This window comes from Chionomys nivalis, chromosome 1 (assembly GCF_950005125.1).
Source record: "Chionomys nivalis chromosome 1, mChiNiv1.1, whole genome shotgun sequence".
NCBI lineage: Eukaryota > Metazoa > Chordata > Mammalia > Rodentia > Cricetidae > Chionomys > Chionomys nivalis.
Genome location: NC_080086.1, coordinates 80,413,497 through 80,485,585, shown reverse-complemented (window position 1 = coordinate 80,485,585; position 72,089 = coordinate 80,413,497). Strand labels below are relative to the sequence as shown.

Here is a 72,089-nt window from a genome sequence, read left to right as displayed (position 1 = left end):
TGGGACCCAATGGGTAGGTCCTAGAGGGTGGGGTGTCCCACAATGTGGCTATTCATGCACCTCTTGAGTCCCCTCACTAGGTAATATGTTCTTAAACTTCAAAGACTCTCAAAACTTGACCAGAAAACTCTTAAACATGAAAATAATTTCTGCAAAGAGAAAGATGTAAAGTAAACATACAACAGTTATTGTCCTTTTGTGTAATAGTAACAAAGGTACTAAGAAAGAAATAGATAAATTTCATTACTATGTCAAAACAAATAAAATACCTAGGAATCAGATTAAGCAAGGAGATTAAAGACCCTTACAATGAAATCAATGGGACATTGAAAACTGAAGATAATAGTGAAATTGACAGGGAGCTGCAATCGTACCAATGTGATAGACAAATATAATCCATATCTACATCCCATTTGACACATCATACAGAACTAGAAAAACAATGCTGAAATTGATTATCTCTCTAACACCAACTGAAACTGTGTTTTTCAGTACTCAGTCATGCAATCACTTCAGTACTGCATGAACTGCATTGAAAGGGTGGAGCCTTGTGTGCATACCACTTTTTCCACCAGGGAAAAAAGAACATAATGAGCTTAACATTGACTCACTTTGGGATCTTCTGCTCCATGAGAAAAGAGCTGTGTGAGTCTGCGGTGAGGCAGCACTTCAGGACTGGAATGTGGGGAGCAAAGCTAAGAATCCTGTGAATGGGTAAGAGGAGGAGAACACAGGCACACAGTTCTCCCATTAAGAACAATGTTAGTGACATCAAAACTTCCAATGTTTTTCATACATGTTTCACCACCAAAATAATGGCCTGAAGACCAAGATTTTACCACAATAACTTCTGGACACAATCAAGCTGCAATGTACTGCTGTTCTTGAGAGGCAAACCCTGAGATTCACTCAGTATTGAGTTGTAATAATAATTGGATATCAGGATTTGAGAACTTTTTATGCGCCAAACCCCTGGAAACAGAGATTTAGGACTTTCCTTCACACAGAATAAACTTTCATATAAAAGAGCCCCTCAGTGCCTCCAATGCAGGTGCTATGGAAAAGGGAAATGCATGTCACAAAAGATGTTAACAAGCAATATAGAGTTTGTTGTAAAAATTGTGATGCTGTGTGGACTTGATGGTGAATATACAAAGAACCACAAAGCCCAGTGTCACAAGCCCCCAGCACCCTGTGTTTCACAGTAAAGACATTGTCAAGACATCTGGCACTCTCTCTAAACACCAGGCTGGGATGGGAAATCTGCATGTGATGGGCAGGAATCCAGGATTGTTGTGATGAGCAGTGGACTCCGTTCCTGCCGTCCAGCTCATGGCCACATGGCTAGCTTATGCCCCAAAATAATTACATGGAAACTATATTCTTTTAAACACTGCCTGGCCCATTAGCTCTAGCCTCTTACTGGCTAACTCTCACATCTCGATTAACCCATTTGTAATAATCTGTGTAGCACCATGAGGTGGTAGCTTACCAGGAAAGATCTTAACCTGTGTCCATCTTGGAGAGGAGAGTCATGGTGACTGCCTGATTCAGCTTCTTTCTCCCAGCATTCTGTTCAGTCTACTCCGCCTACCTAATTTTCTGTCCTATTAAAGGGCCAAGACATTTTCTTTATTAACCAATGAAATCAACACAAAACAGAAGACTCTCCCACACAGGATGATGACCCAGTGCTGTTAGTTCCTGGTTTGCATTCATGCATTTGGGACTCTCTTTTTATTTTATGATGGCATTCAGAAATTCAGTCCTTGCCATTTCTTTTAGTTTCTGTGGAAAATGGATTCATGTATATAACAACCTGTTCCTGTAGCTGGTTTTTTGCTTAAGATATCTTCTCAAATATATTTTCACTTAATAAAAATGGTATCTTGTAGAATTTAAAAATATATGAATAAAGAATATGAAAATAAATTAACCTCCATATCGAACTAAAAAATATATACCTGCTATCGTTGTCTAGTGCAATTTTCACTAAAGTTATAGTGGCTGCAATGCATTTCTCTTACATTTGTGGTTGTGAGCCTAGACTTTAACAGCTGAGTTATCTCTCTAGACAAGCTATGCATTTCTCTATGAGTACATTAAGATAAATGTCTTCCTGGTTTTTTCAGTTGATTCCTTATACATACTCATGTTAAATGCTTTAACTTAAATGAATCTGGCATAAATACATAACATTATTTTTATCTTTTGGGAAACCATGATTTTAATAGTTCAATTGGGTATCTAAGTTCAAATATTCATTTGCAGTTAGAATGGAACTAGTGAAATATTGAGGATTGGGTGCTTCCTACTCTGAATATGTCTCAGGGGAGTGACTCCTCAGACTGTGAGGAATCATATGGACCCAGGAATAACCTTAGGTTGAGTGATGGAGAGACATGCATTATCCATGGTGATGCACATTTATCTACAAGTTGAGGATTGCAGAGCCCACCTGTATGTTGTACTTACTGCTGACTGCCTTTCCTGCTCCTAATGGTGAGTGGAATCAATGTCAACTAATAATCCATCACCCCCTTCTAATATGAACCATGGCACAATCTCTTTCTCTATCTTGAAAAAACTGAATACTTTCTCTTATTGAGAAGAATCAAAATGTGAAATGCATTGTTGTTAGTTACATAAAATTACCTGAAGAGACCGTTCCATGGTAAAGAGCTCATCCTGCTCTTTCAGAAGTCATGTTCAGTTTCCAGCATTCACATGGCAGCTTACAACCATCTGTAACTCTAGGTTGAGAGAGAATCCCATGCCCTTTTCTGATATTCAACAACAAGAGGCACAAATATGGTGTGCACACAAACTGACACAATGCTCATATACATTAAATAAAAATAAAGACATTTTTAAATAGTTTAATCCTGGTCTAGGCTTGGTAAACTATGAAGAGCAAGCATATCTCTGATCAACGTCTCTAGACTTGGAGCAGGAAGAATTGTACCCACAAACCTTCCCACCAAGCTGTCAGAAACATTTATGGTGAATGATTATAGGGTGGAGAAGTTGGAGAAATAAAAGCAGATCTGTTCATGTGTTAGGGAGAGAGGCACATCTGAAGAGGTGATAGCAGTGAGGAATGAACTGAGGTAGATGCTCTACAGTCTCCCTACCAGGGTCAGATGACTGACCCTGGTATTGTGGCTGTGGGCGAGCTGCACACAAGGGTCTGAGATCAGGAAAACTGATCTTGCTCCTTGTTGTCTGCAACTTTGCATGAGCTAGCAAGGGCAGTGCTGGAGAGTTTGCCTGAGTGGTGATGATGAGAGAAAGCTAGCAGGGTGATGAATCCAGTCTTCCACTACATTATGAAACACAAAGAAACACCCAGGAGATGTGGTCCAAACAGCAATATGCTCTAGCACAGAGCTATAATAAATAGATCTGTTTTTTGTGTTAGATCACCAGGCTCTGGTATTCCGCTATAGGAATAAAAATAGACTAAAGGAGAGTAGATGAGACAGGGTAAATGTCAAGCAAAAGAGAGACAGGAGGACTCTCTGAGTATGTGTAAGACTGGCTAGTATAAAGCTCCATGTGGATTTTCTATACCCACACTTTTCAGAAGGAAACATATACAAAAGATGGTGTAAACATCCTCATGGGCCTAGGGAAAGAGTCTCTGAGTACCCAGATGAGAGTGCAGCCTTAACCACACCTTAGCTATAGACTATGAGAAACTGAGGAGAGGACCCAGACACAAACCCTGCTCATATCATAGGTGTTGTGGTTGTCACTACATTTATATTAACTTACGGAGCTGTAGAAAATTAATGTAATACAATCTCACTATTCTAAGAGAGGACAATAAACTTAAAAAAACTCAAGATGCACATCTGAGAAAAGACTCTAAGACTCATTGTGCTGAGATTTCCCACTCCACATGGGAAGGATGGAGAAGCCCAAAGAAGGCTCATGTAGAAGTGGAGAGAGTGCCTAGGTAGTAAACCTTCCCTGAAAGTGGCTATGTACCCTTGGGCCTCTAATAAGAACAAAATGACCTTAAAAATAACTTTAGGAAAAGGATTGAGGCCCTTAAAGAGGAAATAAAAATCTCCCTCAAAGAAATAGAGAAAAAGACAAACAAGAAACTGAATGAAATCAACAAATATCTTAAGGAAAGCCAAGAAAAAGCAAATAAAGAGGTTGAAGAAATGTATTGAGATCTGGTGCCCTCTTCTGGACTGCAGGCAGAGCACTGAGAATACTGTATACATAATAAATTTATAAAAAAAAAGAAATAATTCAAGAATTGAAAATTGAAATAGAAACAAACTAAGGAAATTCTGTAAATAGAAAATATGGGTAAGCAATTAGGAACCACAAAGGCAAGCAAGCATAAACAACAGAAAACGAGATTGAACATTGAATCTCAGGTGCTGAAGATACGATAGGGGAAATGAATTTACTGATCAAATAAAATGTTAAATCCAACAAAAGCTTAACATAAAATATCCAAGAAATATGGGGCATCATGGAGAGACCAAACCTAAGAATAATAGGAATGAAAGAAAGAGACACAGTTCAACTCAATGGGACAGAAAATATACTCAGCAAAATCATAGAAGAAAATGTTCCCAACCTAAAAAAGGGAAGTGATATGAATATACAAGAAGCTTACAGAACTCCTTGTAGACTGGACCCCAAAAATAGTCTCCTCACCATATAATAACCTATTGGTAGAGGGTACTTGTTCATTTCGCGGCTGCCCACACTCCCGAAATAATCACACAGAAATTTATATTAATTGTAATGCTGTTTGGCCAATAGCTTCAGCATAATTTTGGCTAACTCTTATACCTAAAATTAACCCATTTCTATTAATCTATATATCACCACATGGCTATGACTTATTGGCAAGTTTTAAGTGTGTCTGTCTCCTGTGGGCAGCTACATGGCTTCTTGCTTCCTCTGCCTACTTTCACCTCTATCCACTTGGAATTCCCATCTTGACCTATTCTGCTAAGTCACTAGCTGAAACAGCTTTATTGATTAACCAATAAAAGGAGAGCATAGACAGAAAGTCTTCCCACACCAATAATAAAGACACTAAACATACAGAAAAAAGAAAAAATATTAAGAGCAGCAAAGGAAAATGGCCAAACAACACATAAAGGCAGACTGAATTGAATTACACCTAACTTGTCCATAGAACCAATGAAAGCCAGAGGGTCATGGTGAAGCATTATTCAGACATTAAGATATCATGGATGGACTCAGAGGGGTGATTGTCTGCTGGTCGGGCAGGCCGGAAGGTTCCCATAAGGGAGTGCAGGGCACCTTCAGCTTTTGCTGCAGCGTCTTCTGTGTTCCATTCAACCCTGCCCTGAACCCACTTTCACCCTTTGTCTGCAGTGTCATTGGACTACCAGGCATCCCTGTTTAAGTGGTGAGGAGTTCCATCCAAACAGGAACAGTTCCTGCTCCTGCACTGAGGAGATCCATGCAGAGAGTCAGTCACAGCAAAGACTGGACCAAGACACCAAGACTCTCCTGACTCCATTTGAAGGAAGAGATGGGCAGGTGCCAATGCAAGAATTCTTCCAACAACTTGAAAGGCAACATGACATCACAAGAATCCAAGGATCTTGAAACAAGAAGAATTGAACACCCTACTCCAGAAGAAATAGAAGAAATCAACTTTAAACGGAACTTTATGAAAATAATAGAGGACCTTAAACAGGAGGTGAAAAACTGCCATAAAGAAATAAAGATGACAAACAAAAAGGTAGAGGAAATGAATAAATCTCTCAAAGACACCCAAGAAAAACAAGAAAAAGCAACCAAACAGGTAATGGAAACAGTTCAAGACTTGAAAAATGAAATGGAGGTAATGAAGAAAATACAAAGTGAGGGAAGGCTGGATATGGAAAATCTGGTTAAACAAACAGGAACTACAGAAACAAGTATTACCAACAGAAAACAAGAGATAGAAGAAAGAATCTCAGACACTAAAGTTACTATAGAGGAAACAAACTCACTGATTAAAGAACAAAACAAATTCAACCAATTCTTAACACAAAACATCCAGGAAATCTGGTACACCATGAAAAGACCAAACCTAAGAATAGGGGTAGAAGAGGAAGAAGAATTACAGCTCAAAGGCCCAGAAAATATATTCAACAAAATTATAGAAAACTTTCCCAACCTAAAGAAGGATATATTCCTATGAAGGTACAAGAAGCATACAGAACACCAAATAGACTGGATCAAAAAAAAAGCATCCACTCACAATATAATAATCAAAACACAAAACATACAGAATAAAGAACAAATATTAAGACCTGCAAGGGGAAAAGGTCAAGTAATATATAAAGGCAAACCTATCAGAATTACACATGACTTCTCAATGAAACCATAAAAGCCAGACGGTCTTGGATAGATTTGCTGCAGACACTAAGAGAGCATGGATGCAAGCCCAGACTACTACACCCAGCAAAGCTTGTATTCACCATCGATGGAGAAAACAAGATATTCTAGGACAAAAACAGATTTAAAAAATATGTTGCCACAAACCCAGTCTTACAGGAAATACTAGAAGGAAAATCACAAACCAGGGAAGCCAATAACACCCATAATAACACAAGCATCTGACAACACTCCACCCTCACCAGCACAACTCAAAGAAGGGAAACCAGAAAAAATAACCAGAATTAACAACCACTGGTCATTAATATCACTTAATATCAGTGGACTCAATTCACCTATAAAAAGGCACAGGTTAAGAAAATGGATATGAAATCAGGATCCAACATTCTGCTGTTTACAAGAAACACACCTCAAACTTAAAGACAGACACTACCACAGAGTAAAGGGTTGGGAAAAGGTTTTCCAATCAAATGGACCAAAGAAACAAGTGGGTGTGGCTATACTAATATCTAACAAAATTGATTTCAAACTAAAATCAATCAGAAGAGATGGATATGGACACTTTATCCTCATAAGAGGAACAATTCATCAGGAGGAAGTCTATTTGTAGTGGGGGCTGCGGGCCTCTTCCCACAGCCCGGCTCATGGTTGCCTGGCTAGCTTATGCCCCAAAATAACGACACACAAACTCTATTCTTTTAAACACTGCTTGGCCCATTTCTGTTCATGTATGTAGCACCCCAGGTGCGCTTGCCAGGAAGATTCTAGCCTACATCCATCCTGGGTTGGAGTTTCATCGCGTCTGCTCTGGAGAGGAGAGCATGGCGTCTGTCTCTGAGAGGAGCTGCCTTGCATCTGAGCTCACTTCCTCTTCCTCCCAGCATTCTATTCTGTCTACTCCACCCACCTAAGGGATGGCCTATCAAATGAGCCAAGGCAGTTTGTTTATTGACAAATGACCTTCCTCCATCATTTCCCCTTTTTCTGTTTAAACAAAAAAAAAGGAAGGCTTTAACTTTAACATAGCAAAATTACATATAACAAAACAGTTATCAAGTAAAAATTACAATATTTACATCTATTTTATCTTTATCATAACTAAGGAAAATTATAACTATCTATCTATTCTTCAACTCCATCAAAGACTCCAGAAGAATACAATATTACCTAAGCAAATAAAAAGTAAGCAATTTTCAAAACTCTAGAAATGACAGAGACATCTCGCTGCCTGGACAGTCACCGAAAGTTCCTCTGTATCGTTGGGGCATCCATCTTCGGCCTAAAGGTCCATAGTATCCAGAGACATTTCCATGAAGCAGGAAATTTCAAAGTCAGTTCAGTCACTATCTCCTGTGTCCTGCAGAATGTCTCGCAGACTCCTTCATGAATCTGGAACCCTGAAATATCATCTCACCTTTAGGCAAGTTCAGTAGTCCTCTCTCTGTGGGTTCTCTGTGTCCAGTTTATGCAATAGTCCAGGCAAGAGCAGTTTCTTGCCCAAATAGCTAAACAACTCCATAAGGTGCCTCTTTGATGCCCATCTTCTTTCTTCTTGAAGTAGATTGGTGCTGCCAGGAGCAGACGTGTCTCGTTGTCATGAAAAACCCTAAGTTATTAAAACACTTAAAATGCCATATTTTATAATCTTTGAAAGATATGAAGAATGCCTATCTAAAATATATCTATGTATATCTAGAAAATCTAACAAACATTACTACAAACTTGACTATTATTGATAATTATCCATTAACAACCTATATACATTACATTTTTAAGTGACCTACACAATCACAAAACCTTAATCAATATCAGAAATACATATACATATAATAAAATTGACCTTAATATCAGTAAACCAAGATTCATATCAATGCAAATTATTCACATCTATATCATCTCCCCCTTTAAATGTAAAAGAACATTTATAAACAATATTTGGGAATATGGACGTAGTTTTTTCTCTCCAAACTGCTTCCTGCTGAATGGGGGTGCTGTTATTCGGGTCTTTTATGGGATAACCTGTCTGCTAGGTTCATCACAGTTGGCAGTTGAGCAAAGTAATTTTCTGAAGGTGTTCACAGCAACCCTTCAGGAGGACGTGGTCCATCATACCATATTGTGATAGAAGAAATCCACAGCATCTCATCCTCTGTGAAAACAAAAGAAGAAACTCCTTTCCAAAGCATCATGTCCTTAGATTCAAATTTTTAAGTCAAGGTATTTTGAAAATATCTATCTTGGATTAGTTCAGCAGCATTTATAAACAAATATCTTTTAGCATCTGTTGCTCCTTCCTCAGCATTCAAACAATTCAAAGAGAGCATAATAGCATACAGTATCAAGATTCTCATTGTATGTTCCATCTTTGTACAGCTTTATTTCAACTCTATTTTGTTTATTTTTACTTTTGTTTTATATTCTCTGTATATATTTGTCCTGGAATAACTCTGTAGACCAGACTGTCCTTGAACTCACAGAGATCTGTCTGTCTCTGCCTCCCAGGCAGTGGGATTAAAGGCGTGTGCTACCACACCTTGAAGTCTCAGAGGTCAAACTCCCTCTGCCTCCCAAGTGTTGGGATTAAAGGTGTGAACTACCACACCCTACTACTTCCTTATTTTTGTTTTTTTTTTTACTTTTAAGAACTTTATCTTTCAGCCTGCATATATTTTTAAACACACTGTAAATCATTTAAAGTTTTCTTTGTCTTTGAATCTCTCTTTACTGTATCTCTCTCTTTTTCTGACCACACGAGCCTTTAATTTACCAAACAATATCAGTAGGATGAAAGCCATGGCTTTGACGGCTGGATCCAGCCATTCCTTAGCTTTCCAGCCTCATGGCTGAGGTACCGGCTGTAGCCATGTTTATCACCACAACTCAGTGGTTTCAAGGTCCTTGCCAGCAAACAAGCTACAACACTAAAATGCTCTCTCTGTAGCTGACCTTCTGCCTCAAAGAGTCAGAGTTTGCCCTGGCAGGATGGCCCACAAAGCCAGCATTTTAAAACAGCACAACTTTTTTCCTGCTACGGCTGAAAACCGAAAAGCATGCCTTCAGCTTTTCACCAACACCGTTTTAAGTGTTTCGTGGCAGGACCTCTTAAATGAGCTGCAAGGTTTCACAGCTGAAGCTGAGTCAGGAAGCCTCTCTTAGATGAGAGCACTTGCTTGCCTCTAGCAAGCAGAGCAGACCCGAGAAATTGCTGCTACCAAGAAAACACGCTTTACTCTATTCTTTCCCAAGCTTTCTCAGGCTTTCTGTGGATGCAGTTATCCACGTGGGCGCCATCTGTAGTAGGGAGCTGCGGGCCTCTTCCCACAGCCCGGCTCATGGTTGCCTGGCTAGCTTATGCCCCAAAATAACGACACACAAACTCTATTCTTTTAAACACTGCTTGGCCCATTTCTGTTCATGTATGTAGCACCCCAGGTGCGCTTGCCAGGAAGATTCTAGCCTACGTCCATCCTGGGTTGGAGTTTCATCACGTCTGCTCTGGAGAGGAGAGCATGGCGTCTGTCTCTGAGAGGAGCTGCCTTGCATCTGAGCTCACTTCCTCTTCCTCCCAGCATTCTATTCTGTCTACTCCACCCACCTAAGGGATGGCCTATCAAATGAGCCAAGGCAGTTTGTTTATTGACAAATGACCTTCCTCCATCATCTATTCTGAAATCTATGCCCCTAATATAAAAGCACCCACATATGTAAAATAAATATTACTAGAACTCAAACATACATCAAGCCCCACACTCTAATAGTAGGAGATTTCAAAACTCTGCTCTGACCAATGGACAGGTCAAGCAGACAGAAACTTAACAGAGAAAGAAGAGAACAATCAGATGGAATGAACCAAATGGACTTAACAGATATCTATAGAACATTCCACCCAAACAGAAAAGAATATACCTTCTTCTCAGCATCACATGGACCTGCTCAAAAATTGATTACATAACTGGTAACAAAGCAAACATCCATAGATACAAAGACATTGTAGTAACCAACTGTGTACTATCAGATCACCATGGAATAAAGTTAGAATTCAACAACATTTCTAACCCCGGAAAGCCTACAAACTCATGGAAGCTGAACAGTCAACTACTGAACCACCCCTGCGTCAAGAAAGAAAGAAAGAAAGAAAGAAAGAAAGAAAGAAAGAAAGAAAGAAAGAAAAGAAAGAAAGAAAGAAAGAAAGAAAGGAAGGAAGGAAGGAAGGAAGGAAGGAAGGAAGGAAGAAAGAAAGAATTTAAAGTCTTCCTTGAATTCAGTGAAAATAAAGACACATACCCAAACCTATGGGACACTATGAAAGCAGTCCTAAGAGGAAAGTTCATAGCACTAAGTGCCCACATAAAGAAAACGGAGAAAGTGCACATTAGAGACTTAACAGCACACCTGAAATCTCTAGAAAAAAAAAAAGAAGCAGATTCACCCAGGAGGAGTAGAAGACTGGAAATAATCAAACTGAGGGCTGAAATCAACAAAATAGAAACACAGAAAACAATTGAAAGAATCAATGAAACAAAAAGCTGGTTCTTGGAGAAAATCAACAAGATTGACAAACCCCTATCCAAACTAATCAAACAGCAGAGAGAGAACACGCAAATTAACAAGATCAGAAATGAAAAGGGGTACATAACCACAGACACAGAGGATATTCAGAGAATCATTATATCTTACTACAAAAGCTTGTATGCCACAAAATTAAAAAAATGTGAAAGAAATGGATACTTTTTAGATAAGTACCATATACCAAAATTAAATCAAGACCAGGTGAACAGTTTAAATAGAACTGTAAGTCACTAGGAATTAGAAGCTGTCATCAGAAACCTCCCTACCAAAAAAAGCCCAGGACCAGATGGTTTCAATGCAGAATTCTACAGGAACTTCCAAGAGGAGCTAATACCTATACTCCTTAATGTGTTTCACAAAATAGAAACAGAAGAGTCATTGCCAAACTCCTTTTATGAAGCTACAGTCACCCTGATACCAAAACCACACAAAGACTTAACCAAGAAAGAGAATTGTAGAAATAGGAGCGGTGGGCTGCATCCCGCCACCGGGCTAGTTTTACACCCGAAATAATTACACTAAAACTGTATTATTTTAAACACTGCTTGGCCCATTGTCAGTAGCCTCTTATTGGCTAACTCTCACATCTTGATTAACTCATTTCTAATAATCTGTGTAGCACCACAAAGTGGTGGTTTACAAGGAAGATCTTAACCTGCGTCTGTCTCGGAGAGGAGAGCATGGCGACTGCATGACTTGGCTTCTTTCTCCCAGCATTCTGTTCTGTTCTCTCTGCCTACCTAATTTTCTGTCCTATCGAAGGGCCAACGCAGTTTCTTTACTTAATAACCAATGAAACAACAGATAGAAAAATGATCCTCCTCCATCAGAGAATTACAGACCAATCTCACTCATGAACATCAATACAAAAATTCTAAATAAAATTCTGACAAACCAAATCCAAGAACACATTAGAAAAATTATACATTATGATCAAGTAGGCTTCATCCTAGAGAGGGAGGGCTGGTTCAAAACATGAAAATCTATCAATGTAATCCATCATATAAATAAACTGAAGGAAAAAAACATATGATAATTTCATTAGATGCTGAAAAAGCATTTGACAAAATTCAACTCCACATTATGATAAAGGTCTTCCAGAGATTAGGGATATAAGATTCATTCCTAAACATAATAAAAGCAATATACAGTAAGCTGGCAGCTAACCTTAAATTAAGTGGAGAGAAACTCATAGCCATCCCAATAAAATCAGGAGCAAGACAAGTCTGTCCACTCTCTCCATACCTCTTCAATATAGTGCTTGAAGTTCTGTCAATAGCAATAAGGGAACATAAGGAGATCAAGGGGATTCAGATTGGAAAGGAAGAAGTCAAACATTTGTTATTTGCAGATGATATGATACTGTACATAAGCGACCTCAAAAATTCTATCAAAGAACTCCTACAGCTGATAAACACCTTTAGTAATGTGGCAGGATACAAGATCAACTCCAAAAAATCAGTTGCCCTCCTATACACAAAGAACAAAGAAGCAGAGAGGGAAATCAGAGAAGCATCACCTTTCACGATAGCCACAAATAGCATAAATTATCTTGGGGTAACTCTAACCAAGGAAGTGAAAGATCTATTTGACAAGAACTTTAAGTCTATAAAGAAAGAAATTGAAGAGGACACAAGAAAATGGAAGGATCTCCCATGCTCTTGGATTGGGAGGAATAACATAATAAAAATGGCAATTCTACCAGAAGCAATTTATAGATTCAATGCAATCCCCATCAAAATTCCAACATAATTCTTCCCAGACCTTGAGAGAACAATAATAAACTTTATATGGAAAAACAAAAACCCAGGATAGCCCAAACAATCCTATACAATAAAGGAACTTCTGGAGGCATTACCATCCCTGACTTCAAAATCTATTACAGAGCTACGGTAATGAAAACAGCTTGGTATTGGCAGACAAACAGAGATGTTGACCAATGTAATTGAATAGAAGACCAAGATATTAATCCACAAACCTATGAACACCTGATTTTCAACAAATGAACTAAAATTATACAATGGAAGAAAGAAAGCATCTTCAATGAATGATGCTGGTATAACTGGATGTCATCCTGTAGAAGAATGAAAATAGATCCCCTTCTATCACCATGTACAAAACTCAAGTCCAAATGGATTAAAGACCTCAATATTAATCTGACCACACTGAATATGATAGAAGACAAAGTGGGAAGTAGTTTACAACACATGGGCACTGGAGACCACTTCCTACGTAGAATCCCAGTACCACAGACAATAAGAGAAACATTGAATAAATGAGACCTCCTAAAACTGAGAAGCTTCTGTAAAGCAAAGGAAACTGTCATTAAGACAAAAGGCAACCCACTGACTGGGAGAAGATCTTCACCAACCCCACATCAGACAAAGGTCTGATCTCCAAAATATATAAAGAACTCAAGAAACTAGACATTAAAACTCTAATTAACCCAATTAAAAAGTGGGGCACTGAACTGAACAGAGAATTCTCAACAGAAGAAGTTCAAATGGCCAAAAAACACTTCAGGTCATGCTCAACCTCCTTAGTGATCAGGGAAATGCAAATCAAAACAACTTTGAGATACCATCTTACACCTGTCAGAATGGCTAAAATCAAAAACATCAATGATAGCTTATACTGGAGAGGATGTGGAGTGAGGGGAACACTCATCCATTGTTGGTGGGAATGCAAACTTGTGCAACAACTTTGGAAAGTCGTGTGGCAGTTTCTCAGGAAACTGGGAGTCAACCTACTTCAGGACCCAGCAATTCCACTCTTTGGCATATACCCGAGAGACGCCCAATCATACTACAAAAGCATTTGTTCAACTGTGTTCATAGCAGCATTATTTGTAATATCCTGAACCTGGAAACAACATAGGTGCCTCTCAATAGAAAAATGGATAAAGAAGGTGTGTCACATCTACACATTAGAGTTCTACTCAGTGGAAAAAAACAACGACATCTTGAATTTTGCATGTAAATGAATGGAAATAGAAAATACTATCCTGAGTCAGGTAACCCATATCCAAAAAAAGGAATATGGTATGTACTCACCCATAAGTGGATTCTAGCCATAAAAAAAGGACATTGAGCCTATAATTCGTGATCCCAGAGAAGATGAATAAGAAAGTGAACCCAAATAAAAACATATAGTTATCCTCCTGGATATTGGAAGTAGACAAGATTGCCGGGCAGGGGTTGGGAGCACAGTGGTGGGTGGGTAGAGATAAGGGGAGATGGGGAGAGAGAAGGGAGAAGGGGGGATGGGGATAGCTTGAGGGGTTGGAATGATTGGAACGAAGGAGGGTTGGATATGAGAGCCGAGTAGTAGATATCTTAATTAAGGGAGCCATTTTAGGGTTGACATGAGATTTGACTCTAGTGGGGTTCCCAGGTATCCAATGAGATGTCCCCAGATCCTTCCTTGGGCAGCACAGGAGAGGGTGCCTGAACTGGTCCTGTCCTATAGCCACACTGATGAATATCTTGCATATTATCATAGAACCTTCATCTGGCAATGGATGGAGATAGAGACAGAGACCCACACTGGAGCACTGGACTGAGCTCCCAAGGTCCAAATGAGGAGCAGAAGGAGGGAGAACATGAGAAAAGAAGTCAGGACGGCAAGGGGAGTGTCCACCCATGGAGATGGTGGGATTAATCTAATGGGAGATCACCGAGGACAGTTGGAATGGGACTGATGGAGCATGTGATCAAACCAGACTCTCTGAATGTGGCTGATGATGGAGGCTGACTGAGAGGCCAAGGACAATGGCACTAGGTTTTGATTCTAATGCATGGACGGGCTTTGTGGGAGCCTTGTCTGTTTGGATGCTCACCTTCCTAAGCCTGTGGGGAGTGGGGAGGCTCTTGGACTTCCCATAGGGTAGGGAACCCTGACTGCTCTTTTGCCTGGAGAGGGAGGGGAATGGGAAGGGAGGGGAGGGGACTAAAGTGGGAGGAGGGGAGGAGGTGGAAATTTTTAATTATATATATATATATATATATATATATATATATATATATATATATATGATATCATGGATGCCAGTCCAGACTACTATACATAGTGAAAATTTCAATCACCATAGTCAGAGAAAAAAAGATATTCATAAAAACAGTTTGACAATATTCCTTCTCTTTCTATTCTGTGAAACATTTTAAGGAAGAAGTATAGGTATTAGCTCTTCTTTGAAGTTCTGAAACATCTGGACCTGGGCTTTTGTGACTGGAAAGCTTTTGAAGACTGCTTCTATTTCTTTGCAGGTTATAAGCATATTTCAATTATTCACGTGGTCTTGATTTAATTTTGGTGTGTGGTACCTATCCAGAATATTGTCCATTTCTTTTACATTTTTCAATTTTGATGACAACAGGTTTTAGTAGTATGACATAACAATTCTCTGGATTTCTTTGGTATCTATTGTTATAGCCCTTTTCATTTCTGATTTTATGAATTGGGTGTTCTCTCTCTGTCTTTTGAATGAATTGGATAACAGTTTGTCTATCTTGTTGATTTTCACAAAGAACTAGCACTTAGTTTTATGGATTCTTTCTATTGTTTTCTTTGTTTCTTTTTTATTGATTTCAGTACCCTGTTTGACTATTTCCTGTTATCTAGTCCTCCTAGGTAAGTCTACTTCTTTTTGTTCTAGAGTTTTCAGGAGCGATGTGAAGTATGATATCTCTTCACTTCCTTTATGTAGCCAAACTCTTTTTATGAGGCTACAGTCACCCTGATACTGAAACCACACAAAGACTCAACCAAGAAAGAGAATTAAGGATGAATTTCACTCTTGAACATACATGCAAAAATAGTCAATAAAATGCTTGCAAAAAAATCCAAGAACACATCAAAAACAGCCGTCTATGATGACCAAGTCAGCTTTGTTCCAGAGATTCTGGGCTGGTTCAACATATGAAAATCTATCAATGTAATCCACCATGTAAATGAACAAAAAGAAAGAAACTTTATGGTCACCTAATTAGATGGTGAAATTGCATTAGACAAAATCGGACAGACCTTGGAGAGATCAGCGATACAAGAAAAATATCTAAATATAATAAAAGCAATATAGAGCAAGCCCACAGACAACATCAAATTAAATGGAGAAAAAGAAACTCAAAACAATTCCACTAAAATCAGGAGCGAGACAAGGTTGTCCACTGTCTCCATATCTCTTCAACATGTTTATTGAAGTTTTAACAATAGCAATAAGACACCAAAAGGAGAACAAGTGGATTAAAATTGGAAAGAAGTAAAACTTTCTCTATTTGGAGATGATATGGAAGTATACATCAATTATCTCAAAAACTCTACCAGAGAACTCCTACAGCAGACAAATGCCTTCAAGAATGTGGCAGAATATAAAATCAACTCAAAAAAAATCAGTGGATTTCCTATATATAAATGATAAAGAATTTGAGAAAGAAATCATAGAAACATCATCTATCACAATAACCACAAAAAATACAAAAAAAATATCTTGGAGAAACACTAATCAAAGAAGTGACAGACCTACTTATAAAAAATATTAAGTCTTTAAAGAAGGAAATGGAAGAATATTAGAAAATGGAAAGCTCTCCCATTCTCTTGAATAGGTCAAATCAATAAAATTAAAATGCCAATCCTACAAAAAGCAGTATATAGATTCAATGCAATCTCAATCAAAATCCCAACTCAATTTTTCATAGACATTGAAAGAATAATTATCAACTTCACATAGAAAAACAAAAAACTCGGGATACTCAAAGGAATCATGTACAACAAAGAATGTTCCAGAGGTAACACAATCCCCAACATCACACCTCAGAAAATTTAGAGAATAAACATTCAAGAGAATAGGCTGCAAGTCTCCGCTAAGACACACTTGCCATGTTCTAGTGAATTTTCTGCTGACACCAACTCCCAGTGGGTGAAACAGGAGCAGGTGCCCCTTTGAGCACCAGCACACTCTTCTGGGCTGATTTACATATTGAGTCATTAGACAACAGCCTAGGTTCCTTTAAGGACAGCTGCCAGGAGCCTAAGAAGCATTCTCTTTTCAAACAATCAGAGATGGAGTCAAAGGCATTTCTGCTATGGCTTCTGCTGCTGCTGGAGGTTCCAGGTGAGAGGGTGAACTGCAGTGTTGGGAGCATCCTGTGTGGCCATCATGGTTTTCCATGCCTTTGGTATCTTGATCATTAGATTTAAAGCATTTGTAATTGGTTTTAAGTTCCCCAATCCCCTTTGACTTTCTAGTTTCTCAAAGTGATACCCACAAGTATTGTTAAATTTTTTAATGAAAAATTCCTCTGCTGGGAAGATTTCTGAACATGTATAACTATGATTTGTATGTTTATGATTCTAGGTTCCTCTGGGGAGATTGTGCTGACCCAGTCTCCATCTTTGCTGTCTGTGTCTCTGGGATATAAGGCAACCATCTCTTGCAAGTCCAGTGAGAGTGTCAATACTTATGGTGTAAATCTTCTGCACTGGTATCAACAGAAACCAGGACAGCCTCCCAAACTCCTCATCTATGCAGCATCCAACCTAGAATCTGGGGTCCCAGCCAGGTTCAGTGGCAGAGGGTCTAAAACAGACTTCACCCTCAACATCAATCCTGTGAAGGCTGATGATGCTGCAATTTATTTCTGTCAGCAGAGTAAAGATTTTCCTCCCACAGTGCTCCAGAGCTGAACAAAAACTTCTTGGGGTTGCTGCTCACTGAGCCTCAGTCTCTCTGCTGTCTCTTGCTCTCTGTCATCTCAATACAGAGCTCTAAACTTGTTTGGGGAAGATCTTAAATAACAAAACAAACTTTTTATAAAAGGATTTCCTTGTCAAAGTGCCTTACCCTGTTTTAGGATTAGATGGAGTGGGGTGGGAGGGTGAGTGGAGGGAATGGGAGGATGGGAGGGAATGAGAATTTGTATTTTTTAATCAAATAAATTAAAAAATAAATACTAGACAACAAAAGAAAAAATGATTTGTTTGTTTATCCCATCCTATATACCTTACAATTCAATGATTCCTCAACAAAATATAGACCTTTATAATTGTTTCTTAATTAATAATTATTCATTTAAATTTTTTTTTTTTTTTGGTTTTTTGAGACAGGGTTTCTCTGTGGTTTTGGAGCCTGTCCTGGAACTAGCTCTTATAGACCAGGCTGGTCTCGAACTCACAGAGATCCGCCTGTCTCTGCCTCCCGAGTGCTGGGATTAAAGGCGTGCGCCACCACCGCCCGGCTTTTTTTTTTTTTTTTTTTTTGGTTTTTTGAATTCATTTAAATTTTTATTATCACATATTTGTCTTTAGATGATTTCCTCCTTTTCTTTCCTATCTCCTTGATAGCATATTTCCCTATTCCATCCCACCCTCAGTATTCCTTTTTAGACTTTCCTATCATTTAAGATTTACTGTTTTCTTTTTAAAAATGTGTTTTTAAGGGACAATAAATACAAATTATTTCAACTTGAAAAAATGTTAACCAAAGTCATTTGGGGTGTGTGTGTATGTGTGTGTGTGTATATGTCTCTGTGTGTGTGTGTGTGTGTGTGAGAGAGAGAGAGAGAGAGAGAGAGAGAGAGAGAGAGAGAGAGAGAGAGAGAGAGGAGGGGAAGATGGAGAAAGAGAGAGGGTTAAAAGATAACATGCAGGAGTTAGTTCTTTGTTTCCACCATGTGGGATCTAAGAAACAAACACAGACTCATCTGTCTTTGCTGTAATCAACTTTGCTATTACCAGTTGAGCAATCTTGCCAGTATGACCTACTATTTATTTTTAATAACTTATTTTATTTTAATTTGGGGTGGGAGTATAAACATGAGTGGGTGTCCATAGCAGTCAAATGAGGGCATCATAATCCAGTGAGCTGGAGTTCCAGGATTTTTTGTGCCAGTTGATGTGTGTGTTGGAAACCAAACTGCAAAAAAAGGAAGTGCTTTTAACAGCTAGTCATTTATCCACCTTTGCTCTACCATTTAATAAGGAACTTTTTTAGAATTAGTAACTCTTGTCAACATAGCCCACTCTCATGATGAGAGGACCAGAGAGGTGAGTCAGCGGGAAGTGCCACTCTGACACCAAATCTGCCCTTTCACCTGTGAGTTCCTAGGAACCCTGCAACACAGCCTGCTCCAGTGCTGAGAGGACCAGAGAGAACCCCACAAGAGTGCTTGCTCCAATACTGAGGCAAACTAGAAGAGGGCTGACCAAGAAAAGCTACCAAGTACTCAGACAACCACAGCAAAAGGTCAGACCAAGATGTCAAGACTCTACTGGCCTCATTTGTAGGAAGACATAGGTAGGTGCCAATGCAAGAATTCCTCCAATATCCTAAAGAGCAACATGGTAACACCAAAATCCAGCAGATGCACAACAGGAAGACTTGATCATCCTAACACAGAAGAAGTAGAAAAAAAAGACTGTAAAGGTAATTTTATGAAAATGATGGAGACCTTAAAAGAGGAAGTGAAAAACTCCCTTAAAGAAATGGAAGAGAAGAAAAACAAAAAAGTTAGAAGAAATTAATAAATCCCTAAAAGATACCCAGAAAAAAAAAGCAATCAAATAGGTGAAGGAAACAGTTCAAGACTCGAAAACCAAAATGGAGGTAATAGAGAAAACACAAACTGAGGGACAACTGGTTATGGAAAATCTGGGTAAATGAACAGGAACTACAGAGACAAGTATAACCAACAGAATACAACAGATAGAAAAAAGAGACAGACCCACATTGGAGCACTGGACTAAGCTCCCAAGGCCCAGATGAAGAGCAGAAGGAGGGAGAACATGAGCAAGGAAGTCAGGACCACGAGGGGTGCATCCACCCACTGAGACAGTAGGAATGATCTAATGGGAGCTCAGTTGGACTGGGACTGAACAAGCATGTGATCAAACCAGACTCTCTGAATGTGGTTGACAATGAAGGTGGACTGAGAAGCCAACGATAATGATACCAGGTTTTGATTCTACTGCATGTACTGGCTTTCTGGGAGCCTAGTCTGTTTAGATGCACATCTTCTAGACCTGGAGGGAGGGAAAAGGGCCTCGGGTTTCCCAAAGGGCAGGGCACCCTGACTTCTATAAGGACTGGAGAGCGAGGGAGAAGAGTGATGGAGGAAGGTCATTTGCTAATAAAGAAACTACCTTGGCCCATCTGATAGGGCAGAATTTAGATAGTTGGAGTAAACAGAACAGAATGCTGGGAGGAAGAGGAAGTGAGCTCAGAAATCATGCAGCTCCTCTCAGAGGCAGATGCGATGAAGCAAGCCACCAGGTCAGACATGCTGAATCTTTCCTGATAAGCCACCATCTCATGGTGCTATACAGAATATTAGAAATGGGTTAGATAAATATGTAAGAGCTAGCCAATAAGAGCTGAAACTAACGGGCCAACCAGTGTTTAAAAGAATACAGTTTCTGTGTAATTATTTCGGGGCATCAGCTAGCCAGGCGGCCGGGGGCTGAATGGCAGAAAGCAGCCCGCAGCTCCCTTCTACAGAAGAGGAGTGAGGGGAGTGGGAGGGAATTGGGAGAGTGGAAGGAGGAGGAAATTTTTAATAAATAAATAAATTTTATGAAAAAAGAATCTCAGGTGTTGAAGATACTTTAGAGGAAATAGACACACTGTTCAAATGAAACATTAAATCCAACAAATTCTTTTTTCTTTCATCCTCCTTTATTCAATAGTGACATATTTTTTAAGAATAAAATAAATAAATAATAATGCTGACATTAACACAGTCCCCAGAGGTCACCCAACTACACTTGAATTCCTGTATGTGTGTGGATGAAACTTCACATATGTCTTGTGAAGTTTAGTCACACATAGAGCTTCATGTAACTGCTACCTCAATCTGACTGGAAAACTATTCCATCCTCATGAGATCTACCTTACCACTTGTATATACCATATCTGCTCACTCCCTAAATACGTACACCTCACTTGGCTTTTTATTTCTTTAGTGTCATTTTTTAATGTAATAAAATGAAATTTACAGGATTAGCTTTTTTCCTATCAGATGATTCTGTTTAATTCCAAACTATAGACATGCAACTGGGTTGTTCAAATCAAATGAAGGTGCTGGAAAAGTGGCTCTGTCACTAAAATTGCATATTGTTCCTGCAGGGGACCTGAGGTTTATTCTCAGATCCCATATAAGACAGTTCACAAACTCTTATGACTCCAGCTCTAGAGAATCCAATCCCCTACTGGAGATTCCAAAAGCAGCCTCCCACATGGAATAAATTTAAGAGACATATGCTTGCATATGCAAATCAAAATGAAAGTCAAATGAATTCATCTGGAACCACCATCCTTCAGGTATACCATGTGACAGTGAAGCCATGTAACCAAGGTTTTGTCCTCATTTGGAAGAAATCATGATTCACTTTTAGGTGAGACAATTACTTCAGGAGGACATGGTACTGGTGCTGCCTTGAGAAATACTGCTCCTTTAGACAAAAAATTAAGGTCAGAGAGTCTGAATAACTAAAAACTGATCTCATGCTCCCACCAGATTAGTTAGATCATTACAGCCTTTTTTGTCATTAAGAAAATCTATGCTCCATGAAGATAATCTATAGGATTATCTTATAAATATTTCTTCCCCAGCTAATACTATGATGATGGTTAGCCATGTCTGTAGCAAAGCCCACCTCTGTGAATATCTTTTATTATTTTTATTTAATTAAAAATTTCTACCTCTTCCCCTTCTCCCATTTCTCTTTCCCTCCTCATCCCCCTTCCCCTCCCTCTCCAAAAGAGCAGTCAGGGTTCCTTGCCCTGTGGGAAATCCAAGGTCCTTCCCCCTCCATCCAGGTCTAGGAAGGTGAGCATCCAAACATAGTAGGCTCCCACAAAGCCAGTACGTGCAGTAGGATCAAAACCCAGTGCCATTGTCCTTGGCTTCTCAGTCAGCCCTCATTATCAGCCATGTTCAGAGAGTCTGATTTGATCACATGCTCCATCAATCCCAATCCAGCTGCCTTAGTGAGCTCCCATTAGATCAGCCCCACCTTATCAGTGAGTGGGCACACCCCTCCCGATCCTGACTTCCTTGCTCATGTTCTCCCTCCTTCTGCTCCTCTCTTAGAACTTAGGAGCTCAGTCCAGTGCTCCAATGTGGGTCTCTGTCTCTAGTTTCATTCATCGCCAGATGAAGGTTCTATGGTGATATGCAAGATATTCATCAGTATGGCTAAAAGGATAGGGCCATTTCAGGCTCCCTCTCCTCAGAAGCCCAAGGAACTAGCTGGGGACATCTCCATGGACACCTGGAAACACCTCTAGAGTCAAATCTCTCACCAACCCTAAAATGGCTTCTTTAATTAAGATATATACCTCCCTACTCCCATATCTACCCTGCCTCCATTTCAACCTTCCCATTCCCCAAAGCTCTCCCTATCCTCCCCTTCTCACTTTTTTCTCCCCATTTCCCCTTACCCCACCCATCCCCACTCCCAAGTTTCCAATTTTTGCCTGGCAATCTTGTCTCCTTCCAATATCCAAGAGGATAACTATATGTTTTACTTTGGGTTCACATTCTTATTTAGCTTCTCCAGGATCGCATATTATAGGCTCAATGTCCTTTATTTATGGCTAGAATCCACTTATGAGTGAGTACATAACATTTTCCTCTTTTAGGATATGGGTTACCTCACTCAGAATAGTGTTTTCTATTACCATCCATTTGCATGCAAAATTCAAGATGTCATTGTTTTTTACTGCTGAGTAGTACTCTAATGCGTACATATTCCACACTTTCTTTATCCATTATTCCATTGAGGGGCGTCTAGGTTGTTTCCAGGTTCGGGCTATTACAAATAATGCTGCTATGAACACAGTTGAACAAATGCTTTTGTAATATGATAGAGCATTTCTTGGGTATATTCACAGGAGTGGTATTGCTGGATCCTTGGGTACGTTGATCCCAAATTTCCTGAGAAACCACCGCACTGATTTCCATAGTGGTTGCACAAGTTTGCATTCCCACCAGCAATGAATGAGTGTACCCCTTACTCCACATCCTCTCCAGCAAAGGCTATCATTGGTGTTTTTGATTTTAGCCATTCTGACAGGTGCAAGATGGTATCTCAAAGTTGTTTTGATTCGCACTGCCCTTATCACTAAGGAGGTTGAGCATGACCTTAAGTGTCTTTTGGCCATTTGAACTTCTTCTGTTGAGAATTCTCTGTTCTGTTCAGTGCCCCATTTTTATACTAGGTAAATTAGCATTTTAAAGTCTAGTTTCTTGAGTTCTTTATATATTCTGGAGATCAGACATTTGTCTGTTGCGGGGTTGGTGAAGATCTTCTTCCAATCAGTAGGTTGTGTTTTTGTCTTAATGACAGTGTCCTTTGCTTTACAGAAGCTTCTCAGTTTCAGGAGGTCCCATTTATTCAATGTTTCCCTTATTGTCTGTGGTACTGGGATTATATGTAGGAAGTGGTCTTTTGTGCCCATGTGTTGTAACTATTTCCCACTTTCTCTTCTATCAGGTTCAGTGTGTTCAGACTGATATTGAGGTCTTTAATCCATTTGGACTTGAGTTTTGTGCATGGTGATAGATATGGATCTATTTTCATTCTTCTACAGGTTGACATCCAGTTATGCCAGTATCATTTGTTGAAGATGCTTTCTTTCTTCCATTGTATACTTTTAGCTCCTTTGTCAAAAATCAAGTGTTCATAGGTTTGTGGGTTAATATCTGGATCTTCTATTCAATTCCATTGGTCGACTTTTCTGTTTTTATGCCAATACCAAGCTGTTTTCATTACTGTAACTCTGTAATAGAGTTTGAAGTCAGGGATGGTAATGCATCCAGAAGTTCCTTTATTGTATAGGATTGTTTTGGCTATCCTGGGTTTTTTGTTTTTCCATATGAAGTTTATTATTGTTCTCGCAAGGTCTGGGAAGAATTTTGTTGGGATTTTAATGGGGATTGCGTTGAATTTATAGATTGCCTTTGGTAGAGTTGCCATTTTTACTATGTTGATCCTACCCATCCTAGAGCATGGGAGGTCTTTCCATTTTCTTGTGTCCTCTTCAGTTTCTTTCTTCAATGCCGTAAAGTTCTTGTCAAACAGATCTTTCACTTCCTTGGTTAGAATTACCCCAAGATACTTTATGCTATTTGTGGCTATTGTAAAGGTGAAGTTTCTCTGCCTTCCCTCTCTGATTCTCTATCCTTTGTGTATAGGAGGACTACCGATATTTTTAGAGTTGATCTTGTAACCTACCACTTCACTGAAGTTATTTATTAGCTGTAGGAGTTCTTTGGTAGAGGTTTGGGGGTCACTAATTTACACTATCATATCAGATGCAAATAGCGAAAGTTTGACTTCTTCCTTTCTGATTCAAATCACCTTGATCTGCTGATGTTGTCTTATTACCATTGCTAGAATTTCAAGAACTATGTTGGAGTGAGTGCCTGACTAGAGGGCAGGCCGCAAGGTCCCCCGCCAGGGAACGCGGGCCCCTGCTGCTGGGGCTGCAGGGTCTGCTGTGCTCTCCTGGACCCGCTCTGCCTGCCTCCTACTTCACTTGGTTCCTGGCTCATTAGGCTACCAGGAATCCCTGTGTGGGTGCTGAGAAGTTCCATCTGGAAGGGTGAGTGTGTGCTATCCTGGGGCGGACTGTCCTGGAAGAGAGCACAAACGCCCCTCCCCCAGCTCCTGCTGCAGGGCTTTCTTTCCTACACACGCGCCCCCACCCCCACCCCCAAGCCTGCCTTGTCTGCAAGGTCCTTTGCTGTGGAAAGCTTCCTGCCCTTTCACTAAGGCTACCAACCCGGAGCAGTGAATGCCTGATTAGAGGGCAGGCCGCAAGGTCCCCACCAGGGAATGCGGGCCCCTGCTGCTGGGGCTGCAGGGTCTGCGGTGCTCTCCTGGACCCGCTCTGCGGGCCTCCTACTTCCCTTGGTCCCTGGCTCGTTGGGCTACCAGGAGTCCCTGTGTAGGTGCTGAGAAGTTCTATCTGGACGGGTGAGTGTGTGCTATCCTGGGGCGGACTGTCCTGGCAGAGAGCACAAACGCCCCTCCACCAGCTCCTGCTGCAGGGCTTTCTTTCCTACACACGCGCCCCCACCCCCACCCCAAAGCCTGCCTTGTCTGCAAGGTCCTTAGCTGTGGAACAGCTTCCTGCCCTTTCACTAAGGTTACCAATCCAGAGCAGTGAGTGCCTGCCTAGCGGGCAGGCCTCAACAAACCCCGAAAGGGAGCACAGGCACCTCCACCTTGTACTGCAGTGTTGCCTGTATTCTACTCGACCCAGCCCTAACCCCTGCATTTGCCCTTTTTTCCGTGGGTCATTGGAATACCAGGCGTCCCTGTTTTGGTGTTGAGGAGTTCATCTGGAAGGGAACGGTTCCTGCCCCTACACTGAGGAGATACACCCAGAGAGTTAGTCACACCAAAGACTGATCCAAGACACCAGGCCTCTCCTGGCTCCATTTGAAGGAAGAGATGGGCAGGCACCAATGCAAGAATTCCCCCAACAACTTGAAAGGCAACGTGACATCACCAGAATCCAGGAATCTCGAAATAAGAAGACTTGTACACCCTAATCCAGAAGAATTAGAAGAATTTGACTCAAAAGTGAATTATATGAAAACAATAGAGGACCTTAAACAGGAGGTGAAAAACTGCCATAATCAATTAGAGATTACAAACTAAAAGGTAGAGGAAATGAGTAAATCTCTCAAAGATACCCAAGAAAACCAAGAGAAACAAGAAAAAGTAATCAAACAGGTAAGGGAAACGGTTCAAGACTTGAAGAATGAAGTGGAAGTAATAAAGAAAACACAAACCGAGGGAAGGATGGAGATGGAAAATTTGGATAAATGAACAGGAACTACAGAGACAAGTACTACCAACAGATTACAAGAGATAGAAGAGAGAATTTCAGACACTGAAGATACCATAGTGAAAATAAACACTCTGATAAAAGAAAACAGCATAACCAACAAATTCTCATCACAAAACATTCAGGAAATATGGGACACAATTAAAACACCAAACCTAAGAATAATAGGGATAGAAGAAAGAGAAGAAATACAGCTCAATGGTCCAGAAAATATATTTAATAAAGTTATAGAAGAAAACTTTCCTAACCTTAAGAAAGATATTCCTTTGAAGGTCCAAGAAGCATACAGAACACCGAATCGACTGGATCAAAAAAAAAATCTCCTCGTCATATAATAATCAAAACACAAAACATACAGAATAAAAAAAGAATATTAAGAGCTGCAAAGGAAAAAGGTCAAGTTACCTATGAAGGTAAACCTATCAGACTTACACCTGATTTCTCTAAGGAAACCATGAAAGCCAGAAGGTCCTGGATAGATATACTGCAGAAACTAAGAGACCATGGATGCAAGCCCAGATTACTATACCCAGCCAAGCTTTCATTCACTATAAATGGAGAAAACAAAATTTTCCAGGATAAAAACAAATTTAAACAATACATAGCCACAAACCCAGCCTTACAGAAAGTAATAGAAGGAAAATCACAAACCAAGGAGTCTAACAATGCCCACAATAACTCAGACATCTAATGACCCTTCACCAGCACAACTTGAAGAAGGGAAACACACAAACTCTACTACAGAAAGAAAGAAAGAAAGAAAGAAAGAAAGAAAGAAAGAAAGAAAGAAAGAAAGAAAGAAAGGAAAAATGACCAGAGTTAACAGCCACTGGTCATTAATATCACTTAATATCAATGGACTCAACTCACCTATAAGGAGGCACAGGCTAAGAGATTGGATACGAAAACAGGATCCAACATTCTGCTGCTTACAAGAAACACACCTCAACCACAAAGACAGACATCAACTCAGAGTAAAGGGCTGGGAAAAGGTTTATCAAGCAAACGGACCTAAGAAACAAGCAGGTGTGGCCATACTAATTTCTAAGAAAGTTGACTTCAAACTAAAATCAATCAAAAGAGATGGAGAGGGACATTTTTTACTCATAACAGGAACAATTCACCAGGATGAAGTCTCAATCCTGAATATATATGCCCCTAATATAAAAGCACTCACTTATGTAAAAGAAACGTTACTAAAACTCAAGGCAGTCATCAAACCACACACACTAATAGTAGGAGATTTCAACACTCCTCTCTCACCAATGGACAGGTCAATCAGACAGAAACCTAACAAGAAATAAGAGGATTAAGAGAGGTAATGAATCAAATGGACTTAACAGACATCTATAGATCATTCCACTCAAATAAGAAAGAATATACCTTCTTCTCTGCAGCTCATGGAACCTTCTCAAAAATAGACCACATACTCGGTAACAAAGCAAACTTACACAGCTACAAAAAAATATCGGTAACCACCTGTGTCTTATCAGATCACCATGGATTAAAGTCAGAATTCAACAACAATGCTATCCCCAGAAAGCCTATGAACTCATGGAAACTGGACAGTCAACTACTGAACCACACCTGGATCAAGGAAGAAATAAAGAAAGAAATTAAAGTCTTTCTTGAATTCAATGAAAACGAAGACTCAACATACTCAAACCTATGGGACACTATGAAAGCAGTGCTAAGAGGAAAGTTCATAGCATTAAGTGCCCACTTAAAGAAAACAGAGAAAGCACACATTGGAGACTTAATAGCCCACCTGAGAGCTTTAGAAAATAAAGAAGCAGACTCACCTAGGAGAAGTAGAAGACTGGAAATAATCAAATTGAGGGCTGAAATCAACAAAATAGAAACACAGAAAACAATCCAAAGAATCAATGAAACAAAAAGCTGGTTCTTGGAGAAAATCAACAAGATTGATAAACCCCTATCCAAACTAATCAAACGGCGGAGAGAGAATATGCAAATTAACAAAATCAGAAACGAAAAGGGAGACATAACCACAGAGACAGAGGAAATTCAGAGAATCATTAGATCTTACTACAAAAACTTGTATGCCACAAAATTGGAAAATGTAAAAGAAATGGACACTTTTTTAGATAAGTACCATATACCAAAGTTAAACCAGGACCAGGTGAACAATCTAAATAGACCTGTTAGTGGCAAAGAATTAGAAGTTGTTATAAAAAGCCTCCCCACCAAAAAAAGCCCAGGTCCAGACGGCTTCAATGCAGAATTCTACCAGAACTTCCAAGAAGACCTAATACCTATACTCCTTAATGTATTTCACAATATAGAAACAGAGAAGTCATTGCCAAATTCCTTTTATGAAGCTGCAGTTACTCTGATACCAAAACCACACAAAGACACAACCAAGAAAGAGAACTACTGGCCAATCTCACTCATGAATGAAGAAAGTGTGGAATATATACACATTAGAGTACTACTCTGCAGTAAAAAACAATGACTTCTCGAATTTTGCATGCAAATGGATGGAAATAGAAAATACTATCCTGAGTGAGGTAACCCAGACCCAAAAAGAAGATCATGGGATGTACTCACTCATAATTGGTTTCTAACCATGGATAGGGGGCCACTGAGTCTATAATTTGTGGTCCTAAAGAAGCTAAAGAAGAGGGAAAACCCATGGAAAAACATATAGTTATCCTCCTGGCTATGGGAAATAGACAAGATTGCCGGGCAAAAAATTGGAATCTTGGGGGTAGGGTGGGATGGGGTAAGGGGAGATGGAGAGAGAAAAGTGTGAAGGAGAGGATGAGGGGAACTTGGGGAAACGGGATGATTGGGGATATAGGAAGGTTGGATAGGGGAGCAGGGAAACTCATATCTTAGTTAAGGGAACCACCTAAGGGTTGGCAAGAGACTTGAACTTGGGTGGCTACCAGATGCCCAGGGAAATGTCCCCAGTTAGTTCCTTGGGCACCTGAGGATAGGGAACCTGAAATGAACCTATCCTATAGCCATACTGATGAATATCTTGCATATCACCATAGAACCTTCATCTAGCGATGGATGGAGATAGAGACAGAGACCTACACTGGAGCACCAGACTGAGCTCCCAAGGTCCTAATGAGGAACAGACGGAGGGAGAACATGTACAACGAAGTCAGGACCACGAGGGGTGCACACACCCACTGAGACAGTGGGGCCGATCTATTGGGAGCTCACAAAGGCCAGCTGGACTGTGACTGAAAAAGCATGGGATAAAACCGGACTCTCTGAACATGGCGGACAATGAGAGCTGACGAGAGGCCAAGGACAATGGCACGGGGTTTTGATCCTACTTCAGGTTCTGGCTTTGTGGGAGCCTAGACAGTTTGGATGTTCACCTTTCTAGATCTGGATGGAGGGGGGGAGGACCTTGGACTTTCCACAGGGCAGGGAATCCTGACTGCTCCTGGGACTGGAGAGGGAGGAGAAGAGGAGTGGGGGGAGGGGGAGAGGGGTGGGAGGAGGGGGAGGGAAATGGGAGGCGGGGAGGAGGCAGAAAATTTTTTTTTCAATAAAAAAATATATATAAGAAAAAAAAGGATCTCCTGGAGGCATTACCATCCCTGACTTCAAACTCTATTACAGAGCTACAGTAATGAAAACAGCATGGTACTGGCATAAAAACAGAGAAGTCGACCAATGGAATCATATAGAAGACCCGGATTTCAACCCACAAACCTATGAACACCTCATTTTCGATAAAGGAGCTAAAAGTATACAATGGTAGAAAGAAAGCATCTTCAACAAATGGTGCTGGCACAACTGGATGTCAACCTGTGCCGGGCGGTGGTGGCGCACACCTTTAATCCCAGCACTTGGGAGGCAGAGGCAGGTGGATCTCTGTGAGTTCGAGACCAGCCTGGTCTACAAGAGCTAGTTCCAGGACAGGCTCCAAAACCACAGAGAAACCCTGTCTCGAAAAACAAAAAAACAACAAAAAAAAAGAATGAAAATAGACCCATATCTATCACCATGCACAAAACTCAAGTCCAAATGGATCAAAGACCTCAATATCAATCTGAACACACTGAACCTGATAGAAGAGAAAGTGGGAAGTACCCTACAACATATGGGCACAGGAGATCACTTCCTATGTATAACCCCAGCAGCACAGACATTAAGGGCAACATTGAATAAATGGGACCTGCTGAAACTGAGAAGCTTCTGTAAAGCACAGGACACTGTCACTAAGACAAAAAGGTAACCCACTGACTGGGAGAAGATCTTCACCAAACCCGCAACAGACAAAGGTCTGATCTCCAAAATATATAAAGAACTCAAGAAACTAGACGTTAAAATGCTAATTGACCCAATTAAAAAATGGGGCACTGAACTGAACAGAGAATTCTCAACAGAAGAAGTTCAAATAGCCAAAAGATACTTAAGGTCATGCTCAGCCTCCTTAGTGAACAGAGAAATGCAAATCAAAATAACTTTGAGATATCATCTTACACCTGTCAGAATGGCTAAAATCAAAAACACCAAGGATAGCCTTTGCTGGAGAGGTTGTGGAGAAAGGGGTACCCTCATCCATTGCTGGTGGGACTGCAAACTTGTGCAACCACTTTGGAAATCAGTGTGGTGATTTCTCAGAAAATTTGGGATCAACCTACCCCTGGACCCAGCAATACCACACTTGGGAATATACCCAAGAGATGCCCTATCATATGACAAAAGCATTTGATCAACCATGTTCATAGCAGCATTATTTATAATAGCCAGAACCTGGAAGCAACCTAAATGTCCTTCAATGGAAGAATGGGTGAAGAAAGTGTGGAATGAAAGTACACATTAGAGTACTACTCTGCGGTAAAAAAACAATGACTTCTCGAATTTTGCATGCAAATGGATGGAAATAGAAAACACTATCCTGAGTGAGGTAACCCAGACCCAAAAAGAAGATCATGGGATGTACTCACTCATAATTGGTTTCTAGCCATGGATAGGGGCCACTGAGTCTATAATTTGTGATCCTAAAGAAGTTAAATAAGAGGGTGAACCCAAGGAAAACATTTAGTTATTCTCCTGGCTATGGAAAGTAGACAAGATTGCTGGGCAAAAAATTGGAATCTTGGGGGTGGGGTGGTATGGGGTAAGGGGATATGGGGAGAGAAAAGTAAGAAGGAGAGGATGGGGGGATCTTGGGGATACGGGATGATTGGGAATAAAGGAAGGTTGGATAGGGGAGCAGAGAAGCACATATCTTCGTTAAGGGAGTCACCTAAGGGTTGGCAAGAGACTTGAACCTGGAGTGGCTACCAGATGCCCAGGGTAATGTCCCCAGTTAGTTCCTTGGGCACCTGAGGATAGGGAACCTGAAATGAACCTATCCTATAGCCATACTGATGAATATCTTGCATATCACCATAGAACCTTCATCTAGCGATGGATGGAGATAGAGACAGAGACCCACACTGGAGCACCAGACTGAGCTCCCAAGGTCCCATTGAGGAGCAGAAGGAGGGAGAATATGAACAAGGATGTCAGGACTACGAGGGGTGAACCCACCCACTGACCCAGTGGGGCTGATCTATTGGGAGCTCACAAAGGCCAGCTGGACTGTGACTGAAAAAGCATGGGATAAAACCGGACTCTCTGAACATGGCGGACAATGAGAGCTGACGAGAGGCCAAGGACAATGGCACGGGGTTTTGATCCTACTTCAGGTTCTGGCTTTGTGGGAGCCTAGACAGTTTGGATGTTCAACTTCCTAGATCTGGATGGAGGGGGGAGGACCTTGGACTTTCCACAGGGCAGGGAACCCTGACTGCTCTTCTGACTGGAGAGGGAGGAGAAGAGGAATGAGGGGAGGACGAGAGGGGTGGGAGGAGGGGGAGGGAAATGGGAGGCAGGGAGGAGGCGGAAAATTTTTTTCAAAAAAATGAAAATAAAAAAAATAAAAAAATGTAAGCTTCTTATTTCACATTTGAATTTTTGACTTATCCTCCAAATTTGAGCCATCATTTAGAACATTATGGTCTTGCACAGAAGGTTCAAGATTTTTTAATTTTCCTGGTGTGACATGTCCTCCACAGTTACAGTGAATGACTGGGCCACTATTGGCTTGGGGGCCTGCGAGAGGCCCCTCAAGGAGTTTCCTGATGGTATCAGGTTGCCTTGACTATCTGTTGTTGATCTGCATTCATTGGTCCAATGTCATCCTTTACCACACCTTCTACATATACCTGTAGGCCGAGATCTCCTATTTTTGCCATTCCCAGATAAAATATTATTTCTAGAAATTCCTTGCCCACAATCCTTTTTCAGATGCCCTAATTTACCACAATTAAAACATCTGGCAGTTTGATGTCTCCTCATCACTTAGGAAATCGCTTCTCCTACCCAAGATTTATCATTATAGGCAAATGTCTCAACATTCATCATATGTTGAATCCATTCATCCTTAGGTGCTGATCTAGACCTTAAGGGCCCAATTATCTTTTTGCATTCTATGTTTGCATTTTCAAAATCCAGATATTCAAGAATTATTCGTCTAACTTCTGGGACTGTTACTCCTTTTTGTACAGCCTTAATTAATCTCTGTAAAAGTCAGTAAAGGGTTATCTCTGTTCTTGCCTAATCCTGGTATATGATTCTATCCTTTTCCCTAGTTCCTGGATCCTGTCCCAAGCATTCAAGGCTGCTTTGTGGCATAGGGACAAGATTTCTTTGTCATAAAGAGCTTGGACCTGTGTGTCAGCATACAGGCCTTCACCAAGAAGTTGATCTTGGGAAACCTCAAGACCTTTAGCTTTTCCCTGTCATTCCATATGTATGGATTCCTCTCTGAAATAAATTCCAAACATCAAAGAAGGTCCATCACCCAGGACTGCTGACACTAGCTGAGAAAAATTATGGGAGTAGCTCTGACATTAGAAGCCCAAGTTTTTATCATCTCCTTAACAAATGTGGAATGCAAGTCATAAGTAACAAAAGCTTGCTTAATTTCTTTTAGATCATTCAGTCCTATTGGCATCCATCTACCTTCTTTGGCTCCCTTTGAGCCTTTAGAAGTTGATGCTTTGTCAGAGTAAATTACAGGATAGGACCCTAAAACCCTGGGTAAATCAGTTCTGACAGCCAGTGGTAATGTTGTATCCTGTCCTTGTGCTTTCTTTTCCTGTTCACCAGTTCCAATAATTTCCTTTATCATTTCAAATCTTTTTATCATTGCCTGTTGTAAAGCCTGAATCTCTTGACCTGCATATGTTTCTAGTGATTTCACTAAGGTATCAATTTTTTGGTCCTCATTCTGCACCTGTGAGTCCAAGGTTTTAACGTTCCCCTTTAAAGATAACATCTCCTCCTTAAACTTTTCTTGGATATCATGTAGATTGCCATCCTGGAGTACATTCTGTCCTTTAACTTATCAAATTTTGTAATAACTTCTGAACATCAAATTCAACAGTATGAACCCTTTCAGGTAATTTCCTAGTACCCTTAGATATGGAGTCAATTTTTCCTATCATAATATCTACTTATTCAGATAACCTCTGATTTTTTATTATATTAATCCTGTCAACATATACTTCCTTAATGATAAAATATGGAGAAAAAAACTGAAACTTAGTAACCAGTAAATTGAGGTACCTCCATAGTCATATAGGCCTTGTGTAATACCTTCCATTGTGGTAGCAAAGAAGGCAGTAAAAGTTCCATTAGGAACAAAATCTGCCATATTACCTTTCATCCAGCAGATGGTGCTGTTTCCAAATCCTAGAGCCAATGCAACGGTGGCATGGCAGGTCCTGTGCTAAAGTCCACCTTGCTAAAAACTGGGAAATATGAATATGAGTCGCTCAACAGAATTAAACCAATTCCATACACGGAGCAAGAAAACCCAGAGTCCAGGCCCAGAGAACAGAAACCCAGAAGCCACAGACTCTGGCACAAAGAATCTCCCCTGGGGTAGGGTTTGCAGGAGTTGGTAAACAACACAGCTGTCTGTGATTTTTGCCTCACTGCTTAAGCACTGCACACTCTGTTGTGGCAGGGATTTTGACAGGGATTCTGGCCTGTGAAGCAGCTTGGCCATCTGCCCAGATGCGTGGAGTTTAAATCCACATGGGTGCCAGTTGTACCTGGAGTTATGGTGGTCAGACGCTTAAAAGATATCCCACACTAGCTCAGAAATAAGAAATAGATAAGCATTTATTAAGGGATAAACTCACAAATCAGAATTCTCTGTTTGACCAGTTGAATCACTCAACCCAAAGGAGAAGCCAACAGGGCACGGAGCCAGGGCTATGAGAGAGAAGGGCCAGAGGTGCTTCAGCATCCAGGTAAATAGTGTATTAGGACACGCCTCAGTAGGTGGATAATTACTAGCTGTAAACCTTCCCACAGCAATTGGGCTGTGATAGGGCAGAGTAGAGATTGGTGGAAAAACTAAACTGAATGCTGGGAGAAAGAAGGCAGAGTCAGCAAGAAGCCATGTAGAAGACACCTACAGAAGACAGATGCTAGTGCTGGAGCCCACCAGAATCTTGCCAGTAAGCCACAGCCACGTGGTGATACACAGATTAACAAAAATGGGTTAATTTAAAATATAAGAGTTAATCATAAATATACTTAATCTATTGACCAAACAGTATTGCAATTAACAGATTTCTGTGTGATTATTTCAGGAGTCAGGACAGTTGGGAAATTAACTACTGGCTTCTGTCAACACATGAGTTGAGTAAGGCATGCCATAGCACATTGGGAGAGGTCAAAGAACAAGTTAAATGAGTTCCCTCCTTCCATTATGTGAATCCTGGAGATTGAACTCAGGTCATCAGGCTTTGTGTCAGGTGCCTTTATCAACTGAGCCACCTCATTTTTTATATACACATCCAAATCAGGTGCTCAGAAAGCATAAATAATTGATTTGCAACCACACAAAAGAAGACCCTACCATACACTGGCCAGATTACAAGTTCTGTTCTCTGTATCATTTTTCATGCATCTAATTCCACAGTTACTTAAACTCCACAGAGCTATTTCAAATAACATATGCTCGAAGCAGAAGTATAGTGAGACAATTTACCATCTATGAAACATTGCCTATTGTTGATTTGTTGAAGGAGGTTTGTTTATTTTCAAGTTTGATGCCATAATTAAAAGCCTGGTAGCTGGTCCTGTTGACTGTGGTTTTTATCACTATTTTCTGTGTCAAAACTGTCCATACATCCTAGAAATAAAGTCTGAAAAGTAAATAAATAAATAAAATAAAAATAAATAAATAAATGTTCTACTACATAGGGAGCATATACATGATATGCATTCATGTGTGTGTGAAAGAGTCACTGACACATGGAGGGGAAGGGGAGAAAAGAGAGGAGAGGTCGATTTTCTAAAAACAGCAGTCTAGACCCGTTATGGGGGTGGGGACCTGAGCAGATTCAGATCACTGATTTCGTTAATAGTCCAGCTCAGTGAGCCGTGACTAGACCTCTGTAGGTTCATTGCTTATATAACACTGCCATCTGCTGACATGGCTTCTGCACCCTGAATGTAATAACGTAGTAGGTAATGAGAGTAGGACTGGGATAATTCTCATCACTGCTTCTCTGTGCTACCACTATTCATGCACACTAGACACAGTCTGAAAAGCACCGAAACAAAGAGTTCAGATAGGTAGGAAGCATATACATGTACCTATATACCTACGTAGGTACTCGTATCTGTGTGTACGCTTATACATGTGTGTATGTATGTATGTGTATGTACCTATATACCTAGATACTCAAGTCTGTGTGTGCTTATATATGTATATATGTGCATATATGTACCTATATACCTACATAGATACTCGTGTGTGTATATGTGTGTGCATTTAAACATATATACCTACATAAATGTATCGAGTGTGTGTGTAGGGAGTGGAGAAGGAAAGAGGAAGGAAAGGAGGAAGTGAAGGAGGGGGAGAGTGGGAGGGTGTTTTCTAAAAACAGCAGAGTTCAAACCCACTATGGGTGTGGGGACCTAAGAAGATTCAGATCACTGCTCTTGTTCATAGCTCAGTGAGCCATGACTGGGCCCCTGTAGGCTCATTTCTTATACAACACTGCCATCTGCTGACACAGCTTCTCCACTTTGACTTGAGCAGGGGATGAGTTATTTGGTAGCATGGTGAAATTGTTGCCTTTCATTTACTTTCATTTTTTTAATATCTAAACAACGTTACCACCATACATTGACATAAACAAATTTTATAATTAACCCCAGTTTTACAAATTAACATTTCCCCTCCTTTTACTATTATCAAATGGTTGGTTGGGGTTCTTCTGTTCTACCCAGATAGGGCAGTAAAGCTCTCCCGGGACTCTCTTCCCAGGCGCTGGAGCTCCAGAAGCTTAGGTGCTGGGCTGAAGACTCAGAGGCTTACAACTCCAAGCCCCATGAGCTAGAGGTCAAATGTTCCAGGATTTAAACCCCAGCAGCATGGGCCTGAAGAGATGGGCCAGTGGTTAAGAGCAAGCATGTCCTGCTCTTGCAGAAGATGAGTTCAGTTCCTAGCATCCACATCCAACACATCCAACCACAGCCTGCACCTTCACCTCCAAGGCATCTGAACCTCTCTTCTGGCCTCCTCGGGCACTGTGCTTACATGCATATACCCACACAAGCCCATACATCTACTCACAATTGAAATAAGTTCTTTCTAAAAAGCTAAAGGCGTGGCTCAAAGTTCTCAGGTTGAAGGACTATTGCTCTGGGCTTTAAGCACCAGCAGTTCTAGCACTCTGCAGCCCTCTTAATCTTCAGTAATGAATTTCTGCAGCCCACAGTTCCAAGCAGCAGTGGCAAACAGAGGAGCCACTGGGACCTGAATTCTTGCAGTGGCAAGTATTGCAGCTCTTCATCCTGGAGTGCCTGAGACCCTTGGCCCTTCAGCAGTTTCCCGGAACTCTCCTAGTGACTAGAGACAGAAGTTTCTTGTCTTCAGCTCATCACAGCCCACATTGCCTCTATTGCATAATGCACTGTGTCACGTCGGCCCCAGCCGCTCTCGGGAACTCTTTGCATGCCTTCTGGTGTTACTGCTGGTGTCACCAGAGACACTTCCTTCACCATCAGTGCTGCCTTCACTGCTCCTGTCTCCTTCCTATCTTCATGTTACCAGCTTAACTCACTCTACTAATGATAAAAAAATAAAAATAGGCAAGACCAGGCCTTTTATCGGACCTAATGCTTCAACATCAGAGAGCAACACAGGAAGACATCTCCCAAGCAACTTGGAAAGTGAGCCAAGTAACTGGGTAGCCAGGGTATCTGCACCACATATGCACTTCATGCCAATGAAGAACAGTATTTGCACCAAGCATGATACAACTGATCTTGCAAATGAATGGCTGCACCTGCACCAATCACATCAATCCCTCAGGCAAATGAAGCCACACATCTTCTGACTGCTTTTTGACTGATATTCCTTCACTCAAGTCCATAGCTCCCTAAGATGAAGCAGTTGTTAATTTGGTATCCAAATCACCCAAGCCACTTAAATAGATGTTAAAGGTGGTGTTTGCAATAAAGATGCCATTCACGGGGATTTGGCAATGCTGTAAGAATGAGCAACTCCTGCCTCAGTGCTCCCATGAGTAATGGATCTCCTAATTTGTCTGTTTCACCTATCTCCGCCATCCAGTTGCCCCCTGAAACCCACACCTCTATTGACATGTGTGTATGGAATAAGCATATATCCTGTGTTTTGTTCATATTCAACACCCATAACCTTCCCTTGTCCCCCTCCCACTCCTGCTGACTGCACCACCCAATATTTTCATGCCTGTTATAAAGGTTTACTCTTATTTGTGTGTATGAGTATGTGCCTGTGTGTAAGCTAGCAGATCCCCTGGATCTGGAGTTACAGACAGCTTTGGACTGCTTGCTGTGGATGCTGGAAATCAAACACAGGTCCTCTGCAAAAGCAACAAGTGCTTTTGACCACTAAGTCATCTTTCCACAAGTCACATACATGCTTTTTGTAACCCATCAAGTTTAGTTAATGCAACTTACATAAACATGGATGAGGGGTTGTTTAACAGAGCATAGGCAGCTTAGCAGAGGCTATATCTCTGAAGAAAATTCTATCCCCTTCCCCAGAAACAGCAAAAAAGCTCTTTAGGAAAGGGTAGGGGGCCTTATGAACCCAACCAAGCTAGCCAGAAATCTTTAATTAACTATATATCCTAGGAGAAGAGAATGGCCACATGAGCCTCTCCTCTGCCCGTGATGGAATACTGACAGGCCAGATTTTGTTCCAGGTTGGGCATATAACCAAACTGTTCTGAGTTCATGAGTGCAACAATCACATCCGGTTCCCAAAGATGGTCCACAAAGTCCCTTTCTTTCCTCCAGCTCTTTTATTCTTTCCAGCCCCTCTTCTGCAATGTTCCCTGAACCTTAGAAGTTAGAGATAAAGATGTCCCCTGTTGTAATATGGAGCTGCGGGCTGCGTCCCGCCACCCGGCTCCACACGGCTAGCTTTATCCGAAATAATTACACGGAAACAATATTCTTTTAAACACTGCCTGGCCCATTAGCTCCAGCCTCTTATTGGCTAGCTCTTACATATTGATCTAACCCATTTCTAATATTCTGTGTAGTACCACGAGTTGGCTTACCAGGAAAGATCTTAACCTGAGTCTGTCTGGAGTGGGAGAATCATGGTGACTGCCTGACTCTGCTTCTTTCTCCCAGCATTCTGTTCTGTCTACTCTGCCTACCTAATTTTCTGTCCTATCAGGCCAAGCAGTTTTCTTTATTAGTTAACCAATGAAAGCAACAGATAAGATACAAGACCCACCTCCATCAGTCCCCTTCAGGGAGCACTCAATTCAGCACTTTGACCAGTTATAAGTCTCTGTAGAAAAAAAAAAAGGGTTCTGAGCAGCACTGATCTATAGGCTTGAACCTAATTATTATTTATGTAAGGCAATTCAATGGGCATATCATGTCTATTTAGGGAAAAAAAGTAAGTTTCCCACCAGAACCTTTGACACCCCACACACACCACCACCACCACCATAGGCCTTTAACCAGGATACAGTAGCAGGAGAGAATCCTATGGAGTAGGCCTCAAATCCAATCCAAAGATGGTTGGTTACCCCCATAGTAGCTGTACCACTATCGCTCCAGTGGGATATCCTACCTGCAAAGGGGTAGGTGACACAGGGCACAGGGTCTACAGATGAATACAATTGCTGATGAGTTTCCTCACCCAGAAGCCTGCATAGCATCTTCTGACAGTATGTAACCTATGCAACGGAAAGAAGCCTTCATCTCAATTCTGACTTGATTTCCCTATGTCCTATAACCAAAGTGTGTGGTGTATTCAGCAATAGGGTCTTGCTGTCTAGTAATTAGCTATGATAATTGCCTATATTGTTTGGGAAATTTTACGGACATCAATGACCAAAAACATAAATAAAAATTTTTTAATAAACTATGGCTTCTGGAAACAGCTTTATCTGCCCAGGCATAGTACCTCACACCAACTTCTTTTTATTAATTGTATGTTATTAGCTTATGAAGTAGTAGGCGTCCTTATGGCTTTCATATATTCTCAATTTTGATTGACCCTCTCCCCCATGTTCTCCTCCTTCCCATCTCTCTGTACTATGGTCCCACTTCCTATCAAATGTGTCCTATTACCTTACTAACTAAACATCCTTTTTCCTTTATATCTCCCATGACCCCTTTCCAGTTTCCTTGATTTTCGTTACCCCAAATTCCAACAAAGTAAAATTTTCAGAGGTTTTATAGTAACAGAACAAAGGAGGCTGCAAGATACTTTTCGTGTATATGTATTGGTGGGCATAAGAGGGCAGGTTAGAGCAAAGTGGGGGAAACCTCTGCTCCAGGTCTCAGACGCTATCTAGTGACATTTTTACCTTTTGACTTGGTAGACGCTGTTCATCCAACAACTCAAGCTGGAGGATGCGTCGGAATCTGTTCATATATTCCAAAGGATTTACCTAATATTCACAAAGATGTCAGGTCATGCAGAGGGCAGTAAATGGCCTCAAGTGTCCGTAAATGGCCGTAAGTGTCAGTAAATGGCCACTTTTGGGGGCTAAAGACAACCCCAGATAACTTGGCTCTGGGTCTGCATCATTTCCAGGGCTCCGCAATCACTGAGGCTCTAGTCAGTGACTTGGCCTTTGTAGAATGTTCAATGTAAGGTGCAGGTTCTTCCCATGGGGCGCAGGGGGCGGAGGGGGGAACTTTAATTCACGTGAGTAAAGCAGAAGACTGTCTCTGTGTGATCTGAGCAAGGTGAGTCAGAAGACAAAAATGGACTTTTTCCCAAAGAGAGTAATAGAGGAAGACTTTCAGAAGTTCAGTAAGAAAGTGAAAGGATACTTGAAAAGAAGAGCGGGTAAAGATAAGTGTGGTAGGGAAAGCAGCTAAATACTGCTCCAGCTTACACTTCTCTAGAGGAGGAACGGAAGCAAAAGCTGCTTCTGAAAGGAGAGCTAAACGCAGCAGAGCAGTCCTACCCTAAGACACGCGCACAACTCTCACATTCTGAAGTCCAGGTGCAGGTTCTAGTGAGATTCCTCTGGCATTGGGATCAGTCAGGAATAGAAACCCCACGTAGGTTTCAGGAGGGCGAAATACAGACTGCAAGGCTCAGTGTAGCCAGCAGAGGCCACTAGTCAGCAACAAGGAAACCCCTCGGTACGATCAGACGCTTAAGCAATGCAGACTCAGCAAAAACTTAACCGGAAGATGGAGCCCCGGCAACGTCTGACCTCCTCCACCCCTGAGTAAGCTTTTTAGAGGAAGCTGCTCCAACACACCCCCACTTTCTTCCTCCCTATTGTTTATTCCATGGGGTTCTTTTTCCCCGCTCCACTCACTTAGCAGAATTTTTACTGTATTGTATTTGCTTTTATGTTTTTGTTACTCCTCTTCATACAATCATCTAATTTTGTATATGCATTTTTAAAGTTTAGTGTAGTTATTTTCTCAGTTTCTTTTTCCTTCTCTCTTTCTTGTTTACCCATGTTTTTACATATACACACACAAAAAAAGTTTTCTTTTTTTTCTTCTAGTTTTTTGATTTTAAACTTTTTCATTGTTGGCAAATATTTTTTTTCTATCTTTTCTTTTTCCCAAGTATAGAAAAAGAAGCAGACATTGAAATGCAAACGAAATTCAGAACTAACTCTAAACAAACATCACAGAAGAAAACTGCTTCACACCACATTATGGTCAGGAAATCTAACTCCAGCACTTGGAAGGCAGAGGCAGAGGAATCTCTCTGAGTTTAAGGCCAGACTGGTCTACAAAGCAGGAGTTACAGGACTGCTGGGACTATATAGAGAAACCCATTCTCAAAATAATAATGATGATGATGATGATGACATTAGGAACTGTAGGGGAAAACACCAACTCACCCACATGACACAAATGCCAGAATCCATCAAATCTCTCATCAACAACTTTAAAAGCCAAGAAATCTTGAAATGATATTTTTCAAACCCTGAATGCAAATAGCAGCCAACCAAGATTGATAAATTTATGAATGCTACACTTTTAAAATTTATAACTAAATAAAGTATGAAACAAGCAAAATCTGAGTTCATGACCATCATGTTGACACTACAGAAGATAGCTTTAAAAGTACTGTACAAAGAAGGAAGAATGACACTCCACATCACAGAAGCACAGGCAAGGATAAATTTCACAAGAGGAACCTATGTTCCTGAACTGGCAGAAATAACATGGTGAAATGTTATACGAACAAAAGCTATCTTCAGCTTTTTTTATCCAATGATATTCTTTACAGAACTGGAAAAATACTAAACTTACATGGAAACACAAAAGACCATGAGTAGACAGAGCAGTCCTAAGCAGGAAAAATCTTGCCAGAGCCATCACATCACCTGACCTCAGACTGCAACACAGCGCCATAGCAAGGAAGACAGCAAGGTGCTTCCACAAAAACAGACATGTAGAGCAATGAGCTGTAACAGGGCCCAGAAACAAGCCTACACTTCTGTGGACATATCATTTTTTGACAAAGATGTAAAAAACATAAACATGCACTAGAAAAAATAGCTACAAATTGGACAGCCACAAGAACGCCATTAGATCCATATCTGTCATCCTGCACAAAAATTAATTCAAAGTTGGATCAAAGGCCTTGATTTAAAACCTGAAAACTGCACTGCACAGGAAAAAAGTGTGAGCATAGGCATAGCTTTCCTAATTGGACCTCCTTGACGCAGGAAATATCCTCAAGAACTAGAAGTGAGATTACATAAAGCTAAAAGGCTTCTGCCCAGGACATAATGGCAGTCCTTCTACAGAATGAAAGAAAACCTTTGCCAATTATCCTTTAATAAGGGAATGACACCTAGAACATGTAAAGAATTGCAAAATACAGGCACCAAAAGTGCAAAACTGCCAGTCGATAAATGAGATATAAATATCTGAATAAGAAAATATAAATGGTCAAAATATTTTAATTTATCGTCAGGAAAATGCAAATCAAATCTAAAATTATAGTGTATCTCATTATAGTCAATATGGCTATCATTAAGGAAACAGTTGACAACAAACACTGACGAGTATGTAGAGAAAGGGTCCTTATTCACTGCTGGTGGGAATGTAAGTTGGCATGGTCACCATGGAAATAAATTTTCTCAAAAAGTTAAACCCTAGAACTACCATAAGACCCATTTATATCACTCCTGAACATAGAACTAAAGGACTGTATATCCTACTAGAGGTTCTTATACATCCATGTTTATTGAGTTCTATACACAAAATCTAAGAAATAATATCAACCTGATGTCCATCAACTGATGAATAAATAATAAAAATATTATATATAGACACAATGGATCCTTACTCATATAAATAATAAAATATGGAAACAAACAGAAGTGGGAAAACATTCTCCTTCATGTGCAGATCCTAGTTTCTAATTTGTGTGTGTGTGTGTGTGTGTGTGTGTGTGTGTGTGTGTGTGTGTTTATGTGGGAGTTTAGGTTGAGGTCAGAAAGAAACCTAGAGGTCACGACTCATAATAAATAAATAAAAGTGCTTTAAAAGAAGAAGTGAGGGGTAAGAACGGTGATATGCAATATAAAAGTGGAAAGCAGAATACTGAAAATGAATGGGTACAAGCAGAGGCAGAGGGCAGGAGACTGAGAAAGAGAAGTAGGGTGAAATTGGATATCCAAATATAAAATAATGAAGCTAGATCCTTTTGTACCTTGTACAAAAACATCTATTCAAAGTAAATCAAAGACCTCAATGTAATGCCTGAGAATCTGAAATTGCTTGGGAAAAATGCTTCAAGATAGGCAAAGACTTTCTGAAAAGGATTCAAATAGCTCGGGAAATGAAGCCAAGAATTTACAAATGAAATTGCATGAAATTTACAAAGCTTCTGCACATCAAAGGAACTGGGTTATACATACCCCCATCTCTGAACAATGGTATAAATTTCCTCTACCTATCATCATATGCCCATGTATACCTGGACGTGTGCGTGACTAACATCAGATATATTAAGGGGGATATGTGCAGCAGAGAAATGCTTATATAACCCAATCTATTGCTCAAAATAGAGAACCAACCCCACTGAATCTCTCAGTAACAAGGCCATAAAAAGAGTTCTGAGGTTGCCAAGTGTGTTGTTTTGAGACAGGGCTGTGTGTATAGTACATGCAAGTAAAGGAACAGTGTTACAAGTGTATTGCTGCAAGCAAGCAGTGAACATAACCCCAAAACAAATGAGAGTTTTGAAAGAACTCCCCTGTGCTTGCAGGCCTCAGTTCTGTAGTCTTTGGTTGAGTCCATTCAACCATTGACATCATTTAACTCAGCTGTTTCTCTGCTTTTGCCACCATGATCTGCCTATTGGAGGAATTGGAGTATTGAAATCAGCCTCTACTCTTGTGTTGGGGTTAATATGGGATTTGATGTTTACTAGGGTTTTTTTATATAAATTTAGGTCCACCAGCGTTGGTGCCTATCTCTTCAGCATAGCAGTGTCATCTTAGTTGATTTCTCCCTTAGAAAACAGAGCAACCTTGTTGATCTCTTCTGACTAGTGTTGGTATGAAGTCTACTTTGTCAGGTATGAGAGTGGTAATGCCTGCTTATCCTCTAACTCCACTTGCTTGGAATACTTTTCTCCATCCTTTTACTGAAGGTGGTATCTACTCTTGATGATAATGTGTGGTTCGTTGAAGCATCAAATGGACAGATCCTGCCCTTTTAATTAACCTGTTAATCTGTATCTTTTGTTTGGGAAGTTGAGACATTAAAAATCATATTGAGAAACTATATTAATTTTTATCATTTTGTTGATTTTATAATGATTTCCTGATCTTTGTTCATTTAACTATTGCTCTAACATTCCTTGTTTTTTTCCTGTAGCCTCTGGATGTATTTATCAGTTTTTCAAGTCTAACTAATTCGTTCCAATATCCTCTGTAGAACTGGCTTAGCAGTCTTAATTCCATTAGCCTGATTTTATCACAAGAAGTGTCTTCTTTTTCCATCAACTGCAACAGGTATTTCTGCTGAGTATAGTAGCCTAAGTTGGCAGCTGTGGTCTCTCTTGAAATTCATCATCACCCACTCTCCAGGGTTCTAAGGTTTCTGTTGAGGAATCTATGGTTCTTCTGATGGGCTATTGTGTATGGCATGTGCTTCTCTCTTGCAGATTTTAGCATGCCTTTTTTATTCTGCATCTTTGGTGCTTGAGATTTGGTCTGCTCATACTACACGAGGGTTTAAAAGTATCCTACTGACACCTTCTTATTAACTTATGCTTGTCCTTGGAATGTTCCTAGATACCTTGTCTTCAAGCTCAAATGTCCTATACTTGGTATCTCCTGGAGTTTTGAATTGACTTATTACAGTTTTGACTTCCAGTATCTGTGTTATTTGTTATCTCTTTGTTGAATTCTTTCATACCTTACACCAATTTCCTTGTTTTATTCAGCTGTTTGTCTTTCTTGGTATTTGAGAGTTTATATTCTTCTTTGATTTTTTTATCATGCTTCTAACCACTCTTTTGAGCTCTGTTTGAGCTACATCTGCTTCATCCACGTTGGAGGACTAGGCATTTGGAGATGAGTTACGCTGCTGCTCTTCATGACTTTTCACTACTACTTTGGAGACTGCACATCTGAGGTAATTTCATTGCTTGAACTTTATTAACAGCTGTATTCATTTTGTTGAAGTATTTACCATAGGTCAGGTTGTGGTAGAGTTGAGGTGCATAGTTCAGATATTATATCCTCAAGCTCAGAGTTCAGGATGTCTTCTGTGACCTCTGCAATGCTTCCAAAGGATAATAACTGCAGAAGCAGCCACAGCTTCTGAATGTGCCCAGTAGCATGCAAATATCATACTATTAACAGTGCCCTTTCTCTTCAATAAAAAGGATATCAAGAGGTATGTAAGCCCATATTTTTATATGGTATGGCAGCCAGACTATGAAGCCACAGTTCCCCACCTGAGGTGGTCATGTAACCTTCCAGACAGTCTGTCCTAACAAAAGGTCAGGATGTTGCTCTGCTCTTTTTTTTTTTTTTTTTTTTTTTTTTTTTAATTTGGAGGATGCCTGAAAAGAAATGCTAATTTAGCCTATGTGACAGCGCTAGCATACAGAACAGGAAGACATGACAGAAGAGACTCAGGAAGAGGTGGATGTGACTAAAAGCCATTCACCTGGTTACCTAGGAAACAAAATACTAATTATTTACCCCTCAGTTTATTTTTTGATATATAAGGCTGTTTGGAGAATAAAGGAGGAGGAATTCTTCAACATGTGAAGTCAGGATTTCATGAGAGATCATGGAGAATCTCCCTCCCGATAAGGCCATGTGAGTTGTGTCTTTATCCCCACGCCTCCACACTGGTCCAGAGAGATAGTTTTTATTGGGGTCTGGTCCAGAGAAATAATTTATGTTCCTGGCTGAAGCCAGACCCCCACAGAGGTATAATAGGATTTTAGTTTTTAACATCAAGAGGTAGAAAAAGGGAGTGTGGGTGAGGGTAGGAATTAATACTAGATCAACTTTGAAAAAAAAAATTCAAGATGGGAAAAGTTCCTAGGAGGGGAAATTTGGGGTACTGTTAGTGTCCACAGCTTCTGAAGTTTGTTAAGCTATGGAAAGTTATGCTTAACACATATATAAGAGAGGAGAAAAGGGAAATGGAAGAAGAGGAAAAGGAAGGAATGAGAAGGAGCATATATGAGTTATGGCAGGGGAAGGATAAAAGAGAATGACAATAATAGACTGTGTGGCAAAGCATATAGAACAATCCTAAAACCTAACTGAGCAATACACAAATTAAAGCAAGACCACTATGCACTAAGAATGCAAGAGTTAAGATTAGAAAATGAAAAATAAGGCTTGCGGTGGTGGTGCATGCCAGCACTTGGGAAGCAGAGGCAGGAGGATCTCTGTGAGTTCAAGGTTAGCCTGGTCTACAAGAGCTAGTTCCAGTACAGGGAGCAAAGCTACACAGAGAAACCCTGTCTCAAAGAAGAAGAAGAAGAAGAAGAAGAAGAAGAAGAAGAAGAAGAAGAAGAAGAAGAAGAAGAAGAAGAAGAAGAAGAAGAAGAAGAAGAAGAAGAAGAAGAAGAAGAAGAAGAAGAAGAAGAAGGGGGGAAGGGAAGGGAAGGGAAGGGAAAAGAAAATGAAAAATAAAAACTACAGAAAATGACCATAACAATAACAATTAACAATAACAAGCAAAACTGCAAAGTGCAATTTTTTAAATTGCACTCAATTTTTAAAGATCATATTGTTTGGATAGAAAGTTCCATTCCAAGCCACCTTCCCTGAGAGTTGCCTCAGTCCAAACTTCACCTCCAAGAAAGTCCTCCGAATGGTGACCTCTCCCCAGAGATGCTCAAGACCACTCCCACAGGGTATTTAAACTGCCCCCCAGAGAACAAACATGTAGTTCTCGGTTTTCCTTCCCCTTCTCCTCTCTGATGGCCTGGAAGGCCACCCAGGGGACGTTGGCATCCATTAAACCTGGGCTTTTTCTAATTCAGTTTGATTTGGTCTGATATGGATTATTGCTTCATCGGAGAGGTTTATCGGGCTGCAAAAACTTTTCACATATCAGTCTGTATTTCTTCCGTGGAATTTGAATTTTTTCCTTCCTTGTGATATTTCATGTATCCAACTGTATTGATGAGGGAGATGTAATTTGAAATTCCAGTTCAAACCTGTAGAACCTATCTGTGGTATGTATTGCCCCAACCGAGCTTAGACTTTCCAGAATGAGTTTCTGGCACAGTCACACCAAGTCTCCTTGAGACTTTCTCCAGCTTGCCTTGGTGCTAAGAGGCAGAAAGGTAAGTGAAGCCTTTGGCTTCAGTAGCAGTCCTGGGTGTTCTGGGGACTGTGCATGTAGGTACGTGGCTAGAAGGGGAAGTTACAGTCGTTGCCTGGTGGTTTCCATAGACCTCAGCCAATCTCTACACTCTCCTTCAATTTCTTCAATTTCCATCACGTGTCCAACCCTTGGCCACCCAGCCATTTCTACAGAGCATGCGTATGAACAGAAGTGATCCCCTGGCTGTTTCCACTGCACTCAAGGAAGTGGCTTGGTGCAGTTAGGCTTTCATTCCTAGTCGCTCCTGCCTGCTTTCCCCTGGAAATATTACTTGGCCTAATAAGTTTATGTACAGATCTTGTCTTCTTGTTTAACTCCCCCTGCTTAGCACAAATAACCTTACAAGTCTGTGGAGGAGACACAGCATCTCCAAATCGGTTAGCTCACCACCTTCCTCCTCAATGATCAAGACAAAGGAAGCCATCGAACTATAACACACATATATGCCAAGTCACATGACCTTGGGAGCAAAACTAGAATGACAAGGCCTCCCTCTTTCCTTCCTGCCACCGCCACGCTGAGGAAGACTGGGAAAATCCGGGACCACGTGAGCCACGACCACTGCCACATGACAGGCATCCAGGAGGCTGCGGGAATGCTGAAGACATGCATCACCACAGGGTCAACTTCGACAAATATCATCCAGGTTACCTTGGGAAAGTTGGTATGAAGCATTACCACTTAAAGAGGAACCAGAGCTTCTGCCTGACTGTCGCCCTGAATAACCTGTGGACACTGGTCAGTGAACAGACACAGGTCAAAGCTGCAAAGAACAAGACTGGAGTTGCTCCCATGGTTAATGTGTAATCAGGCTACTGCTCCCTAAGCAGCCTGTCATGGTGAAAGTTAAATTATTCAGCAGAAGCACTGAGGAGAAGATAAAGGGTGTTGAAGGTACCTGTGTCCTGGTGGCTTGAAGCCACCTAGGGAGGCTAATTAAATGCTAACATTTTAAAAAGAATTTTTAAAAACAACTAGAATGGCAAAAACAACCACACACCATATGCCAGTGGCAGACAATGGGGGAAGGCAGAAAACTGAGCGTTCAGTTTATCCCACCTATAAAATGAGCTGAAACCCACAGCAACCAATATGTAAATTTCAGTGGCCTAGCCCCTCTGAGGTTAGCAAACCCTGCCCCAGTTGCTGTTTTCTCTCTCATGAGAAGTAAAATGGCTGTAGCCATTCTGTAGGACTCCTGAAAAGAAAAGACACATCTGCATTTTCCAGACTGAGACCAGAGTTTTGGGTCACGTTGATGGAAAGCATAGATGCGCATGGCAGGAAAAGACTTGACTTGTGCCTACATGCCTTTCTCCAGGGACAGGCAGAGACAGGCTCCTCATTCTCAAGTGACCTCTTTTGTCTCCCTCCGTACTGGCCAAGGGGACCAGTTCGCCTCTTATGCTGCGAACTTACTATCCAAAGCCAAGTCCATCTGGAACATGAAGAATTGCCTATCTAGGACTCTATCATGACTGATAAAAGGAAATAGTGAACCAGAGACTTCAGGACGGATATTCTGAGCCAGGTAGGGAAGCCAACACCCCTCAAACCTGCAGAGAACAAAATTGTTTGTTTCTGACATGTTGTGTAATCTTCTGTGTTACTAATATGAAAAGAACCTCCCTTAAAAGATTGGTTAAGGGTGGGGAAATTATAACAGCAAAAACAAAACAGGTTTCTGGAATTGTTATATCTAAGGAGTGTCGCCAACATAGCTTGTAAACTGTGTTTAGAATAATTTATAGATGTGGTTTTGTGCTTGATGGCCCCCTTCCCCTCTCCCCTTTCCCCCAGCTCCCTTTCTTTCCACAAATGGTTCAAAATTATTCTGAGAGGGGTTTTGTTGTTGTTGTCGTCGTCGTTGTTGTTATTGTTTGTTTTATTTGGCTGTCCTGAAGGTGAAGTGGGAAGCAGCATTAAGGATGCGTTTATTGGAAGACTCCTCCATTCAGTTCCCATATTCTCATGCATTAAGTCCAGGAACCACCTAGGTTGTCTTAGAATACTTAGCCTTTCCTCAATAGATCAACTAACACCCAACATGGACACTTTATAGAATCACAGATCCCAGCTGAGCCTCATAACTGCGCCTGAGACATTCTCTGCCTGCAAATAATCCATATTAAGCATTTCAACCACTTCTCAGCGATCCATTTTTCCTAGAACAGAGATCCCAGCCACATACCCTTCAGTTACCACTGTGTGGGCAAACACAGCTTCACAAAGATTATCTGTTGCTGCAGCCATGTACTGTTCAAACTAAATCTTGTCTCCACAGAACTGTGTCTCTTCTACTGCCGGCTCATCTAGTACTCCTATGTTAAAGTCTCCAATTCTATATTTGGTGAAAATTATCTCCTCAACAGAACTAGAAAGGCTCTTACCATGTTTGAACTCTGTTTAAAGATATTTTTAAAAATTAATTGAGAAAAAGAAAAAAGGCAATCTCAGAATTTACATTCACACACACACACACTGGCACAGTCTTCGCTGTTTCGGATAACTATAAAATGAATGGAGGAAATGAACTATTATAAAATGAGTGACTGTAACAGTCAAATAGCATGCACTATAAAGGCACATATACAATAGACAGGAGAATAGAATGTGTCGTTAGTTCTCCTAAGCAGACCCAGGAGAAACTGCTGACCGCAGCATGTGTAGCCTTCTAGAAGCCTGTACTTCGGGATCCATTTTGAAAGGGTCATGGTGTCATAGCATACATAGTATCCACTGCCCCATATTTTCATGAAAATATCCAGAAAACCAATTTTTCCTTTTATCAGCTGATTTGTGTTCATTGTGCTCTATAAAATTAGCTTAACCAAACTCCTATTGATGGATATTTAGTATTTGGGGGTTTTTTTTCACCTTTTAAATGACAATATAATCTGTATAGACATCTGGACACTTTCCCACCCCAGGATGGCCTGAGGAGTTTTCCTTCCTCCACTCTGGCATTCTCTCACACGCGAGATGCTTCTCTCGGGTGATTGTGTTACGTGTCCACCCTGCAGTAAGAGCACTAAGAACACTAAGGACATGAGCAGCAGACCTAGGCCCAAGCTCTGACCTGTAATGCCGTAAGACTGACCATATCAGCTTCTAGTTCAGAGAGGCTTATGGATATCTAAATATAATGAGCCACATATGGCACCTGGCAATTTATAAGTTCTCAACAAATGTCAGTCTTTAAGCTGCTATCACTTCTGTAACTGCAGAGAAAATCACTCTCCGTTCTCTTTAGGCTGCATGTTGGTGGACTTCATCAACTACTTTACACACTTGATTTCTAGTGACAATTTCTATTCTCTCTCTACTTCCAACGTGACTCTTCTCTTTCTCCAGCTTCTAGTGAAACACATTGTAGAATCTGCCATTCCAGATTAGCAAAACTCTCAGGAACAGAAGCAACCTGGCCTCTCTAATCTGGTTACAGTTGCAATTTCTCTAGGGAAGTCGACTGTTGTAGTAGTCAGTACTAACCTTTCATCTATATTGTAGATTACTATCACTGGTTGTATTATTAACTTTTCAATTGCTGTTATTTTATTTGTTCTGCAAATGTCTGACGAGTGCTTGTCAATTAAATATAGTAGACCATAGCTCCCAAATATCTGGCTAATACAACAGCAAACAGCTTACCATCTAGTAGGGAAGAGAGAATCCAACAGCAGTAAAGACCAGTTCGGTTCTATAAGCCTAACGACCTGTCTGTAAAGCCATCTCACTAATAGAGTCTCTTGAGCTGCATCTTGAATGACAGCTGTTTCTGAGTTATGCTAGGGAGAGTGCTCAGAAGCAAAGATGCTTTCAAATTGCGGGAGGCCATGGGAGAACTATAAGAAGTTTATTTTTTTTCTTTATTTTATTCTTTTTTAATTAAAATTTCCGCCTCCTCCCCGTTTCCCATTTCCCTCCCCCTCCTGCCACACATCACCACCTCCCCCCACTCCCCTCCCCCCTCCCTACTGCTCTCCCCCTCCCTCCACTCCATTCCCCCTCCCTCTCAATACTGAAAAGCAGTCCAAATTCCCTGCCCTGTGGGAAGTCCAAGGTCCTCCCACTTCTATCTAGGTCCAGGAAGGTGAGCATCCAAACAGGCTAGGCTCCCACAAAGCCAGTTCATGTATTAGGATCGAAACCTAGTGCCATTGTCCTTGGCTTCTCATCAGCCTTCATTATCCGCCATGTTCAGAGAGTCCGGTTTCATCCCATGCTTATTCAGTCCCAGTCCAGCTGGCCTTGGTGAGCTCCCAATAGATCAGTTCCACTGTCACAGTGGGTGGGTGCACCCCTCGTGGTCCTGACTTCCTTGCTCATGTTCTCCCTCCTTCTGCTCCTCATTTGGACCTTAAGAGCTCAGTCCGTTGCTCCAAATTGGGTCTCTGTCTCTATCTCGATCCATCGCCAGATGAAGGTTCCATCCAGATGGAACTCCTCTAAGGAGTTTAGAGTGATAGGAAGAGTATGGGAATGGATGGTTACCAGGGAAACAAGACGGTAGTAAATGAAAGTGGTACTCAAAGCAAGTTCTTCTGTGTCCTTAATTGGTTGCTATGGAGACGCTAACTTCAAAGGCAGTATAAACTTGGCTTATCTCAGTGACACCTGAGTTCTACCTGCCCTGTAACAACAGATCAATCCATGAGTAAAAGTTTTTCTCCTTTATTGATGGTTGCTGCTGCCTCATATGTCACCCATAACTCAGTTCCAAAGTGCATTCAAAATATGAACCTTGATTTATCTTATGTGTGTGTGTGTCTAGTGTACCTTTTATGAAACAGCATTAAAGCAAGGAAGTTCAAATAGAAAGTCAGTCTTAATTATTTTTACCTGAGAGATGCTACTGAGCTCTAACTTAATAACCAAGTTTATAATTCACAGAAATCCCCATACCCACTCGCCCCTGGAAACGTTATAAAGAAATGGCTATTCTTTATTTGGTTTTTCTTTTTTAATTATTTTATTTATGTGTGAGTGAGTGCCATGTGTTTGTGGTACAGTGGCCAACAACTAGTATCAGATTCCATGGAGCTGGAGTTACAGGCAGTTGTGAGTTGCTTAATATGGGTGCTGGGAACCAAGGTCCTATGGAACAGCAAGTGCTGTTATCTGCTGAGCCATCTCTCCAGCCCCTGTTTTTCTTTATTTTTAACTGAATGAATAATAAGCAGTCCTGTGTGGTAGGCTGCTAAAGAGAGAAATAATGTATAATATTATATATATATATATATAATAAATTATCTCCTACAAATTTAAGTCTAGTCTATGAAAATAAGCATTTCTCTGAGAGAAGCTCGAGATCTTCCACGCATGCTTGGAGAAGGGGTTAAGCTTTAGCAGCTGCCCTACAGCTCTGTTCCTCTTCGGTGTAGAGGGTTTTTGTACAGCCAGACAATGAAGCGCTACCACTGTGGTGGACGTTCGGAGCCGGGACCAAGCTGGAAATCAAACGTAAGTGGATTCCAAACTCTCTTTCCTCCGTTGTCTGTGTCTCATGGTCTCTGTGTCTAAAAGTAATGTGCAAAATCTGACCTAGAAGCCGATTCTGGCATTCTCCAGGGCAAAGATAAATAATTCTGTAAGCAAAGCTGAGAATAGATTGCGCATGTTCTCTGAAGAGCAAGTGTCAGTGTAGTAATTAAGACAACAGATAGTTCCCGGCGAGGCCCTGCTCAGTAGTCAGAAGGCAATACTCAGTTTTTGTATGGGGGGGAAAGGGAAGGGGAACCAGTGTGTATACACGTTTGGAGCCGGGACCAAGCTGGAAATCAAACGTAAGTATTTTTCTCAACTGCTTCTTCTCTGTCTAACCAGGTTACTCTGTTCTTCTTTGTGTGTTTTACTTAATGGGATTTCGGGGATTGTAACAAACTCCATTCTCAGATTAGGTGTTAAGGAGGGAAAATTGCTCCACAGGAGGCTGGCTAGTCACTAAATGTTAGCTTTCTAAACCAACATAATTAAACTGGGGGAAGAGGGAAACTTGTCCATCAGGGAGGTTTTTGTAGAGGGAGAAAGTTAAAGTCTGTCACTGTGAAACACGTTCGGTGGAGGGACCAAATTGGAAATCAGACGTAAGTACATTTTTGCTCAACTGTTTGTGAACTTTGAGTCCCGTTGTGTCTTTTGTGTAAGTTGTGATGTTTTTGGTTAAATGAACTGTTCCTGTAACCCAAAAGTTAAATAGAACAGCACCAGAATTCAATGTAGAAGCTAGACAGACAGACTGACTTCATGTCAGATTTGTGAGAAAAAGTAGGATTTGTGAAAGAGATGGGAAAGAAATAGTATTTCTCTGAATCTGCCAAACCTAACTGGACTGGCTTCAGAGGCACATTTTGGCAGAGTGGGGCATTGACGTGAATCACTGTGATTCACGTTCGGCGGAGGGACCAAGCTGGAAATCAAGCGTAAGTAGATTTTTGCTCAATTAGTTGTGGAATTTTAGTTCTGTTGCATCATTTCTGTTAGTTTGTGATACTTTGGCTAAATGAGTCCTTCCTGGTGACCCATATACATCCATAGAAGAGTCCCAGGAAATAGCCAGTGTGGCAACTGAGCAAAGAAATTATGGTAGATGTGTGAGAGCAGCTTTGTGAGGGGGATGGAGAAGAAAGAGCCAGGTTTTTCCTCTGATTTGGCCAATCTAGCTGGCCTGGCTTCAGGGGCAGGTTTTTGTTAAGGGGAACATGTCAGAGTCCTCACTGTGGCTCACGTTCGGAGCCGGCACCAAGCTGGAAATCAAACGTAAGTGCATTTTTCTCTTCTTTCTTCTCTGTGTAAAATCTTCATGTTAGGAGTTAAAGTCAGTTCCAGAAATTAGCTGAGCTGCAGAAAATCTGTTGATCTTGAGAAAGTAGAAAGTAGTTAGTATGGCATACAATGTCAGATTTTCTGTTTATCAGCTATTGAGATTAGGGGCAGAGAAAAAGAGGCTTTAGTTCGGGAGAAGTTAGTTAATACTGTGGTCACTGTCCAGAGACTAGATGGAGTTTAAGTAGTTATTGTCTATTGCCGTCTGAGATCGGGGTCTAACTAAGTGTTGACTTCTAGAAGCTTAAGTGGGAGATTTGGGGAAAGGGGAGTGAGGGCACTTCAGGATGGACAAGAGCTAAAGTCAGTTCAGCTCTAAAAATGGACGTGGAAGCCAAGCTTCTCACTGAGATAAGCTGAATGACTCAAGGGGAAAAAACTACAGATAAAAGGGGGACTTGGAGCTCTGAGAACAGACATAAATTCATTTGTGTTGAGTTTTACATTAAATGTGGTATAGCGCAGTTGAGTGAGGGGCCTTAGGCTGCTTTCCCTCTTTTGTCTCATAGTTTTTTGTCACTACAAAAATCAGTACCATTCCCTGAAGTAAAAATCAGTAAAATGTTTAAAAGTATGCCTGCTTGGCAGGTAGAAAGGATGGGTTGCTGAATAATCAGAGGAAATGTGATTCTTAGAGTCTAAAATGTGTCACAAACTGTGAAAATGAGAGACTATAGGAACAAGGTTTTGGCAGATAGCTCTTTGTTTTGTCTCATTTCTACATGAATGTAAATTATAATAGTAGAAATAAAGTTTTGTCCAAATGCTCAAAAAGTAAGTTAGGCTTTTTTTTTTTATTTTTTTGATTTTTCTAGACAGGGTTTCTCCGTAGCTAGGCTTTTTTAATGGCCAAGATTTTGCAAGATATATGGCCCTTTGTTTCCCCCCATTATTACTTGATCGTATTTTTCTACCGCCAAAAAAACGGTCCGGTCCGCAGCCGCCTCTTTACGACTGAATGATTTAGAGGCCATGCCAACAATTCAGAGTGCCTGCTAAGGGCCACACAAACCCCGCGGTAGCGACCTTCGCTCCGTGGAGTTCATTTTCCTGAGGCACAGTGATAAGAGCAGCGCCATTAATGGAAAGAGAATACAGATGTGATAGATAGTTCACTAACATGGGGAAAAGGTGACTAACTGGAGATTTCAGAAATAAAATGCATTTATCATTGCATTCCTTTATTTTCCCACTAAGGAACTGTAAAAGGCCGAAAAATTTCCCGTGTTATATTAAGATCTTAGTGCATATAATTCTTTACAGGTAAAATCAGTACCAGGGAAACTGAATTAACACTCATATGTCATGATAAATCTACTTTGACTGAGATCCCATTAAATTTCATTAAAACTATATGGCATATTACTAGTTAAAATAAGTTAAATTTGTGACACAAATTTTAACTGGTTAGGTAGGCTAATTTTCTTTGTACAAAAGTATGACTAATAAAAATTTAGAATAAACATATTTTCCAGTACTTTAATTCAGTGATAGAAAAATGTTTAACCTGGTTATTTTAATTCCATAACCTCTAGAATTGTTTATTAATTTGTTTTTGTGGTTGAGCCTTCTGCAGTGAACCACAACTATTTAAGGATCTTTTGAAACTCTTAAAACTGTTTTAGAGTCATTTGAGTTACTTAACCAATTTTAATGACTTTAAAATGATGTCAACTCCTTTTAAAACTGCAGTTTAGTTGAAGGGGAAGCAAAGCTGCTCATAATTCTGTTGTTTTTCTTGGCAAAGGGCTCTTGGCTTGTGTTTTCACTATTATCACTCTGTCACCTAAGGGTTGGCATCCCCACAGAGGGGGATTTCCGAGAAGCCATCTGGCAGCTGCTGATGGTCAAAAATGAAGCCAGTCAGTTTCTCCGAGGCAGGTGGCCAAGATTACAGTTGACCTCTTCTGGTGTGGCTAAAAATTCCCCCATGTGGTTTCAGGTCCTCAGACCAGGGCCCAGGTCTCACCTGGAGGCCTTGGTGAGACCTGAGAGAGAGTTGGTAGACATCCACCCAAACACAGACCCTGGCTCAAGGCCCCATCCTTAGGGTGGGTCTCTAGTTTGGCCACACCAAAAGAAGCCATAGAGTGGTTGAAATCTGAATATTCTTGAAAGAGGCAGGAGAAAATTAAAGCCAAACTTCTGCTCCTGCCTTAGGCACTTGTGTGTTCAGACTCCCAAACACCAGGGATGTCAGATAAACTGGCCTGTTCTCTCTCTCTCTCTCTCTCTCTCTCTCTCTCTCTCTCTCTCTCTCTCTCTCTCTCTCTCTCTCTCTGGCATGGAACCACTGCAGCGGATGGGGAACAGTCTCAGGGAAGACAGGTATAGAAAGAAGTCTGGGAATAGCTTCAAGGGGTCAGACACAATTAACTTTCAAAGAAGTAGCCAGGAGCTAGGGAATAACTCAAACCCAACAAGATTACTGGGCTCATTCTCCTATTCTGAAGAATAAATGTGCTTTTCTGTGTGTCTGTCTACAATGTGACTGTCCACATGCAATGCACACAAAGAGAAACCTTCCCTGTTGCTTCATACACGCTGTGTGTTTCCTTCCTCAGGGGCTGATGCCAAGCCAACTGTCTCCATCTTCCCGCCATCCAACGAGCAGTTACAGACTGGAAGCGCCTCAATTGTGTGCTTCCTGAACAACTTCTACCCCAAAGACATCAGTGTCAAGTGGAAAGTAGATGGCAGTGAGAAACAAGGCTCTCTCAACAGTTTGTCTGAGCAGGACAGCAAAGACAGCACCTACAGCATGAGCAGCACCCTGACGTTGACCAAATCAGAGTATGATAGTCATAGCGTGTATACCTGCGAGGCTGTTCATAAGACGTCATCTTCACCCATCGTCTCGAGCTTCAACAAGAATCAGTGTTAGAGCCAGAGGTCCTGACGCACCACCACCTGCTCCCGAGGGCCATCCTCAATCTTCCCTCCTAAGGTCGCAGAGCTGTCCCCACAGCTGACCTACCCATGTTGCAGTACTCCAAACCCTCTTCCCACCTCATCCCCCTCCCTTTCCCTGGCTTTTATCATGCTGATATTTGGGGAAGATATTGAATAAAGTGAATCTTTGCACTTGAGATCTTTGTCTCCTTTCGTTCTAAGAGGTCGTTAAGCGTTGTTTTTGCAGTTACCTGGTTTCTATTCTAAAGAAGTTAAATATTTCATTGCCCTGAAATCCATGACACTTAAAAGAAGAAAAATCCTCCACCTGCCCTCCGTGGCTGTCCCCTACAGGGCAGCCCTCTCTAAGGTTCACATCTCACCCCTTGCCACGGTGGGTTGGAGGAGGCTTGCTTCCTAGTTTCCCTCTCCTAAGTCCTCAAAGTCCAGAAGGGGACAGTTCTCACAAGCACATATTCTGTGAACTGACTCAGCCCACCCTGAAAACTGGGCAAAGCAGTGGAGAGTTTTTACCATGGGAAGCAGAGAGAACCTAAATGAACAAACAATAGGGAGAGATTTATGCTCATCATAGCACCTGAGCTTCATCTGCTCTTCATTGTCTTTTTAAACATGGATTAACTCCTATCTGCCATTGGCAATGCTGGACACTGTCCACAAGATTAAACGTATTCATCAAAATTATGGAAATGTTCCATAAAGCTGAGAGGTGATCTTTGTTATTTCTGGCCATAATCCACTTTTACATGCCTGTCTCTGTACACCAGAAACCTTAAGCAGCAACCAATGCTTAAGGAGTAAATGAGTTCAGAGACTCATTTATGAAAGCCTAAAACTTGAACAACCAAAATGTTAAATTTTGGTATGTTCACAATTGAGCTACTACTCAATAAATAGAATTAATGAAGTATAGCTAAAGCAACAACATAGGTTAGTCTCATAAACATGTTAGTAAGCAAAAAAAGAAAGAGGCAGTTGGGTATTTTTCATCCATATAAGTTTAAAACTAGGTAAAAACAAAATTAAAAATTGGGAGACACATTACTGGAGGTGGGATAAGTTATGACACAGCAAGAAGGGAATCCTGAAGACAGGGGATGCTCTGTTTCTCAGTGTGGGCTGCCACTTTGTGAAAATTCATATTAGAGTACTGGGATCTATGTTCTTTCTGTATGTTCCACATTTCATAATAACTGCACATAAATAATGTCTAATACCCAGTGCATAGATAAGAAAGGACAGAAGGTATGGATCACAGGTCAATGTCAGAAAGACAATAATGGGGGATCCAGGATCAAATGACCACATTCCTAGCTCTGCTCTCTTGCGGCCTCTCTTATCCTACCTTTCAGAGCTCAGACTACAAAATGTGAGTCAAACCCATGATACCTGCTTGTTGTCTCCTCTTCCATCCATCAAACTAGGAGCATCTGTGTCTAAAAATGGGATGAGGGAGACCTTCAGCAATGGGCCAAGGAATATCAATAGCTTTGTCCAGGTGTGAAGAGGCCAGTATCAAAGGTTGTATTTGGGAAGGAAGAGGATTCATAACACTTACTTTTTCCCTCCCCCTCTTCCTGGGGGCCCCTGGGTTTAGCTCCTCATGGGATAATCCACTCAGTACACATTTACTAAGCACCTTCTCAGCCTCCACATGGAAGGAAGTAGAGAAATGATTAAGATAGTATTCCTTCCCTCAGTTGATACACAATCCAGTTTTCCTATTCCTTCCCTTTCTCAATCAGCACTAGAATAGGGGGAAAGGACAGTTGCTAAATTAGATACAAAACACTTCGCCTTTCTACCTCTTCAGAATATTCATTACTATCCACTTTTTGAAACTTTAGAGGTTTTGGTTTTTGTTTTTGTTTTTTGTTTTTTTAAATTGTCTTTTCAAATAACATGGACTTATTCACCCGTTTCTGGGAACCAAATTTAGCAATCAACAACACCTCTAATCTGGCCACGAATGCAAAGCGAACCTCTTCTGAGAGGCAAGATTCTGAAGCCAGATCCATCAAGACCCAAACAAGAGAAAAATAGATGTAGTTGAATCATGCTCCTTATAAACATATATGTTCAAGTCTTAACTACAACAGTGCCCACAACAAAAAGGAAGGAAGGGTATAGGTATAGATATAGATATAGATATAGATATAGATATAGATATAGATATAGATATAGATATAGATATAGATATAGATATAGATGTTCTGAAATAATTCTGAGCATCCTGTGCTTAGTGAAAAAAAAAACTAGTCTAATGTCACAAGACGTATTCTTTTTATTTAACAATCTTGAAATTACACCATTAGAGAGAAGGAGAGCAGACCACAGATTCCTAGGAGCTAGGAATAGTAGAGACAAGCAAACAGGACTATCAAGAGGATGTCACAAAGAGAGTCTTCGAGGTCATGGAATCACTGTCTTGCTTGCAGTGGTGGTTATATACATCTAGATATGTGATAAAATGGTTTAAACATGTATACAAACATTACATCAATATCAAATGTTTCATTTTGGCATTATATTTTAATTATGCAATAAATAACTATTTGGACAAAGCGGATGGAGGTCACATCAAAGATGAGACCATACTAGTTAGGAACATAACTAAAAAACCATTTGTAAAACCATTTATGCAACTCAAAGCCATTTTCTGTGACTTGAAATAATATGAGGCCTGAGGTTGCCACTAAATAGATCAAATAAGACCTAAGCCTCAGAAGCAATACCCTGGCAGGTCACTGGGCAGCTCAGATAAGAGCTAGGCTCAGGACAGGCCTTGATATGCTAATGACCTACTCCCAAGGTGCTAGAGAACCAGCCTCAAGCTGTGAGTCCTGGCAGCACTAAGTTACTGCCCAATAGAATGAGAGGATAACTGGAACTTTGGGAAAGGTCTAGGATTGCTCTGTGGTGCTCCTGAGATGTGGCTTCTCTAGCCTTTGTGTTGAGACTGTGCGGTCCTGGCTTTGGTGGCTGTTGAACTTCCCGCACTGTCCCTAGGCCCACATTGGCCCATCTGTCAGTGTTAGCTATTGGCTTACATTCTCAAGGACCTCCTGGACCTCCATCAGTGCCAGTCTCCCAGCCTGCCACAGCTGAAGACAGTCACAACAGACATGGATTGAGCCTGAAAGCTTCCGAAGCGTTCTCACCAAAGAAGATTCCCCTGCAGCAGCATTCTGCCCAAACACCTGTTCCCCACCTGGTGAGATTCTGCTTAGTTTTTATATTAGCATGATACTAAAAGGGAGGTTTGTGTGGATAAACCAAGCATATTAGAAAGACAGTCTTGTGTGGACATCCTAACTGAGGAAAGCCTTACAGCGCATAAGCCCATGCTTTCCACAATACTGAATCCAAATGCGTCCTAAATCCAATGTTTCGCTTCTTTATTTAGAGAAGGACCTTAGTGATTGGAGACACACAGAGGGTGCACCATATCACTGTGGAGACAGACTGGGGTGACATGGTGGCTGTCAAGGAAGACTAAGATTGTCTGGAGCAACCAAAGGCTGGGAAAGAGGTAGGAAATGGCTTCTCCCTCAAAGCATCCAGAGGAAACCAACCCAACCAATGCTTTTTGCCTAAGACTTCTAGCCTCAGATCTGTGAAACACTAACTTCCTACTGTTTTAAGCCCCAGTGTATGGCAACTTGTTAGGATATAGCCAGAAAACAGTACAATGCAGACAGGCAAAGGGATAGCTTAGCTTTCGGGGACCTTCCTTCTAAATTTATGAGTTGGCCCTCAGGTGTTCATGTGCCCAGAGATGACTGTGTCCACTCACAAGCCACCACAGCCCCACAAATTTGGACAGTTCGAGTCAACATGAACTAAAGATCAAATACACAAGAAATCCAGACTGCTTCTCTTGGTAAATAGCGTACATGTCTTCTGCTCTAAAATAAAAACTGTGAGACCAGTCTTCAACTGTGTCAGGTACTGGCTGTGTAAGTTCGTTACCTTGCATGAGACTCAATTTCTTATGTGTGTGATGCATGTAATGATGGCAATCACCAGGCAGGCAAGAAGTTGTAAAGGTTAAAAGGAGCAGCAAATGTGTGGCATTAGACACATAGCAGGCCTCCTGTTCAGAGCGCAGCGAGCCTGGCCAGTGGATGGCACATTGTGCCTTCAGCGATGTGCAGGATGGACTATGTCTTCCGCACCAAGTCCCATGAGCCTTATGGTAGGAATTAGGTGGAAAAGATGCAGCAGAGAAAGAAAACAATGGAAGGCAAATTAAAGATGGAAAACCAGAAAAATATGGGAGAAATGAAAACAATAATCCCCAAACTCAGGAGGCAGGGGCAGGCAGGTCTCGGAATTCCAGACCATCTTGGTCTACATAATAAATTCCAGGCCAGCCAGAGCTACATAGTGAGTAGGAGGAAGGAGAAGAGGAAAGGAGGAGAAGGTGAACAGCTAAGTAAAACTAGGAAGGGCCTACCATGGCATTCCCCACCCATAGCAAGGAAGGTGTCCCATCTCCAGGTCAGACAGATTCTTAGCACACTGTGGGGCTTGCTTGCCAATGAGTGAGAAGACACAGGCCCACATTCATGATGCAGAGGGGGATGTCAATCACATAATAAAAAAGCCCAGACATCTTAGGAGCAGTGTGTAGATTATACTGAGACAAAAACACAGAAGAAAAGATTAGAACTTCGCGATAGTGGGTAGTGGAGCTTAGTGTCACAGATTGGGACAAGAGCTAACGCACCACCTCCTCCTGTCATTCCTGTCAAGGCATCCATGTCCCTCTACCCCTATCCTGGTTCCTTAGGTGTATGATTTCCAAACTCTCTGAAAACGAAGAGCTGTCTCTGGGGTCTCTAAGTTGCTTTCCAGCTTTAATGTCTGCATCTCAGAGTGATGTCCTCTGTGACTATGAATGAGCAGTAATTTTCCATTTGTAACTTTTTTGTCTATAAATGAAAGAATTTTGAGGTGGGGAAGGGTGCATGAGCCCCTAGCACTAATGAGGAGCTATGGACAGTTGACGACTTCTGGGGAAGGGAGAGTCAGTTTGCTTTAAAATCTGGCTTCTGGTAGATCCAACACATTCTAGTGGATGGCCTCACAGCCAAGAGAGTGCAGACGGCAGAAACTGGAGTCAATGGGTCATTTTAACAATAGAAAGAGGGCATGAAGTCGGGGTAGAGAGGTAGGGGTAGTAAAGGAGCTGGGTGAGTACAATTAAATGAAGAAACTCTCAAAGACTTAGTTAAAACATTTCCTTTTAAAGGCAAGAATTTCCAGAATCAGCTGGACTTCCTAAAATTTGCTTCTGCAGAAGTTAACAAGTTAAATAAATTGTTTTGGAGAAAAGGTAAAGGGAGAGAGGGGAATAGTGGAAGAGGGAGATAAGGAAATTAAGAAAGGAGTGGAGGAAACTAGAGGAGGAGAAAGAGGCAGCAAAGCTGAGTGATGCAACATAAAGAACTGAAACAGGAAGGAGAAAAGGGAAGCCAAGATGGATGTATGTTTGTCTGTGATTTGTACTCAGTCTTGGCAAAGTTATTGATGAGTCTAATATGTAACTCTTCTCTTGTGTCAACCCAGCAGCATCTGGTTCTTTCTTACAACAGGCCCCCAGGAAGCTGGTGTCTATACCAAGCCCTGTTATCTTCTTGTAGAAGTACTGCTTCTACTGGGCACCCTTGTGAAGGGAGAGACGTTCATACTGAGATGTGTGACAACTTTTTAACACCAAGTTTGAAGAGTTTATACAATATATGTTTAATTAACAATTGCTATGATATAATTTGCATTTCTATTACATGACAATATGGTAATACTATGGCTATATTAGGTTAAATCAATATATTAATAAGTTTAATTTCACAGGCTTATTTTTATAATGGGACTATTAGAAATTTTTAAATTTTATATGTGTTTTATATTCTATTTCTATCAGATAGTACTGTTTAGATTATGCTAAACTACTAAATGTGCCCTCTAAAGTGATCCCAAGTCGTTTGTTGGGGGTTTTTTGTTTTATTTTGGTGTTTGTTTGTTTGTTTGTTTGTTTTTTGAAACAGGGCTTGAACCTCTAGCTGTCATGGAACTCACTCTGTAAACCAGGCTGGACTTGTGCTCACAGAGATCCACTTGCCTCTGCCTCCTGAGTGCTGGCATTAAGGGTGTGTGCCACTCTAACTGGTTAGTTATCCTAAGGTTTTTTGGTTTTGTTTTTGTTTGTTTTGTAGCTTTAACGAAGGTTTCTAGACTTGATATTAAGCATGAAGAACTAAGGTGGAGTTTTCCTGAACCACACTCTATACCTTACCAGATATTAAATAAACATTAACAGAAGGATCCAGTCCCAGACTAGAGGCACAGCCCAGTGGTAGTGTTTGCCAAGCATGCATTGGCTCCAGTTTCAGTCTGCAGTGCTGATTGGGGTTGGGGACAATAGATGAGAAACTGGCAAAGATTTGCCTCCAATTCTCCAATTACTGAAAGGCTAAGTTTGACTTCCAGCCATTCATTCTTTTTTCAGCATTCTATCTCACGCTTGTCAGTTGCTCTGCAGAAAATATCCTCAATGCTTTTGCTTGCGATTGTGATCAGAGCAGTTATGAAAGTATAAGTCATAATTGCATCACTGTCCCAGAGCATACGCTCGCTAAGACTCAAATGTAAGTGGACCTCAAACACTCATACGTTAACATGATATGACAGAATGCAGGAGACTTGGAAAAGCTAAGTCACTCTCATGTGCCCTTTCAGATGCTGCAATAGTGCCAATAGAGGAGAATATGAAGTCATGTGAGAAATGATACATAGTTCCTGTCACTGATGCTCTTATAATCCATCAAATAGCCTAGCCTATATACAGGGAATTTGAACAAATCCTATCAAATACAATAAGACAATGTTTGGAGAACTTGTAAACGTAATGACCTGAACTCAGCTTATGCTTTTATTCAACAAACATCTATTAAGTACCCCAAATATACCAGGCTCTATCCCAGATGCTGATGAACATCAATGGAAAGTCCTAATGTATATCTGTGTCTGAGGTGTGCACAGCTCAGAATTATAGGGATAAAAAGAAGGTCAAGTAGACCCTGCAGAATCACAGGAAGAATCAATTTACTTTGAATGAGTGAAAATTAGTAGTTTCAAATTTAAAACTGGGGACAGGGGTGATAGGAATAAAGCTTAGTGACAGAGAGAATACTGGGGAAAAAAGAACAAATTTCAACTGACATATATTACCTGACTTTCTCTTGGTAACCTGCTGATAAATTTTCTAGAATGGATGTGGGGCAAGGGTCCAAGCAAGACATGGTTCTACTTAGAAGCTCAGACTGCCAGGACGCACTGACAGAGGATCTGTTGAGCTTCAAAAGTGAATTAAGAGTCTTCAGTTTGTACTTAGAAGGACCCAGTTGTCTTAACTAGAAATGCTATTCCCATAGAAGGCACAGGTTTGGTAGAAAAAGCCAGGACTCACTGGAATTTATTCTGTGCATACTGTGTAGTAAGACTCAAAGTTCCTTCTTTCCCATATGGATATGCACTGCTTGCTTAGAAAGACATCCCTCCTCCATTGGATTCATTTGGAATACTTTGTGAAACTCTACTGGTCATGTAAGTTGAGTCTATAGCTAAGTTTCCTATTTCATCTAATTGTCTATCCTTACGCCAGGGGACAGTGACTTGATTGCTGAAGCCTTAGGAGATCTTTCTCAAACATGTTGATTCTGAGACAATTGGATAACCAGAGATATCAGATGGACAGCTGGATACTATGTCCAAAATCCAGACTAAGAGGCGAATGTTGGAAACAGAGATGCCATTATGATCAGCTAGAGAGCATGGCTAAAGACACCCAAGTCCTGATCTGGGATGTATACCAGGATAGCAAGCTGACAAAATGAGAAGAGTGACCACAAAAGAAGACAAAAAGGACTTGCCAGAGGATAAGGGACACTAGGAGGAAAGAGAGATACTAGAGTCCAAGATAATAAAGGAAAAATGTTACAAAGAGGATAAACATTTCAACTGTGTTGATAGATGATGACAGGCCGCCTAAGATTAGGAGTGGAAGTGGGCTGACAGACTCTGTGATGGGGGATCGTTGGTGAACTAAAGGAGAGAAGTTCTATAAAGGGCAAGGGCAAGAATTTGATCAGAAAGGATTCAAGAGAAAATGAGAGGGGGAAAAAGTTGGATACAGAATGCATGGGAAACTATTTGAAGGAAAGAAATAGAAAATGGAGAGAAAGAATGAAGCAGTAACTAGAGAAAGAATAGAAAAGTTATCTACAGAGGATTTATGTGAAATTCAGAGAAATGGCAGCATTGCTAATGCTGATGAGAAGGATCAAGTAGAGGTAAAAAAAATGCAGTGTGGCACAAAAGGAGAAATTTCTGGAACCATGTCCCTGGATAGGTGAAGCAGTAGGCAGGCACAGGTGGAAGTATCACCCTTGAATAGGCACAGACTGCTCACCACAACAGCAAGGGAGGAGGGAGTGTGCCTGACATAGCTGCAGAGAGGCCCAGACATCAGCAAATATGTATTCCTTAAATGCTGTAGCTTCAGACATTTGAGAAGACCCTGTAGATTGATATAAGCCACTCAAGGTTGTAGGCAGGATGTAGCTGGGAGAGGATAGTATGGGGAAGGAGAGAGATCATGCTAAATTGTGACCTTGCTACCTGTCATGAGCCTTCCCTTGGATTATCTTGATGTCTCCTTCCCTGAAACATTCCTTACAGACACTCCAACATATACTCTTTGCATCCCTAAGAAATCTCATTTCATCTGTCTCCTTCTTTCTCCTTGCTCTGTCCTTTCATCCGTCTACACTCCTATCTCAAGATTGAGTAGTCTGATGGGTGGTGGTGGCACATGCCTTTAATCCCAGCACTTGGGAGACAGAGGCAGGCAGATCTCTGTGAGTGTGAGGCCAGCCTGATCTACAGAGCAAGCTGCAGGACAGGCTCCAAAGCTACACATAGAAACCCTGTCTTAAAAAAAAAAAAAAACCAAAAGAAAAAGAAAAAAAAAGAGAGAGATTGAATAGTCCTTATCATATCTCCTGTGTGACTGAGTATTTTATGAAAGGTTCCACCTCCCAAATCTAGATGGCCCCTTTTGTATTCCTGGAAGTATGAGGCTCTCTGCATAGACTCAAAAAAGAAAAATACAGACAGGAGAAGTAACAAAGTAGGGAAGGCTAAACTGGCACTGTCCCCTATATAGCTCTTTAATTTCTGGTAATAACCGAGGTGTTATTAGCTGTGACTCAGATGAAGAAACCAGTGCTAAAGTTCTCATATTTGAACATTATGGAGCTAATAGAGAAAAGGTTTAAGGCAGGGCTATAAGACCCAATGGCCCATGCCTTTTCCAAATTTTCCACATGGTAAACTCCATATAGATTCTTTTTTAGAACATTGGTGTATAAGCTTGAATGGATAATGAATAAAGGTTGCTACTCTCTATCCGCCATCAACATAAATACGTAAGTGTTAACTCCACCATGGGTTCAAGGGCAAATGAGAAATAGACCCCAACCTAAGACAAAGCTGTGAAACATTGATGACCACATAGCCTATGGTGGCTCCACAGATGCCAACTTGTGAGTTTGTCTCTGTTAACAGTAATAGACGGTGTCTCATCTCATGTCACTGAGTCTTCAAGAAGCCCCTGAAGCAACTTACATTACCCCCTTTCTTAAAGATAGGGAAGTTAAGATTTAGAGGGAATAAATCCATGCCTAAGATCACACAATCAGTTAAGTCCAACGTGGCCTGATCAAGAGGCCCAATTCAAACCCAATGCTGTTCCTTCACTAATTCTCGTGTACAGTTGCTGGTTCCAGAAGCAAAGGATCAGTGAATGTCCCAGTGGGGGAAAAAACTTAGAAATCAAGTGACTCATTTAACAAGTAAGGAAATGAAAAGGTAGAGATGGGGTAGCTGTACACTCCTGTAACCCCAACACTGGGAAGGCTGAGGCAGGAACTCCTCAATCTCAAACCATCTTAGGCTGCATGGAGAAATTCTCTCAAAAATAATTACTAATTGCTTAATTAATAGGAGATTGAATAATAAGATCTGGTCATTAAGAGGCAGAATTGAGAGTAGAGGTCAGTGTTTTCTACCTGCTATGTTTTTAAATGGCAAAAAGGATCTAAATGTAGATGAATAGTGAGAAGATTCTATTGATCTCTACAACTGAGAATGTTAGATTCGTTTAGAAAAATACTACCAGTCCACATCTTCCACCATTTTGGTGCAGTACTGAGGACCCACACATTACCTCCCCACCCATCCCCCCACCCAGACTGGTTATTGAGTTTCACGGTGACTGGTCTGAAAAGATTAAAAAAAGTAATGCTACCTTATGAGGGAGTGTCCCATGGACCAAGATAGCAACTGTCATAGCAACCGTCACACTGCTTTGATCAAGAAGACCTTTTGCAGAACTGAAAACAGAACCTTAGGCACATCTGTTGCTTTCACTCCCATCCTCCTTCAATGGGCTGGGTGGTGCACTCCACACCCTTTCAAGTTTCCAAAGCCTCACACACCTGCCCCCACCCCAGCACCTGGCCAAGGCTGTGTCCAGCACTGGAATGAAAATGATACCAACCCCCATCTTATTTGATATTACTCTATCTCAAGCCTCAGGTTGATCTTCAGTCCTAATGTTCTTCCACTATCAAATCTCAACTTGGAATAACCAGTGTCTTTGAAGGGTTCTGATGCAGTCACATACAATGTAAAACCTGTGAAAAGGATGTTTCATGAGACCCAGACAGTTTCTGAAAGTATCTGAGAGCAGCAAGGAATAGTTGTGTTAAATAGTTTGGTCATCTCAAGGCTGAGAGACTTGGGAGGATAAGGATGGACTGTATCAGCATTTCAGGATAGATGTTAGTAAATGCCAAACAGCACACAACAGAAGTAACTTCTTCTTACTATATCCCTTTTCTATCCACACATATGGCCATCCTCATATCCCTTCACCCAGATGTTGGCCCTTCACCAAGAAAACCTAGCATCCAGGAGAGAAAACTGTGTGTTGTATATGTAAGTAGTCACTTACATTCATTTTTGTGGATTTTTCTTTTTCGTTTTTTTTTTTGTTTTGTTGTTGTTTTTTGTTTTTTGTTTGGTTTGGTTTTTGGTTTTGAGACAGGGCTTCTCCCTGTAGCCCTGGCTGCCCTAGAACTAGCTCCATAGATCAGACTGACCTTGAACTCAAAGAGATCTTCCTGCCTCTGCCTCCCAAGTTCTGGAATTAAAGGCATGCACCACCACCACCTAGTTTGAAGATGGTTTTTGAGGCAGAATCTCACTATGAATCCTAAATTGGTCTCAAACCCATAATTCTCTCATCTAACATGACTACAGATACATAAAGCCATGCTGGTCCAATCACTGGTGTCTCCATGCACCTCCCTCTGGATTTTGTTCTGCAAATAACATAAACAAAAAGAAGTTCCAGTGTCAAGGAGCTCCCAGCCTACAGCAGAAACAATCAACCAGAAGTTGCACCATGAAGTAGGTGGGTATGGGTGAATTATCTAGCCAGTTCTGCAGAACCAAGCTACGGAAAGCCATGTAACACATGTTGAAGGTCAGAGAAGGTATATGCCCTTACCCACCTGCCAAATGCTATCCAACCTGGGAACTCCCTGACACTGAGAGCATTCTCAAAGATCATTCTAATGCTTTAGCCCTCTGCTTGGGAATTGGGTCATATGCGAGTCCATCAGTCACACACTTATTTGCTCTTCCTTAACTATCTTACTATATTAAAGCAATTTCTATAAAATCTCTACCTCTAGGTCATTGTGAGCAACCAATGAAGCACTATATACAATCCGCTTAGTGTAGACATGGTGTGGCATATATGCTCAAACCTTTCATAGTCCCTTTCTTATTGATCTGTTTGTTTGACAATTTGATTTTGCTGCTGTTGCTGTGTTTATTTGTTTTTTGAGATAAAGTCTCCTTCTGTATAGCCCTGGTTGACCTAAAACTCTCTATAAAGAACAAGGTAGCCTCAAATTTACAATGGTCCTCCTGCCTCCACCTCCCAGTGCTTTAAGATGGGGTTTCTCTGTGTAGTCCTAGCTGTCCTGGAGCTCACTCTGTAAAACAGGCTGGTCTCAAACTCAGAGATCCACCTGTTTCTGCCTCCCAAGTACTAGGATTAAAGGTGTGTGCCACCACCACCCAGCTCATATTCTTAATTATTAACACTTCTTGGGCTCCACAGTTAAGCTCAGTAGGCATTCTCCCCGCAGTAATCCCACAAGAAATCCTCCAATTTAGACTGAAATATCTGTTTCTTCCAATATACATTTACCAACTTAACAGAAAAGGGTCATAAAAATCTGACAATTGAGAAGATAGAGAAAATGAGACACAAGGTGAAGATACTGTTTGCAAATCCTGTGTCTCATCCCCAGGCTTGGGGAGCTTGGTCAGATCCACATATTTTCCCCCATCCACACCATGCAGTGCCATAAAGGAGCTTAGGAAATGTTGCAGGGTTAAGGTACAGCATGCATTTCCCAAAAGACTAATGCTGAAGGAAAAAAAATAAAGTTTCAAGAAATCTAACCATCCAGCTGTCTTCCCCACCAGACCATGAGTTTAGGGTGTGTTCTTCATCCTTGTGGGAAAAGAGCCCCAGGACATTAAAATATCACAAACACTGTTGGCCTACAAACCAACCAAGACCTGACTTCCAACCCACTCAGTTCACAGTCACAGAGTGATGGTATGTTTACTGAAAATCTTTCATCCCTAAAAATTTTAAATTTGGGGGGCCTTTAATTTTATTTTTTTTAAGGGAACAAACATTGTAAATAGAGGAGAATGAAAAAAGAAGAAGAAGAAGAAGAAGAAGAAGAAGAAGAAGAAGAAGAAGAAGAAGAAGAAGAAGAAGAAGAAGAAGAAGAAGAAGAAGAAGAAGAAGAAGAAGAAAGAAGAAAAGAAACCACCTTGGGGAATTTTGACGCATTTGACACAGAAGTTATAGGAAATTATAACTTTTTACCCTGAATTGTTTCGTCTATAGATGTAACTTGCACATGAGAATCAGCAGAAGATTGGGAAAGCCACTCAAGGACCAGGAGGAAGTGGCAAGTCCTGCCCTTCTGGTGCTGGAGCAGGACCCACACTCAGAACTCACTTCCCTCTACTCAGAGTCTGTCTCCTGACAAAAGCTCAGATGTGCTGCCTAGAGAGGAGGAAAAGGAGGAAGGTGAGAAGGACCTCTGACCTACTTCTATTCAGTTCACAATCTTCTCTCACACACTTAAGGATCCGCATATGGGTTCTCCTTACATAATTTCTTTGTCATATGCCAAAAACAACAATCTAGACATGAGGAAATTCTGGACTGAGGTTCACCACCCAAACACTAAATCTGACACCCTCGATAGTTGTCCAGTCTCTTCCCTCTCCCTCTTCCTCTACCTGTCCCTCCCACTGCCCCCTATGTGGGGAGTGTGAGTGGGGTGAAGGTGGTCTGGTTTAGTTTTTGTTTATTTGGCTTTACTGGTTTATTGATATATAGAATTTCACAATGTACCCAAGCTGGCCTCAATTCACAATGCTCCTGCCTCAACCTCCTGATTGCTAAGATTACAAGTATGTGTGTGCCACCATCTCCTTTCCTTCTTTATGAAGAGATTGAGAATGCTCCTAGGGTGTGGGTAAGAGTATACATGAAATATTTTATTTAACACATTAATGTTTATGCTTTAGTTCCATATATGCACAATTAAAGAAAAATTTTAAATGACTACAAGGAAAATATTTTAAAAGAAAATGGAAAATGATAAGAGAGATGAAAATAATGAAGAAAAAAGGGAAACAGTGGAAGGTTGCAATGAATGAAGAGCTTGGCTGTGTGCATCTGTCTGTGTATTGCAATGCTTGTCACCTGGTCTGCCACTCCATACACCGGAATCCATCGTTAAATGGCATGCTTTTGGAGGCTCCAATGGTGATGTTAACCAAAGTAGTTCACACCAATATAGAAAGATTCCTTTGGATTATAACAATAAGGATATGACCCATTGCAGCCAAAAGACTGGGAAAGCTCATGTTTAACATGGTTTGCCTTTGATTTATTTGTGCCTGCCCTCCATTCCATGCATCCTTTTAGGGTTATAAATAGTCACAGACAGGATCTTTTAAGGGTAACTATTTAAAACGTATCAAAGCCCTAGAACTGTAGAAGCAAAATAGGCATATGTGAAAAATTGCAGTGTCCAAGCCCTCAGCACAAGTACATACAAGCATGAATACATGCCTTTGTGCAGACGGCTTGTCGGTCTGCTGCTGGCTCTCTACACTCTCAGCCTCACTGTGGTTTTCTAGCACACTGTTGTTCAGAAATACAGTGAGCCCTAATTATCACATAAGAAAAAGGAACGCATTTCTTCTTTCCAATCCTATATTCTGTTACGATAGATGTTAAGTGACATTAAACAGATTCCCAACATTTGTCACTGACCTACTTGACATGACCGTGGCAAATAACATTGTCACCAACATTGTCATATGTAATGGGGCTAGAGAAATGGCTCAGCATTTAAGGCATGCACTGCTCGTCCAGAGGACTTGAGTTTGCTTCCCAGATTCATGCAATGTCCCAAAATAATGAGACATAAATGACCAAATCTGTTCACTTCAAAACTCCTGTGAGCTGTTTATCTTCAGGGATGTCTGAACAATGAAAACTTGGTTCTCTTTCCATCTGACCTAAAGAAGTTCCATATTACCTAGAGCACTGGTCATGAAAACCTCCTACTATCAACCCTATGCTCACTCTCTCCTTGATTTTCCATGTCACACTATTTATTAAATAAATCATTTATGTATTTGACCTGTGCAAGTTCCAAGTATTTCTTGTTAAAATGCAAACCTTCTGGGCCTGGTAGCACAAACTTGAAATCCCAGCTACTTGGGAAGGTGAGGCAGAAGAGTCTAACATTTAAGACTTGCCAGGGTTGCAGTGCAAGTTTGAGGCTAACCTGGTCAAGTTAGTGAAACCCTGTCTCAAAATCAAATGTAAATATAAATATATATATATGCGTGTGTGTATCTATGTATATATATGTATATGTGTGTGCACATACAT

General features: G+C 40.9%; 1 gene segment (V, D, J or C); it reads left to right on the top strand.

Moving 5' to 3' along the window:
- Positions 1 to 17,016: 17,016 nt before the first annotated feature.
- Positions 17,017 to 57,117, top strand: LOC130881073 (Ig kappa chain V-III region MOPC 321-like). The segment is given in 4 exon segments: positions 17,017 to 17,068; positions 17,312 to 17,605; positions 52,613 to 52,672; positions 56,599 to 57,117. Coding segments are annotated over 4 exon segments (726 nt in total).
- Positions 57,118 to 72,089: the final 14,972 nt, after the last annotated feature.